We start from the raw sequence: 72,089 nt of genomic DNA, 5'->3' as shown, positions 1-72,089 counted from the left end.
AGATTAGCATTTTCTTACAACCAATGTTATTCCAAGAATCACTGGTGCATCCAGTCAAGTCATTTATTCATTCATTATGTCATTATTTAATTTTCACCAATTCATAAATCCATTCAAACAAACCTGAGCCTCCACAGTTCCCACTAAATTCATGTGCTCCTCAATACTAAAAAATAACCAGGTTAAAGTCATATTTCAATGGAAACATCACACAGTTTGCAGAAACCTAAACATTATGAAATTTCAACAAGACTTCCAGATAAAAAAAAATCACTGTTGATAAAACATAGATTAGATTTTTGGCATTACTTCCTCTGGGGTTAATGCCAGATTATGGGGATGAACCCTATAATCCTTCAGACATATTACCCCTCAGCCTGGCCGCCATCACGCTGATTCTGAATGGAGACTTAATGCTGCTGGTGGCTGTGCTGGCATCAGTATCAGGAGCTGGAGGCACAGTGCTGCAGGTGCAGCTAATTAGGTTAATAATGAGCACACTGATTAGTGATTAGCTCCTTAGTGGGTAAGAAAGAGGAGTTTTAGGTTTACTTGACAGGATTATGTGAACCAGGAGGGAGTCACCACTTGAACTTTAAGCTGATGAAACTGAAAAATCAAGGTGTGTCACTTCCTTTCATTTCTGCACCAATTATCATCTAAATGTGTAATCATAATAATGCTTTAATCTGATTATAATTGTGTACCTATGAGCATACTTGATGTTGCCAGTGATTCATTAAAGGTAGGTTTACAGCATAAAACATGCATAGTGCCTGGTTAAGTGATATCACATTGGACAAAGCCACTTTGTAGCAACTGCATCTTCCCCAGGAGAGAAGGATTAATTAGAAATCATTAAACAATGCAGATTAAATGTTTTTCTTTCATGAGGTTCAGAGTTCAAGATCCTACCTTCCTCATAGACATGCAGGCATAAAGACATATAGTATGTATAGCAGAATTAAACCTTTTACTTTTACAAGGCCAGTATAAAGAATTCTGTCCTTATTAGATTATTTCACACCTCACACTGCTAATGTTCAGTGTCAATGCAGGAAGAAGTATTCCCTTTGAGTAGAGAGGTGAAAAGGTAAAAGTGTGGAGGTCAGCAGACAGAAGTTGGAGTTCCTGTCCTGTCACAGACCTACAATTAGCTTTTGTCTATTTTAATTAACATACTATTTTGACATGATATTTGAAATATGCTTATTCACTTTCTTCCCATGAGTTAGATGAGAAGAGATATCACACATTCAATATGAAGCTATAGCTAGCAGCCAGTTAGCTTAGCTTAGCATAAAGACTGGAAAAAGGGAGAAACAGTCTGCTTAGCTCTGTCTGAAAGCAAATCTGCCTACCTGCCCCTTTAAAGCTAACTAACATGATCTGAAGTGTGATTTAAGTTTTTTATCACAGTGTACTGTATGTTATATCTCGTTTGTTTTAACATACAAAAATAATGTTATGCTAAGTGGTTACGCTAAGCTAAACTAACCAGCAGCTGGCAATATGTACTGATACAAGAGAGGTATTGATCTTCTTATCTAATTCTCGGCAAAGGAAGCAAATAAGGGTATTTCCCAAGATACAGGTGTTTCTAGTTGTTTAACCTGAACTATATTAACCATAGTTTAATTGCCATAATCACAAGCTTTCCCTAACCTTAACCATACCATAGTTAACTTTTCCACATTAAAATGTCTAAAAACAACTAGACCTATGTTATATATTTTGTTGAGGTGTGTACTTACATTATCTCAAATGTTTACAACAATTCAAACCCAGAGAAATCCATAATTTTAATCAAGGTAATGGTCTGTTACATTTGGTCGGCTGTCAGTGGTGTCATATTCCCTTTGCGCATGAGTCAGCATTGTGGTTGTCTGTCAGAAACAGTCATGAATTGACTTTTTATTCAGTTTTAAGCCACATTTTTATGATACACTTTTTAGATGTTGGTTGTTTTTAACTGTATCTTTTAATTGGAAGAAGGATTTTAGTCATTGTACGTCTAGATCTTAAGTTATCAGAGAAACAAGCTGAGCAAACATTAGCAGCAGTTCGGCTCACAGCCCCCCGGACATCCTGTGTCTGCTGAACAGCGTGGGAGAGACGCTGACTTTTAACGTGAAACTGCTTTATTCAGTGTTTTTACTGGTTCTAATCATCGGGTCCGTTTAGTTTGGAGAGGAGGAGACCTCTGCGGATAATTTGGCTCCTCGTAAAAACCTCCTGTACAATGAACACTGAAGGAATCCTAACCAGGAGAAGCTGACTGCAATGACGGCAATGGTGGTTGTTTAACAATGAAGACAACAACTCCCATGATCCCACGCTACTTCAGGACATCATCAAACTCCATCTTTTGTCATTGTTTTGATTGAGGGACTTGTAGTTTAAAGCATTTCACCACCAAACTGATGCACTGGAGGTAAACTCAACAGCTGAACAAATTCAGAAATGTTTTAATCCACCAGAATGCCTGAGGAGTTTTCTAGTGGATCTTTCACAAGTGCTGCCCTCAAAGTCATTCTGTGCTGTGCTTGCCTAGAGGAAATGGTAGGACCATCAGTATGCACTGTGAAGATGTACACTAGGAAGGCAGTGGGCTGCTGAGAAGCAGTGTGTGCTGAAGAAGGGTATTTACTGATCAGAGGATTAGGGCGGCGGCAGGCGGAGAGATAGAAGAGACGACAGCAGGGGTGTCGGAGAATGATTAGACTGCCACTAAGCCAATTGGGGAAATGGGACCGTGGCCAAAAAGACATGAAGAAAGGCGAGAGGGAGGGAGAGAGACATCGGAAGGGAGATGAGTGAGGAAGAGTAGGGAATGAGAATGTAGGAGTGGGATACACAAGACCAGGAGGGGGGGGGGGGGGGGGGGGGGGATAGCTGGGTTAAGCAAGAGAAAGAGAGAGACAGCGAGAGATGAAGACAGAAAGAAAACAATAACAACTGAGGATGAAGGAGTGGATGAAAGACGACAAAAGAGGCCAGTGCAAAAGACAGAGAATAAACAGGAGAGAGAGAAGGAGACGGATTGGGGTGTCAAGGTGGTGGGAGAGAACAGAGCTTCCATTCGTTGTTTTTCCACTTGGCTCTCGTCAAACACCAGGCGCAGCGGTCACCTTTCCGACACACTTTCCTCTCATGCCAATATGTCCTCCAGAAATATAACTGAGGAGGATGAAAAGACTGATTGTGGCCTGGTTTTTAAGGCGTACCAGCTCCCCTTTGCTTGCTTGTTGAGGTCAGAAAGCTTCTGTATCCCATCTGTCATTTTGTCAGCAGGGGGTCAACTGTCAGGACAGTTAGTCTGAAGAGGGGCAGCCATGGATTTGGGTGCAAAAATGAGGGCCATTTTTGGAAAAGCAGTCATATGATTATAATAGGAAATTCACACTATAGCTTTTCCAGTGCCTGACTGACAAATTTAATTGTACCTGTGGCTCCGGACAGTTTGGTTTAAATGCCATATTAAAATATTTATCACATCTATTTGTAACCATCACACTTCTTATTAGTTGCTTGCAAGTTTGGTAAATTAGGAATTCAGGTTCTATTGCATTTCTTACAAGATCCAGATGATGCAAGTGCTTTAGCTAAATGAATACAGTTGAAGTGTATGTTGTAAAAGTTCAAAATGGGTTATGTTTTAGCCAGCCTGAGGCATATCTTGTAAAATGTTTTGTCGGGAATAAAATAAGAGGTTTCCTTCAGTTGGAGCCTTTTGGCAACTTAATCAATTCATTGTAAAAATGAAGACATCTTGCATTCACAGCTGGGCTACATGCCATTACAATAGCACGACAGACTGTGTGTAAAGTCCCGCAAGAACCATTAACTGTCATTTGTGTCCAAGTGGAACAAATCTTAAAACTAATTAAGCTACACCCCATGACAAGAATATGAAGAAAAATTTTTGCCAGCGGGAGCAGGCGAATTGAGAATCGATGGCTGACAATTTCCAAACTCTTGTCCAGAATTTAAGATGTGGGTGTGTGCAGCGGGTGCAGAATCAATCACAGTAAATTGAGTCCTGCGTAAACGGGGATAGAGTGATTGACCAAAACAGAGTAATTCAGACATAGGGGAGCCAAGCCAACCTTATTGGCGGCACACTCCATTCTTTTGGAGTTCTTGCCAGGGAAACAGACAGCCGGTGCCATTTCGAAAGGTTAGCGCAGTCTGCAAGGCACTGACACTGAAATGAAAGAGAAATTCCAGACAGGCAACTGACTCAGAGATACACACACGTGAGGTATGTGATGAGGAATGTGCCAGCGTATATGATCATACACACTCTCCTCTCATTATCTCCCTCTCTCTTCCTTACGGGCATTAATAACAAATAACAGCTTTGATGGCGCAGGCACTTGCACTGTTACACACACATACACAATGAGAATGAAACTAATTACTAAAAGATGTCTTGTCACGTCATGTCTCTGTAATGTCGCTTCTAATGGTGTCTTCAGGCATTTTGAAGGGATAAATAAAAAAAAACCAACTATGTATTCCTGTATTGTAAAACGTGAACAGCAGGTAACACTAGCACCTGTCACAGGTGGTAAGAGTTAATTGTGATTGTAACATAAATTGATCCATTTTCAGGCAGCATCTGGCATGCTGTTTTTCTGTTTACAGTGACATTTGGATGACAGCACCCCACAAATGAGCCAGTACACAACATTTAATCAAGTTTATAAAGTTTTTCAGTTTTCTTTAACAATATCCATATTTCAGAGTACATAGTTAATTTGATGTTTGCTTTACCGGAATCAGACAAGCTCACTAGCATAAACTAATGCTTGATGAGCAAGGTATGGATGTGGTTCCTTTGGTTGTCTCATCTTCCTGAGTCTGTTGCCTGTCAGTGGGTAGCGCTGATTGGAGCCAGATTGCCATTTTGTCAACAAAAACATGTGGAGGAAAGGGTAAGGGATGTGGGGATAAAGCCAAAAGTATAACAGGCATTAAAGAGCCTATTATCTGTGACCATCTGTGATCTATCTGATAATGGAACTAGAGCTTCAGTTTGGAGCTTTTAAGTGCTATGTTGGCAGAAAGTCTGCCACATTGTCAATCAGAGGTTTATTTGTGATTATACAACCTAAACTGATGTACATATTGGTATAGCAGAAATGTCACCATAAACAAAAGGTCACTTGTGGGAGGAGAACTTCTAAGAATGAACATTAAAAACTACTAAAAAGTGCAAATAACTACAAAACAGTTCAGTGCACCGGTGCTATAGGCTATAAGCCAGTCTGTGTCATCATGTTCAATGTACTGGAATATTGCTGCTGAGGCAAGCTGATGACTGAAAGAAATACTTTACTCAAAAATGATCGTTTTTTTTATTAGTACCTTATCGGTTGTTGACAACAGGGAAGAAAACTGTAATCCCCTTTTTTTGCAGACAGCTGACCTTCTCAATGAGTGAACACATGTCTCCAATATGCTAATCTGGGTAATGAATCCCAAAAACAGATCACAAAAAATATCCACAGGATAGTACTCCACTCCATACACTCCATAAAGTAATTCATTTAATGAATAGACATTTTCTTTACTGTGAAATCTGACAAACCTCCTGAGGTGATTGTCATTTAAAAACAGCAAAACAATGAAAATGCCCATACCATTCCAAAACTCATCAAAGAGCTTGCATTGCATAATTGAAGATTCAGGTATCCTATTCAGTACTCTAGTACTATTCAGTACTCTCTGCAATTAGACATAGAAACATACCATCACTACCACTGACATGAGATAGTATCGATGTGTTCTGTGTCCACAGCTAACTATTTTACTGATTCCTGTGGCTATGGCAGCCATTCCATACCGCAAGCAATGTATCTCTCTGTGGCACTGCTGTATAGTAAAAACTGAAAGCATGCAACCACAGTGGAATAAAATGAGTACATGCAATTAAATCTCTCCCTCTGCTTTGTGCATTCAGTGGCTCCTCATGAGGTGCAGCATGAAGGTGCCCATGATTTGTTCAATTATTGCTTCCTGCTCGACACGCAAGCAGAGTCTGGTGCAGTCACAGCCCCTCAAAACTTGGTTTCAAAAATTTTAAGTATTTTTCTGTAACATTTAATATTCATAAGCAAGAATCATAGTCAAAGTTTTAAAAAGAACATCTTATTTATTATTTATTAAGAGTTTAACACTCAACCAAACAGAGTCTACAGTCATGCTGCAGCATCTCTATGAGGGTGTGCAAAGATACAGTGGTCACAATGACAATGTTAACATGCTGATGTTTTGTCATAAATCAAAGCATTGGACAAATTAAAATTTTGACCTGATGATGGCAGAAAATGAATGTTAGGGGTTATTACAAAGTTATTACAATTCATCCGAAGGGGGACATGAATGTTGTACAAAATGTGATGGCAATCCATCCGATAGTTGTTGAGACATCCCTTTTTAGCTGCTAGCATGGCTAAAAGCTAAGGTGATCTGCTTCCTCTGGATTGTGTGGGTATGGTTTGGTCAGATTGAACTGACAGTGCAGGCAACATAATTGTCATCACATTTTAATTCAAACACTGCGCAACTCTGACTGGTGCATCACCTCATCCCAACTGAGCCCCACCCACATGTCAAACCAGTGAGGAAAGCAAGGAGAAAAACGCAATATACTTTAGAAATCTCATGAATAAAACAGACTGTTCTAACTTTGTCAAAAAATGTTATGCTCATGTAGAACATTTCTCAGGTTGATTACAAATAGTTTTTTTTCACGCCCTTTAATAGTTATGTCAGATGTATACAGTACGTTTTATTTCTACAGTGGCTACTCACATTGTGAGGACAACAAATTAGTTTTAAGTGATTTACTTTAATAACAAGTCTTTTCTCCTCCTGTGCTCCAATCTATATTTCATTTCACAGACTGAAAGTCTGAAAGATGATGGAGTATGTGAAGCTGTTTCCCCTTGTTGTTTTTTTGGTATGCAGTGAAAATGTCACCAACCAATGTGAATGTATTATTTACTGCGGTGATGAAGTTTTACTTTCCTATATAAAGTGCCAATAAACTGTACTGCCACCGTGTTCAGTCACACACTATAAGTGAAAAGAGCAGCATTGTTTGTCTGATGGGGGTGTCAGGCCAGTCAGTGCCTCCCTGTGCTCTGCCCTCACTGCCTCTTGAACAGCACATTGCACTCTGTACAAGCAGCACAACTCCTGCCATTGTGCCCTAATGGACTACTGATGACTACGACCTTCTGCTCAACCAACTGACGACACCGACCAGGGATGGGTGGTGGTGGGGGTGTTTTTGTGTGTCTGACTTTACTTTTGAAATGGTGGATGGCTGCATAAAGGAGACAGAGGACATCCAACTCATAAAACCAAAAAAGTGATGAGAGAAGAGAGACGCAGGGCGGGGGATGAGGTGAAGTAGATGGCTTTGAAGAGGAGTTAAGTATGATGGAGGAAGGGTCCCAGGAGAGAAGAGAGACAGAGAGAGCAGGGAAGGCACCATTGAGAAGTAAGGAGGGATGTGAGAGGGAAATAAAAGACAGAATAAAATGAAATGAAAGGAAAAGATGTTCTTTCCACCCATAAGAATTAAGCTGTCTGTGTCGGTGAGGTAATGTTCCATAAGTCACATCCATTAGCCACCAAGTTACACTGATTCTGCAGAAGTACTACTCTTTTCCGGCTACCTTTATCGAAAAAAGGAGAGAGTTGTACAGTTTTCATATGGGGATGAGGATTAAGGGAGCTCAGGTAGCTGTTTGAAGCAATGAGAAATATCTAGAAACTGAATGTTCTCTCCACTTCTTTGCGAGAGAGGCAGCAAGATGAAGCAGTCGGTAACAAACCAAGACAAGCTTCGATGAGAGGAGATGAATCTCCATACAAATCTGCTAACAAATATAGCTCCCCTAACCTGGGAGAAGAAGAGAGAGAGTGGGAGACAGAAAGTAGGAGGAAAGGTGCTGATTTATCTAATGTATTTGCCATGTGCATATCGAAAACACGTGTTTAAAAGCTCAAAACACACTCAGGAATATAGTGAAGCAGCCAGAGACAGTGAAGAGGAAAGAGGGAGACAAAATTGAGTCTCATCTTTATAAGCGAGCAGGAATGAAATGAGGAGAGGATACAGATGGGAGATTCTGATTTAAATGAGAGATGACAGGTACAGTGGCAAAGCTACAGCCGCAAATAGGGAGGATGGTTAATGAGCAGGTGAAAAAAAAAAACCCACCGTCCGATGAAAGACGTATGATGTGTGAGATGTGGAAAACCCAGGGGTGGATGATTGCTCATCACACCCTTTTTGATGCCCAGCATGGCCGAAGAACGCTAATAGCTACATGATGCTGATCGGTGGTGATGGCTTACTCTTGACACGACTCCTTCTGGCCCGTGATGTCATTCATGTACCTTACACGACACAAGAACTTTTCATTTTCCTTTTCCGACTGCAGCGACTTCACTGAGTCGAATTGACGGGCCTTAGTGAAGTCACAGAGAATGTCATCTTTGAACTTGGAGTTGACGGTAAGTAATGGAGACCTTTTCTGTATGAGAGTGGCGAATCGGCAGAGAGCGAGCAGCTGAAAGGAAACACAGAGTAGGAGAGAGAGTAAGAGGGAGCAAGCAAGAGGGAGAGTTGAAGAGCCTCGGATCAAACACTCCTCCCCACCCGGGGTTGTGCTGACTGGCAGAAAGCGACCGCCAAGGGAGGAAGGAGGGAGGGAGGAAGGGAGTGAAGGGAGTGAAGGGAGGGAGGATGGGAGGGTCAAAGCAGGAGGGTAAAACCGAGGAAGGAGGTGGAAACTAAGGGAGAGTCAACCTATGAGACTCAGAGTGACATCTGTTATCAGTAACTTTAGAATAAGTGCACATTAAGGTCATGTTCAGACAGACAACAGAACCCCTCATTTATTTTATTTTAGTGAGGCTTCTGCATTGACGCAGCAGGAGTGCCAATGCAGAGGGCAGAAAAAACAAGGTCTTCGCAAAGTTGTGCAGGTAGATTACCTTGTACCATGAATACCATATTTCTACTTAACTTATTCCTCATTGTATTCCACAACTACCACTATGTTTGCATTGTTGATAAACTCACCAAACTACTACTTAAACAGGCTACCTGAAGCAACATGCCTCCACCAACACAGCAACTTGTTTTTTTTTTTAAGGCAGTGCTATTTTCAGGATGAGTTTCAATACATCTCTTCTTTCATCTCTGTTTTCGCCCTCCATCCTCTCTAAGCTGGTGCTTTTGATACCTGATAATGTAGCTTTTTGAAAATTGTCTCCAGAGTGGATACCTGTGAACACCGGTCTTGCCTTTTAGGATGGATGAATAAAACAGAGCTTCTGGAAAACTATGACATATGCCTAGTCGGAAGCTATGTGGCAATAACATTAAGAAGTCAATTTTCTATCATCTCTAAAGGTGTGCCTACACAGAATGTGTTTCAGCAGCATTTTCAATCGTCTGTCTTGCATACATCTGACAAATACACTCCTGTTTTAATCAATACAGCTGACTACACAGACTGTATAACATCTCACATTTCACCTGCACTATAACCCTGTAACTGTGTCCCAAAGAGAAGTATTTTTACACTTCAGGTCTATTTTCTCCTGCTATCCAGTGACTGTGTGTTTGGCTTCATGCGCTGCCAGAACATGGGTGACCTACACTCACTGGTGGACTTGGGAACAAAAACATACCGCCAAAGTGCCCTCAAAGGTGCCCCCACAGTAGAGCAAACATGATAAAATGTCCTCTAAGGTGCCCACACAAAGGAGAAATACCAAAGTTCTGTAATTGCTGTCTTAGCTATGGTAAATCAGGATGAAGTGCCCTACAGAGGGCCTCTATATGTGATAATCTGCATGACGTGCCCTCATGTGCCCTTTCAGTGGAAGAAAATGTGATAGTGTCCTATAAACTACCCCCACAAGATGTAATACACTGCCCTATGAGTTGCTGTTGTAATGAGGTGAGCTGGAAGTTCTGTACGGGTGCCCTACTAGTGAAATAAAAGTGGAAAAACTGTCATTTAGGGTTCCCCTAAGTCTAACATACAGAAGTGCAGAATTGGGTGCCCTTTCAATGAAAGAAAAAACATGATGAAATGCCTATAGGGTGCCCTGTATGGGAGGAAAACTTTGCAAAGTGCCCTTCCAGTGAAGAACATGAGACACTGTGCCCTATAAGATGCCCTTGCGACGGAGTAAACTGGCCATTACAGTAGAAAAGAATGTATCCTTTATGTAGGCTGACCATTAGGAAAATAAAGCACCCTTAAAACATGTTGTAGCCGACATTATTCCATCCAGTTGATTTTGGTACAGTACTACTCACTAGTTTGCTCAGTCGCATCTCTTTAGATTGTTCTATTGCCTTTGGGTCAGTATAGTCTAAGCTGTAACCTTGATATTACTGCTAGAGGCAGCAAGGGAGGAGATAAGAACGATTAAGTAAGGTTGCATTAGCCATTAGCAATTAGAGGGATGCCCAGCAGAGCTTAAACCTGTGCCTAGGCATGTTAGAAAGCCAAAAAAAAAGATCCTGTCATGAAACTGTTATGAAATCCAGAGGACAAACCTTTTGAGTAACCCTGCTAACAGACAAAACTCCTCAAAATCTCAAAATAAACATTACATTGCCATTGACAACAGCATCAGTTAAGCGATCATTCTCCAAACTGAAGGTGATCAAGACCCTGCTTAGAAACAGATGAGGAGAAGAAAGACTCTCAGATCTTCTGCTGTTGTCCATTGAGAGGGACATCCCAACTGACAATAACGAGTCCATTTACATCTATAAACTCATGGCCAAAAGAATTCTCCTTTGATTCCACCAATCTTGCTTTTTGTTTCCCTGACAACATTGATTCTGCTAATTCTCAAAATGTTTTAATAGTTCCATGTTTTCACTGAAGATGTTTTACTGTTTGTGAAATAAACATTACCCATTCCCTGTATTTTATTACAGAGATGTGTGCAAAATAAGTGTTTAAAAAGGAGATCATTTTTGATACGGAGGTGTTGTTTTCCTTATATTCTAAATCACCCCATACAATGTTAATCTTAATTAGGACTGTAGCCTTTTTTACTAAACTGCTGATGGGGGCCCATTGAATGTATCAGGAATGTATTATATATAGTGAATGTATTTCGCCCCTGCCCTGAAGACTGAAGCTGCTGCTACTCTGCTAATAAGCTGCTTCCATTATGCAAGCCTGTGTAATCAGTCATATGTCGACATAGCCGATCACACAGTACAAACAATATTGATATTCATTTTGTCAGATGACTTTCCAGTCATAAAATAGTGATTTGATCAACATCACAGCGCAGGAGTTACTGTTTACCTGTTTAACTTTTATGAACAGCAATTGATTATTTTATTTAGTTTGACAACAGAAACAGAAAAACATGTAAATGAGAACAACTAAATGTGTTGGGCTGTATGAAACTGTTTTCTACACAACTAAATAAAAGAACTTCAAACTAAATGGAGGATTAGCTGATGTTCAAAGCCAATGGCTCCCAGATTCTCTACAATATAACTTTACCGAGACACTGGGGCTTGAATAAGAAGGATGCATGAAAACACATTGTTTGGGAAATGAACTACGTTTTTCATGCACCTGTAAAGTGGCAACGTGACAAAATAACTGCTCAACCGGAGCCGAGTATATAAATTACATGCTCAAGGCTAAACATGCCTACAAGCTTCAGACTCTTGAGAGGCAAGAAATAGCCTCACACTGAGGTCATAATGTACTTGTTTGCTGACATAAAGCAGACTTTTATTTTCCCATTTTTTTGGCATTTCAATGTGGACGGAAATCTTTACGACAATTATCTGATATTGTAGTTTTCCACAAATTAGCTGATTTAGCGTAAACATAGCAGTCTATGTGTGACAACTGTACTCAGTGGCTTCAGGAAACTTGCCCCATGTAGCATAAAAGCACCATGTCAGGGACGCAGGACCCACGGTAGCAAAGGAGAGTAGGGGGAAGTAGAGGAAAGAAAAGGGGGGAGAGACAGTGAACGGAAAGGCTATTATACATTTTTCATTAAGTTTCCAGGCACTAAGCCACATCAAAGCCTCACAGAGATAGAGGGGGGGTGGGGGGAGAGGGAGAGAGAGAGAGAGAGGGAGAGAGACAGAAGTAGACACAGGATGTTCTAATTAACTTCACAGTCTCTTGCTCTCTCCCCCTTCTCTCTCTCTCTCACACAGTCATTCTCTGTGTGTATAAGTGTGTCTCTACCATGCCCACTGTCTGTATGTGTGTCTTGTAAATTCATCACGACACCCCCCATCTACAAAAAGAAAAAAAAAAAAAGTTAGGAGCCTACTACAGGGAGTTGCAGCTCGTGTAGGGGCGATCAAACGGCAAAAAAAACGAGGAGGGCCGGGGGGGAGGAAGGCAGGGAGACGGAGCAAGCGGAGGGGGCGGGGAGGAGGGTGCAGGAAAGGAATATCAGAGAAAAGAGAAAAAAGAGCCCTGAGGTGTTGCTGCTGCCACGCCCCGGGAAGGGAGGAAGGGAGGAAGAGAGGAAGACGCTAAGACCCGCCTTTTCCACCCTCCACTGTCTCATGGTGCATTCATGTCACATTGGGGAAGACTGGAGACATGAGTTTCCACTTCCACAGTTTTCAGCTTTAGCTCTTCTTCTGGCATCTGAACTCTGCAGCTCCAGTAAGAAAGGTTATCCAGCTGGGGAACAGAGGAGAGAAGAAGAAAGCCAGTTAATGAATATCTGCTGTAAAACCTAACATAAAAAAAAGTGTAAAAAACTGATCAAGAGCAACCAAAGTCTACAGAAAACTTTATCTGTCAAGTCATACTAACAACTTCTCCCATAGGTCTTGAAGACAGCATCACATTACCCCCTGCTCCTCTCTCACCCCTCCTTTTCTATGTCCTTGACACGGATTCCCGCTTGGTGTGAGTCAACAGGAAGTTGAGTGTACTCTTCACATTGAGCAAATTGTGTGGGAGGCTTGTCATCTTAATAACATCGCTGAGCTATTAGTCTTCTGCAAGAGTGCTGACGGAAATGAACCCCATGTAAAGGAGAGTGATTACATGAGTCTATATAGAAGTGCATCTGGCTGCCTGAAAAACAGAGAGGGAAGAAACGAGATAAAATTCAAGTCAGAAAGTGGGGAAGAGAGAGAGATAAACAGAAGTGACTCATTAAATTGAGTAGTGATGGTTTCCCGGTGATTGCATTTCGATCAGTCTTAAATATTTGTCAATAAAACACAGCAAATCGACCACTAATTCCTAATGTTTTATTGATGGAAATGGTTACTAATTCCTTCAAACTCTGCAGGTGCTAATTGCTGCTGTGATTTCTTCAGGCTTGTGTTTACGCAAACTCCGGCCTGGCTTTTTACAGGACTGTGTGCTGTCTCATTATCATAAAAATGATTATTCAAAGTCTTGGTCTCTTGGCTGTGTCCATGGGGAGCTCAGAGGTCACGAGCAGCAGGTAGGGATTGAGTGCCTTGCTCAAAGACAATTCAGCAGGGCAGCTGTTTGCTGATAGTTTTTCTTCAGTTAAAGACTGTAAGACAAAGGTTAATCCAACAGCTACTACAAAAGCTGCAACTTTGAACAAGTGACAGACAAAAAAATGAGGGCTGAATAAATGCTTTGCTACACTGTTTACAAACCTTGGAGAATATTTTGCTGCTCTAATTAATATTTTTATATTAACAATGGATCACTTACCATGTGCAATGGAGGTTGCTTGAATGATTATCTAACAAGGAATTACACTTGACTCTACAGCTCCCCTCGGTGCTATGGAGGATTTTAGCATTTTTAGGTTATTGTTTTTGTTTTAAGGCCCACAGCTTCAAGGATATATTTTTCTTGTAATCAAAAAATCCTATGCAGACAATGAATTGTTACTACTTACAAGTATTGTGTGTGTATCCAAAACTGATATATCTTATCTGTGCCATAGACCTACATTGTTGTCCAAAAACATGTTAAAAATGCACTGGGTGACATGTTCCTTCACCACAAAGATTACGGTTAGAGTAGTTTTTTTAAAAAATAGCTCCGAATACAAATAACAGTGATCATGTTTTCAGTCTCCAGAGAGTAGTTCCATGTACCACAAAGGCTACTAAGCATGAGCAGGAACGCGGCTCCATGTACAGAGCTTTACTAGCATGCTAGCTCTTGACTTCTCTACTGACTACTACTACTCTACGTGAAATAACTTCAGAATAAAGTCAAGAGGTTGCGATATGTAGCACAACAAACTAGCAGAGCTCTGTAAACAGAACCGCTTTAACACACACGCACAATTGTGTCTGCTTTACACAGCACTACTACTCCTTATCAATTCATTGTTGGTTTGTCTCTGAACAAGAGATTTGCTGATAATAAGAAAAATATAGAAAATCACCTAACATCACCAAGCACACCAAGCATCTAACTGGTAAAGATAGCAGAGCATTTAACTTAGCTTAAAACCCAGATATTTCCCTCAGGAGTTGGTAAAGACCCCACCACAGTTAAAATGAGAGTTATATTGGACTTACTTGTGTCCAGACACACGACTCAGAGTGAATACTAATGTTGCTCCATGTCGGCTGGATGTGTTTATATAAGCAGATAGGCAACTGTGTGCAAACACAGTCACCATATTAACTTAATATGGTGATAATATTTCAGTGTTGTGTAATAAGCTTGTTCTACTGCCCCCAGATTGACCAAAAAATAGGCCAAGGAAACTTTAACTGGGTGGTTTGATTCTCTGACTGCTTCAAACATCACAGGAACAATAACAAAGACAAGAAAATGAAAAGACTCTGTTGGATAAAACAAGTGTCAAGCTGGTGATGCTCAAACCTTCAGCCTGGTGTCTGATGTGCAGAACTGTCTGCAGTGCTCTGCCTTTGTGGAGAGTTTTTCCTCACACATCCCCGCCTGATTTTGACTGACTGAGCCATTTGCCTTTACTTTTACCAACTTTTAAGAAGGTTTTCTTTTTTCCCGACATTTCAACATGATGCATTGCTACACTACTGCAAAGCAAATGTACAATGTAATCTGTCATTGTCATCCTGTCATCATGAAGCTCTATTGTCACATGATCGATTTAGTTACTACCGTAGATGACATATTGTAGTTAACCTTAACTCATTAACTTATTAAAAAGGTGATATTTGCCAAAGCTTATTGTTTAATTAAAGTTTTTTTCTTATTATTATGTTAGCAGAGGCAGTAATAATATACTGTGGGAAGTTCATTGTGGATATGAACTGCTATTTAAGACAAATAATTCCAATAAAAAACACTTCGGAAAGGGCATGTCATGCTCTTACTTCTAATGCCAGCTCTATGAAAATCACTTGTTGCTTTCCTTTTATCTCAGGAAAATGTTACATACTGAAGTATCAGCTCAGCCTCAGAAGATTTAGCTTTTTTTTATTGGAATTACTGCATGAAAATGGTTTGCCAAATACCACCCTACATGATTAATATACCACTGGAGGCTTGAAAAAGTGGACAAATGCATTTTAAAGGAACACTTAGACAAGACGGGTGGAGCATATCAGTAGTCTGCTATGCCTTTCACAACCTTGAACTTCCAGTTAATAGATGATGTCTATTATCTGTCAGATTAGAATTAGTGACAAAGAGAAACACAACAGAGATCTTACTAGCCAACAGTGGACAACTGATTAGCGCAGATAATGAAAGAACACAGGAGATGACAGCTTGAAGAGAAGTGGTTTATCTTCCCCACAGGGATCACACCCACAGCTCTGCAAACATTAATTGGCAATGCGACTTTGGGAGCAGTGAGAAAAACAGTTCTAGCTTGTTACCATGATTCATAATTAGTTTATTTGTCATCTTCGAATAAGACTTGGAAGATAATGAATAATTTGAGTTGTCTCGTCACGTAATCCTGATGATCCCTGTTGGCTTGCTAAATCCATAACTGGTTCATAAACAACACCAGCATTCAGGGAGCGCCTAATGAAATTTGCTCTGCTTTTCGATTTGATAAGTGAATTTTTGTTTTGCTTCACCAAATACCAGGACCTCAGTCATGTGCTGTTGGTTACAGCAGTTTGAGGCTGTCTAAGAATAAATAACCTTTGATGAGACAAAGATGTTGAGACTGAGTTTATGTAAGGATCAATGTGGATGTCTTTTCAGCTTTTAAGACCAAAGTAAAGCATTTGTGAAATATTAGTACTAAACGAAATGAAACACATGAGCAACAATGGGCCTTTTTCAAAGAAAACAGTTAAGATGAAAACAGCAAGATATTACTGCTTTCAATGGTTTATGAAAGTTATTCAGCACATACAAATACATAAGCATATAAGCCTTAAATTCAAACAAATAACACACTGGAGTTTCAGTATTGAGGATTTTTCCACAACAATAGTGATGTGTGTTTGGCATGGTCGTAGCACAAATGGCTGTCTCTCCCAGTAGCTTTATAGACAGCTTGGCAATTATAGATTTTTGTTTACATTGCAAACAAGAGAGATCCTGTCTCTGTACTCCTCTTGAATTACAAAACAATGATCTACTTGCTTTTCACCTTTGTTCTTTAGCAGCCATCCTAACAACATACAAAATTTAGATCTGAGGCTCTTTCACAACGACATAAGGGTGCAAAGTAATTCTGTGAACACTGAAGTTTACTTTTTTTGTCAGGTTTATAGATGAATAAGGCAACATGGAATTGTAAGACTGCAGTGCTCAAACTGTCACATTTCACCTCTAATAAAGCACAATGCTGTCTGAACTGAGCGAGCTGTGCTGTCAATATGCTTCGCAGATGAGCCCATTAGCTCGTTGCTACTGTCAGCACCAGCCTGATAAGTATGGAACTGACTGCCTTTAGCCTTCAAAGCCCTGTGTGGACTTGAAGTTTTTTATCTGACAGATTTGCCTCTTCCTTTGGAAAAACCGCATGGATGCTGTTCTCAACATGTCTGCTATCTGCTTCTTCCTGGTATATCAAAAACAGCCTGCCCCTGGTGTGGATCTCTCCCACAGTGCATCTCTGAGAAACAATTGGCCTATCAGGCAGCAGGAAGGGGGTTAATGAATAGATTGTGTGACTTGCCTCCAGACAGACAAAGAGATAGACAGCCGCACTCAAGCCAAAGACAGACACAGACAGTCATACTGAAGCACAGCTGCAGTATCATGTTCTTATAATATGGCATGCTATGCAGAAGAGTACCAGTCCTCTGATAAATAAAATGTCAGTATTCAAATTTAAAGTTTAACCTAAGTTTAGTGTGTTGCACAGGGCTTTGAACAAAACAACACAGACATTTATGCACTGTAACAGGGCATCGCACATTAGTTCATCACAGTGTATCATAGAATAGTATACTAATGTGTAATAGTAGTATAGTATGGAGCACATGCTGTAAAGCGCAGGGCAGTATTGTATAGTGCAGTGCAGTATCGTATAACTCACCACAGTATAGTATGTATAATATAGAATAGGATAGTGCAGTAGAGTATAGTATAGTATGATATTATACTGTGGAGCACATATAGCACATCATAGCACTGTATAGTACATCATAGCACAGCATAGTATGAAATAGTATAACATAGCATACTTTAGTATAGTATAGTATAACATAGCATAGTATTGAATAGTACAGCATAGCATAGCCTAATATAGTATAACATAACATAACATAATATAGCATAGTATAGTGCAGTATAGTATAGTATAGTATAGTATAGTATAGCATAGCATAGCATAGCATAGCATAGCCTAATATAGTATAACATAACATAGTATAGCATAGTACAGTATAGTGTAACAGCATCGTATAGTGCAATATAGCATAGCATAGTATAGCATAGCATAGCATAGCATAGTCTAATATAGTATAGTACAGTATAGTACAGTATAGTATAGTATAGCATAGTATAGCATAGCATAGTCTAATATAGTATAGTATAGTATAGTATAGTTAACATAGCATAGTTTTATTTAGAATAGAGCACAGCAAAGCACAGTTAAGTGTAGTGGAAAATATTATATTATATTATATTATATTATATTATATTATATTATATTATATTATATTATATTATATTATATTATACAGTACAGGACAGTATGGCACAATATTGTATACTATAGTACATATAGTATAGTATATACATTATAGTGCAGTAAAACACAGTGTATAGTATAGTATAGCATAGCATAACCTAGCCTAATATAGTAAAACGTAACATAGTATAGCATACTATAGTATAGTGTAACAGTACAGTATAGTGCAGTATTGCACAGTGCAGTATGGGATGGAATTATATAAATATATTACATAATTATACTGTATAAAAAGTAAAATTATATTGCAGATGTTGTAATGCTGTTTGGTATTTAGCACATATAGTATTATGAAATGCAACGGTGTGCTGTATAGACCATTAAAAAGCCAGAACAAAAGTCAGTGGACAGATAATGCCTCAACTCTTGAACTTTGAAGTCAAGCAGAAATCTGTTTCCACTGCAGCTCTCTGCTTTCTCTCAAAGCTCCCTGCTGCCACTCGTCTCATATCTCTACTTGAGACAGGCTGCAGAATCCCAGTCTGCACCTCATACACCACTCTGCTCCACACATGCATACAGAAGAAAACCAGCTAAAGCATCTCCTCTCTAAAGGATGCCTAATTGGTTTTTATTGACTTTACCGCCTGCAACAGATATTGTGTGATAGTGTAATGACAAAAGATTAGCTCCTCATGCGAGGCTGGGTAATAACAGCTGAGGTGGAGAGCAGCTTCAACAGATAAGCACTGTAAGCAATGTGATTATGTGGATAGTAGTGTAATCTGAGCCCTATTAATATGTTTAATTGTAACCATTTGCAACAGCCCTGAAGCTCCCATCTATGATTGCTTGGCAATCGTGCAAAGTGTTATTTCATAAAGTGCTAAGCTAAATTCTCTGCAGGCAGGCAGCAATTATAATGCTCTTATACATACAGTATATTGGCATGCTAATAAAACATACTTTGTGATGGAATTTAAAATTCAATCGGGTTGAGGCAAAGGGGTGCTAAATGCATACTGGAATATGAATAGCTGTCTCTCTCTCCTCACTGACACATTGTGCTCTCTGTAATTTTCTTCAAGAAAATCCTCATCTTCTCGCCTCATCTCCCTTTCTCCTTCTCTTTTTGTCACTCTTTGTTACCACCTCTTGTTTTTCCTCTCCTCTTGCTCCCTCCTCCCAATTTCTCATTTTCTCCATTTAATATTTACAACCTTGTTACCCTCTTGTTCCTCAGTCTCCCTGTACACCTCAATGCCCCCATCCCTCCCCCCTCTATCCCTCCTCTCTGTCATCAGATAGCGGAGCTCAGTGAAGAAAAGCCCGTCTTGACTTCAAACGCCTCCCTGTCTATTTGTCTCCACCCCGTCTCAACTGCCAGGGAGGCACAGCCCTAGAAATCAACTCTTTCCTCCCCCCAACCCCACCTCATCTCTACTCCCTATCTCCCCTCCTCACCACTGTTTGTCTCTACTATCGATCTCCCTCTTCCTTCCCTCCCTCCTCCTCTGTTCCTGTTTGCATCTCTTTTTCTCCTCATTTTCTTTCCCTTTGTCCTCCCCTCTTGCCCACTCCCATGCAATAGAGCATTTAAATCTGATATTGCCTGTAGCTGTGGAGCCTGCATGTATTTCTCTCTGTGAAATAGAAACTGTTTATATCACTGTTATTTATTACTCAAACTAAATTCTGTCTTTTGCACCAATTTGTTCAGTTCTCTGCATGACAATTTGAATAGAACTTGATATCAAGGTGATGTGCCGTGAATAAAAATGCAGTTTTTTGTGAATGTGCAAGAAAAAGGCCTTTCCTTGGAAGAAAAAAGCATCAACAAAGTGGACAAAGTGTGTAAAAATGACAGCAATTATGGTGCATTTAAAAGCACCTGCAAACATCATTCAGACAATATTTCTGTATTTGTTTTGTTCTCAGTTTGTCTGCCTTTGCCTTTCAAAGGCATCAGCTTGGTAGCCTTTAAATTTGTTTGCATGTTTTAGGGTCTCTGACATACAATGATGCAACCAGAGGAAACCATTCACAGGGGCAGGACAACTGCCCCCCCAACTATCCCTGGCATCTCCAACAGCAGAAGCTGGCAGTTTTTGTGCCTTTGAAACTGGGTGTATCCATGTCAACTGTGTGTGTAGCATTATGTTATTTGCCACTTTACAGTGTAATTGGACTGTGTGAAATAAGTGTGCATGGTTACTGCAACAAATAGATTGTATTGCTTTGGAATATCACAGTGTGCAAAGTGTTTTGAGGACAAAGCACACAGCAAAAGAACTATACACCCGCTAAAAAAAACACTGTGCTGATGGACTAAATCTACAATTATCCTCCATCAAATGTTATTCCAGGCTTTTTTTCGATTCAATATTTTCTTTTGTAATCCTTTGATAACAACTGCATAGTGTTGTTTCAACATTCCCATGGATTATTGCTATTTTTTGTGTGTATGTGGGAGCTTGCAAATGTATCTGTATGCAGCCCTGCAGAAAAGCTCTAAGTCAGTGCACGTTTGTGTGAATGTGAGTGCACATTTATATAAATGTGTTTATGAAAGCTCTTTATCTCTAATTATTTCCTTGTTTACCCAGATGATTATAATATAATTAGAGAGCAAGGGGGAGGTACAGTATCTTTTGTGTGATTGTCCCCTTTCTGACAAGTGGCTGGGTATTTCCAACCTGCAGCTCGTTCCTTTGCAAAGAGAAAAAGAGAGAGTACTGGAACAAAAGGCTGAACTGTTCTGTAGTGATACTCATCTTTGAGTAAGCAAAACATAAAAATGCATGTCACACGCATGTCTCAAATCTTCATTATATATCCTGTGTGTCAGACACTCAGTGGTTATTGCATATTGGGTGATCTAGGAAGAATATCAAGTAGTATTGGTGTTGAGACAAAGACAAAGAACCAAACAACCAAAGCATTCATAAGCTGCATTTTATTTTCTCTTTTTATTTTATTTTACTTTTTCGTAGTGTTGGAAATTTTGAAATGGCTTTTTAAAATTAATTTCTTATAGATTCTGATAAATACAACACATGTTAAATGACTGGACATGCACTACTGACCAAGAGTCTACAGCCATGCTAGCCGTTCTATGAGGCTGTACTCATGCCGTGTTCATGTCACATTGGTCAAAACTTTATTAGGGGAGACCAGATGCAATTGTAACATATCAAATTGCACCAATCAGAAATGAGAACCATGAAACTCATTATGCTCATGATCTGTGGTGATCCCTCTCTGCCTGCCAAAGTCAAAGTGTCAAAGTTGTTCTGCCAAGACTCATTATTGAGGTATGAAAGTATTTTTTTCATCTGCAGTATTTTCCTCATACTGTCTTAAGCATTAGTATCTATGAATTTAAATCTGTCTAGTTTTGATGACCATTCAGTTGTCTAACATTTGATATCTTTGTCAAATGTTAGCTTTGTTGTTTCTAGCCAGCAGGTTAGCTTGTGTCATGGGTGGTAAGGTTGGGGGCAATTGTAACACTGTGTTACAGTTGACCCCGAGACCATCAAAATAGTGTCTGGCTTAGTAATGACAAAAAATTATATATTTTTTCCTAAAAATTTAAGAAATGTGTTGTGTTCAAAGTAAAACAACACATCTACATGTTAATATTGAGTCATAGTCATAGTGCCACCCACCGGCAACAGGAAGTTACAGGTGCTGTACTTTTACAACCTAGCAGGTTGACCAGATCCACCTCAGATTTGGTCAGAAAAGTCTTCAGAGCTTGATGATGCTATATTGTAAAGCTTGTCAGTTTTCGTTGAACAATGTTGCAACGCGGAAAATTTTGATGTTTCAACATGAAAAAAGTAACTATTTTAACTTGACTCCACATCATCATATCTTTCCCAAATTTAACATCTTTGATAATAGTCCTGGTCTGAAGACTTTTACAGACCAATATTGAATCATAGTCATATTGCCACCTATTGGCAAGAGGAAGTTATACTTATTTACTTACTTACATACTTACATACTTTTACTAACTACTTCTAGCAGGTACCCCAGATCCACCTAAAATTTGGTCAGCTAAGTTGTAAGACCTTGAAGATGCTAAATAGTGAAGCTTTTCAAATGCTGTTGCCATGGTGACACATTATTTGCCATGGAACAGGAATTGTTTTTTGATTGTACTAATTGCTGTTTTTGAGGTGCTTGGGATACTTGAAAACTCATGAAACTTGGCACACACATCAGAAGGGGTGGATTTTTTTTGTTGTCTGATATGGGTCTTGGACTTAGGGTGTCGCAAGGGGGTTCAATAGCACCCCCTAAAATTTTCAACGGAGGAGCCCTTGAGGTATGTTTCACCTAAACGTAGAAACTTTAAAAAAAAAAAAAAAGCCTCTTCAAGCCATACCCTAAGACCAACAGGAAGTCAGTAATTTTGAATTTACTGTTCAATGTTTGCAATTTGCAGGCATTGCACTTTAACAAACTTCTTCTAGATAATTGACCAGACTGACTTCAAAGTTGTTCTGAATCATCTAAAGACTGTTACGATGCAAAGATATCAAAATCTTGTGTTTTCATGGAAAGCCCTTGATGTGGCGTGCTGGTCAATTTGTATGTTTCACCATGAAACAGGAGGTTGTTGTAACTCCACTGGACTCCGTCAGCTCTGCCCCAAATTTCTCTTGCTTGATTGGAGTCCAGGCCTGAACACATCTACATGTCAATATTGAGTCATAGTCATAGCGCCACCTACTGACACAGGAAATCAACCTTATGTGACAAACATCCGATTTACATAAAATTTACATGATGTCCTCTACACATGATATACAGCAACATGACATTTAATTAGTGGGTGCTCTCTAGCGCCACACAGTGGACACAGGAAGTTATATTTAACTCCTTTGTGCAACATCCAATAAGAGTCTAGGCCTGAAGATATGCCCATAATGACAGCACTTTGACTGTGGCGTGCCCCAACATGCACAAAGGGCCTGATCATCGCTGCTTGCAGCTTTAATTATATATTGTTTTTATATTTGTATAATTATAAAATTAATTAAACTGTTTTAATTAATCTGGAATTAATTTTTGAATGGAGATAAAATTGTTTTAACTAAATGTTGATGATGTGAAACCCTGTTTTTTTTGTGATGCGGTTTCTGTTGCTTATTCATTGGAAATTGTTTTTTATATTTGTATAATTATATGATTAATTATACTGTTTTAATTAAACTGGAATTAATTGTTCAATGGATATTAATTTTTTTAAACTATATCTATATTCTTGGGAGTTTATTGTGGTCCTTAGTATTTATATGAAGGTATTATGTGTATTGTCACATGTCAGCCTCCAACTTATAATTTTGAGAGGGAGATATACTGTTAGCAACTATATCTCCTGGGAGTGTCTGATAAAGTAAGTGAATCACTAAAGGCATTACAATTCATCCTGAGTTGGACATGAATGTCTATACTAAATTTCATGACAGTCCATCCATCCAAATGTCAACCTCATGGTGGCATTTGAAGAATGTTGCCTGAAGAAGAGCAGCAAGCTTGAAACGCGTTGCAATCCAGAATAATTGCTGATCAGAGCCTTTTCTGTGTTCTTCACGCCATTAAGTGCCTGTATTTGTGCACATATTGAGCATATTAAATTCTCTCACTTTTTTTTGTTTTACATTTGAAGGCTCCATTCCTTTTTTCTGGGCATTAGGGGAAAAGTTAGGGGATCACTAAAGTTGGTGAAATGGTAATTCTTCCAACAGTTGTTGAGATACCTCAAAATGAACTTATGTGGTGGACTAACTGATCAACAGACAGACCAACCAACACTGCAGTCCAATGAACCATGCTGCTAGTGTGTCTAATAATGCTCCTCCTGGCTTTCTTTAGTTGTATTTTTTGTGAGATTCTGATCAATCACAGCAAAATGACTAGTCACAATGAAGAGAGAGTGGGATTAAATGTAGAAAAATGTATGGGTAAAGTAGTTTCTCAGGTTGCCTAATTATACAGCATGTGTTGCAAATGATTTGAGAGTGCTATTTTGGCAGATATTGCATTGTATTTGGTCTCTATGGCAACAAACAAGGTAACATGTGACCTCAAACAGAAGGTGACTACAGAGTCATGGGGTAAAGCAGATATAGAAAGGTAAAGAAACCGTGTGCACTTAACATGCATACATCATGCATGCATTAAATCTATCACACACCCCATGACTCTTTTGTCAAGACTAGCTAATTGTAGTTTTTAATCTGCAGCATGATAAGGAGCTGGTTATTTATTAAGAGAGTGCATTTTCATACAGATACAGAACAGATGAATCCTAAAATTAGCATAGAGATCCACATTTGTGCTCCTTGTATCTAGGAGGGTAATGACAGCCTGCCACATCAGCAGGCATGGCCATCAGCCAATTATCATGGGCTCATGCATGTAAGTACAGAGGGCCTAAGGAGTCCCTTATAGTGGTGCAGAAGCAGAGTGAGGGTATCTCAGCATAGAAATAACTAACAACTAATGTTAGGCTAAAATGTTTTAAATGTCAATGCTGACTCTAAAGGCACATTAGTCTGTCATGGAACCACATAAGGAAGGCCGAGTCTTTTATTTTGAATGTTATTTTTCAGTTGGTAATTTGGATTATATTCTGAATCACAAAACAACAAAGTTACTTTTCCTAATATGAAGTGAGGGCAAGTGGCAATCCCCCACCAACACACATCTGCGTACCCAGTGTTAGCTAGTGCACCGTGGGTGTTAAAGTCACTCTGACAACAGAGGAACTCCATCAATCTCTAATGCATAGCCAATGAGGGACTCTCCAACAACAGGCCTTTGTATGCCACTGGAAACAGATTGATCTCTTTGTATGCTGTGCACATGTTTGCCCCTCGTCCCTAAGGCCCTCATTGTCTTCTATTTGTTTAACATGATGGGATATGCTAATCAGGCAGGCACTGCTGAGATAAAGCTTGCACTCCAGTGCTAACGTGCTAACCGAACCCACCGAATAAAACTGTAACCCTTTTAATTGAGTGTTCCCCTGGTAACAGAAACAGCAATGCAAGTGAATTAAATAAACAACAACCTATATATTAAACACGAGGATTCTCTTTGTGGTGAGAGGCTGCTTCTTATTCTGAGGAGATGTGCGAGTGCATATTTTGCAAAACCAAGGCTGGGAATTAAACATTTCCACTAGGGCATGTTTGCATGTTTATGATTGCAGAGTGGCAATTCTATTTGAAATTGCCATGTTTTCTTCATTTCACAAAAAGAAAGGCTGCAGAGGCCTGTGGCCCCTGGGATCAGCAGGGTGCCACACTGTGCTTGTGGCTCTTTTGATACAGGTTTATTACACATACGGCACGTAAACACATGCATGCACACTGACTTTCTGTACAAATATTCACACAAGGAGAAAATGAGCACACGCATAAACATATACACGTGCAAACACCAACACCCCACCCACCTCCACATGCCACATGCTGTCTTATGCTTTCATGTCCTTTGCCCAACTTTTGATTGGTCCCAACAAGCAAGGGTTGCTTGTTTACTTACTGGCAGCAAGTAAATATTTTACACAGAGTGCCTTCATGTTGGAAATCTGGGCAATGCATGGGAGATATCTCGTCACTCAAGATAGTAAACAAACCGCAACTTTGCAACAAGGAGTAAATCTGACAGACCCAGCGTAGATCACTTAAGCAGTTTTAAAAGTGTGTTTGTCATACACATCCAAGACACTGAGATGCAAACACACACATGCATATGATCACACTTACACTCATTTGTTGAGCAAGTGAGATATGTTTCTACTCATGGGAAATTCAGGCTCAATGTGGAGGTTAAACCATCATAAATCTGAGAAAAGACATGCAGGGTAGAAAACCAATTATTGCTGTGAACACTGTTAGTGTTTTAGTTTGGATGTTCCCTTTACCCTAACCTAAATGTAATTCTAATTTAACCTGAAAACATGAGCTGAAAACTGTCCCTTTTTAGAAGTGTGGACTGGCTAATTGACCTTACTTCAGAGGTTTTTTTTCCATCTGCCTCCCTTTATGAGGACTCTTAACTCACAAACAAACACACACATGAAAAACACAAAAGAGGTGGAATGGAAGGCTCGGCTGCAGCCCATGAGTGTGTGAACATCCCAAACAAGCCGAAAACCCCTGCCACGTAACAGTCTTTTAATTGGAGGCCTCGCGTTTGCCCACGAGCCAGTGGAGGAAATCTGTGTCATTTGGCTCCAAATGACATGACACGAAGAGCCACGCTTTTATTCCACCACTGGGACAGAATGGCAGACTTGCCAGGGATTTTTATTTGACACCGAAACAAGATCCGGCCTGCAGAACTAGCCGCAAAGCCTGTCTTTGGAAAGATAGGAAAAGATGGAGAATTAGAGGCAAAATGAGAGGAGAAAGTGATGGAAAATGAGAGAGAAAAAGGGTTACAGTCTTATAGAGAAAGGAAGAGAGGATAGAAAAAAAATACAGAGAATCATGGTTGAGAGAGAAAAAGAGAAGGCATGTTTGACACTGGCATCATGTTCCACAGAGCTGCAGTTTGACACTCGGACCAGCATGGTGTCAGAGCATGTGAGCTGGGTAAAATGGGTTCAGATTCCCCTAAGGCAAGCAGAAATATACATGAAAAGTGTGTGTGGCAAAAGGAAATGGAATGAAATAAATACATGTGTTAAGCCGCTGCAAATTTAGTAATGCTGGCCTCAAACAAACCAAAGAACCTATACTCTATCTGGGCTCCATTTCAGCTACAGTGGGGCATATGAAAGTAAGAAGACATTCGATGCTCCATAAATAAGTTTTCTCCTGACACATAATGTATTTTAAAGACTTTCTGAAATGGAAACACTTTAATGAACGGCAATAAGGTGCGTGTGTGAGCACGTGTGTGCATTCATCTAAATGAGTATCTCACGGCTGCCTTCTCTGACAAAGACAAATGATTAATTCAGTCTTCTGGTGGAGAAAAAACTGTGCCGCAACACAGAATTGAAAAAACCCAAAACAAAACATGACAGAGCTGTTACAACAGTAGTGGCCACAATGAAACAGATCAAATAGCATAATAAGCTCACAATCATTTTATAATATGTCAAAGACAAAAAATTGAATTTCCCAGCGTAGAATATTATGCACAAGCAGCAGGGTATAGCTCACTGGCTATTAAGGCATTATGAGGGCTTAATTTAGCATGAATAGGTTTTTGCATTATAAATAATAGAAATTGGTATAAATTAACAGTCATAGTCCCGATGGGGAGGGGGGTTGTGAGATGCAGCTCTGTTTGGCGGCACATTACACACGGCTGAAAAAAAAAAAACAGCTGTGAAAAATGATGCCCTAAGTTCAAAGCAACTTCAATCAGGATACATTTCTCTGCTTGATGAATAATTGAGCAACAGCCTGAACAGCCTTGAGTCCTTGCACTTTTTTGTGACGGCTTTTGCATGAATAAAACACTGTTTGGCCTGCAGAGCTGTCTGCGTTGCAGGGATACGGCACTGTGTAGTAACATGGAAATTACTCTAGGTACCTTTCTCTTCGGCTACCCCTTCTGGTTCAGTGTTCTCTGCCCTTGCATATTTAATTCTGCGTGTCTTTCTCACTCTCTCACTCTTAAACTTCTATCTGCCTGCCTACCTTGCTTTCGCTCTTTGCTATTTCTCTCTCATTACCCCCTTATTATATTCTCTTTCAAAAAGTGCCTCTGTGAAAGAACGTGAATGGTTGAGTTGCCTCCTGGTGAGCCAGTAAAAAAATATATAAATAAGGAGACAAATTCACAGGCCAATAAATTCCATTCACACCAACTACAAGTGCTTTTAATTTTCCCAGACCACCACATCTGGAGGTGAGAAAGCAAAGTTGTTGTTTAGTTTAAAAGCCCATTTGTATAATGTCTGTTACAATTACAGAATATAATTCAGACCTTGCCTGAGTGCAAGTGAGTCCTGATGAGCAAGATTTTTTATGTGATCATAGTATCTTTAAGATTATTTTTTGTTTGTTGAAAAATTAGACAAGTTGAAATTTGCATGATTTGTAAGATTTAGTGGCATCTAAGGGGAGGTTACAGACTACAACCAACTGAATACTCCTCCTCTCACCATCCCCTTCAAAGCATGTAGAAGAACCTACAGTGGCTGCGAAACTCGCGAAAATGTGATAGGCCCTCTCTAGAGCCAGTGTTTGGTTTGTCCATTCTGGGCTACTGTAGAAACATGGTGGTGCAACATGGCGGGCTCCATGGTAGAGGACTGCTCCCTATGAAGATATAAAAGGCTCATTCTAAGGTAACGAAAACACAACCATTATTATTTTCAGATGATTATACATTAATTAAAACATACTATACAACAAATAACAAATTAAAAAGCTTCGCTTAAAATTCTAAAATAAATCATGACAGTTTAATCAAATGAAGTAAGACATCTAACTCACCATATGACTTTGTACACTGCACTTCATCCCATGACCTCTTGATCCAGGAAGAACTTCAAAAGGTCAGTGCATTATTTCAAAATAAAAGTGTTTTGCGTAGCATAATACAATGACGTAATTTTGGGTGACTGATATTTATTTGATATTATATGTAATTAGCTATTTTTTATCATTTCAATGTTCTATTTAATGTGTGTAATGTTAATGTAATGTAAAAGAGATTTAATTCCATATACTGTATGGTTACACTTCCATGTATGATCAAAGTGACAGGACAATTCCTTGAACTTGGCAATTTAAATAAATTGTTAAAATTAAACTTTGCACATTAGATGAATAAACTTTGTGTTATAACTGCCAGGACAGTGTATTTATTGGACAAATAGAATTCATGTGATTATTGAGTCAACTTAAAGGATTTCAGTGTCTGTAAAAGTAAGTGACAACACTTCCACTGCTTTTGTAGATTTGAAGTGAGTCATCATTTCAGTTTTTGTTTTTCTTTGCTACATCATTTTGTAGGCTTCCCATAAGCATGACAACTACCGATTTACATAAGTTTAATGGGGAAAACAAGTCAGTGAAGGTCATCAGATCCAAATCATTTCTGCAGCCCTCACCTCACTTTTATTTTCCTCACCTATGGCCTTGACCCTTTGAGATTTAGAACTCTAAAAACACTGCCTGTGTTCTGTGCAGTACAATTTGTACAGAAACTACCATGAACTTCCCACCCTAATGTTTTTTAATGAACAGAATCTAGTACAAACTCTTTCCTCTCATTATTTCTGCATCGCATGGGAGCTATCATACCGCATAATTTTACTTGGAGTATATTTTAAATGTTCCCTGATATAGAAATTAATTTTTCCCTTTATCTAATGAATGCACATATAAGATGCTGAGAGACATTAAAATTTGAATTATGGCTACATTTTAGGTTGCATTTTCAGTGTTTTTGTACAGGCAGTTTCAGATCAACACCTTAACATGTCACATTAGGACACTGAAGAATTACTAAAACTTTCCCATCAGGCCAGCTCGCAGGATGTGAAGCCTCCACTCAGCAGGTTTACCACATTTTATTAGAGTAAGTGCTGTTGTCAGCCTGTAAGGGTCGAGTGCTGTTAACAAATCATCAAAATTAGTACCTCAATGAAGCTGCCATTTGTTGGCCACTTGTAAATATGCAATTACAGGTCAAAATAAGATGACATACTGTATTCATCACTGATTGGCCCGCAGCAGGACTCAGAAGAGTGTTGTACTCCAGGCTTCTATACTGCAGTGCTTACACTCGAACAGAACATTTTTACAACTCTTCTAATCCCTGCTGGTCAAATATAAACATTTCAGCTCCCTCTCCTACAGCACAATGGCAGCTATGAAGTGAAAGAAGCACCCACGCCGTGATCCCCAGGGCTTTGGCTGAGAGCTCATTAAACGCAATGATGTCGTCACTGGCGAGGTTTCAGGAAATGCGTTGGGCAAAGGGAAAGGGATTGGCTTACAGTCTGTCATGGAGAGTAATGGCACGTCAGAATGCTGAGAGGAAACTCCTAATGGTCTACACTTCAATATTTAATGCTTTATTTCTAGCCCTTTCTGTTTTCTGCTGAGGGCAGGTATGAATGGAGGTTCCATATTTCATGGCAACAAGAGTTATTATAATAGTGAGTGGAACAGTAGCTGAATGAGAGTGTGTTTGGGGACAGAGTTATGGTGATTTACGGCTGCTTGCTGTGTTTGTATGCCAGTTTGAGTGTGCGCCTGTCCTCCAAACTCTCACTGGAAATAATGAGAGCCAGTTATTAGTAGTCATAATTGGTAGTCTAGTCCATGTCATCCACAGGATTGTAGTCTGAGGACAGCAAACAACAATACCATTCGAGAGGCTGTCTCTGGAGGAGGACAGGCTATCTGTGTCCATGACTACGGGCAGCACATAGCCAGTGTCATGGAACATCCTGATGAAGACAGAAAAAAGAAAGAGAAGAAGACAAAGAACAAGTTTGTGTATCACGTACTGACATGAAAGCCCCCCTCTCTCTCACACACACACATACACACACATTACACTTTGTCAGCACTTTCCAGCTTTCAAGGCTTTGTCCTCATGATCCAGATGGGACTGGGAATAATAAAACTTGATTGAACGGGTTGTGACTTTTTCACTTCAACTTCTTGTTTCACTTCTTGTTGCTTTATCTTGAAACAAGAGGAATATTGTTACATGCCGCATGAGACAGTAGTGGAAAGAATTGAAATTATTTCACCCCACAGTCAGGATTTTAACACTGGAAATGGGATTAAAGGACTTGTTCGAATAGACCTTTGTTGGCTGTGAGGGAGGGTGGAAGGGAGAACAGTGAGAGAGGACAGGAGGATATCCTGGTTACCCCTGATGACCTTTGACCTGGGATATCCTTCTTAAGATCCCAGGCCTACACTCCCCATTGCCAAGGCCATGGCACTTCCCCCGCTGCTGTACTGTGCCAAGGCCTTCTTTTGATAACACCACTGCACACAGCAAAATCAGACTTTTGCTACTTTTGTGTCACATGGTGTCATTGTTTTCACCCTCCAGTCAGGGCTGTCACTGGGGGGGTGTAACACATGGGAAGTTTATGCTGTCCCCTCAGATCCCACTTCCTTCCGTGCAGACCCCCCTCCCTACAAAACTGTTGGAGTCATCAGTGCAGTGACAGGGCCTTCATCCGCTTCCCACCCATGAACAACTGGGTTCATTGGAAAGCACAAAAAAAACCAGAGGTACCACTGCCAAGGAGTGGGCCTGGGTCTCTGTGTTCCTGGGTGAGGATTTGCTCCTGTACTACCCATGCGCCCCAAGTCTAAATCAATATGTGAAATATACATCACACAGTGAGCAGTGTTGAGCAAGTTACTTAAAGATGTAATGAGTTGCAAATTACTTACTACACACTGAAAAAGGGTTGCCAACTCTTAGGCAACGCTTAGGCAAACAAGAAGAAGCCTTTGATGACAAAATGTAGCTATTGGTTTCACAGAGCCATCAATACTGATGTTCTGTTTATTGCCCACAACTGTACAGTATGTAGAATTCAGTGCCTTGAGTTTAAATAGAATATGAATAAGAATTAAATAGCCATCATACAACAGCAGGATTGATATGTGCATCTCCAATTCGAGGGCACGCTGTGCACATTATGCATGTGGCACAGCAGCTTAAATTTCATTAATTATTTGTAATTTGTGCTGCTCACAGCATTGAAAAAGCTTTTTTTTTTAAAAAGAAAAAAAAATTAACAGCAAGAGCTCTTTCCAGAATCAGTGCCAAACACAATGGAGGTGAATAGGAAATGCACAGACCTCGCTCACTTTCATGGGGACAGTTTTCTATTGAAGAAAAAATCCCTATCCCACTATACCCCACTGTCTATTTACCTTCATTCTAGTAGGATGGAGGCAGACATTTTTAGACGGGACTACAAATAACCCCAGCCAGCTACAAGACGAAACAACATGTAAATCAGACAACTCTGGCATCAGCAGAATGTGTATAAACAAACTAAGCTAGCCGCTCCACACCTCCAGCCCCAGAATCAAGCTAACATGTTCAAGACCAGTCTGTTTCTCCACTGAACTCAGAGATACTAAACTGAGATTAACATCTAAAAATATCAAAGTAATAAGGAATTACTGGATGAGTAATTATAAAGTACTGTAACACTGAGATTGTCTGAAAGGCATACATAAATTAATCTTTTGGCTACTCCATTGCAATAATGTGTCAGAAAATGTAATATATATCCATACAAAGTGATATTTGGAAAAAAAAAGAGTGCCATGGCCATCTTAGACCAGAGAAATTAGAATGTACATCATGTAAGAAAGAGTTGCAAAGCAAGGTCAAGTATAACAATAAATGGATCCCAATGCTGGTGTTGTGGTTGAAATGCATACAAATTTAATGGACCAGAGCCTTATAATTTCCCACCTGACAGTTGTCCAAGCAACAGCCTGGAGTTAAAATGTGATATGGCAAGAAATTGAGTTGTGGACTGATGAGAACTGGCGAGTGACTAGCATTAGCTAATATTAGCTACTTATGAAAAAAACATTTCATTCTATCAAATTCATGCTGAATTTGAATGTCCACTGGCACCAGTAGAGGTACATATAGTTTCCTCTCAAATAATAATTTCCATATACCCAAAACTGTATATTTCACCTTTCTCTATCAGCCTTAAGAGACTGAATCATATTATATTTTTCATGACAGACTTCATGACAGTTTTATGATGGGTTCACCAAAGACATGTTTGTAATATACACTTGTAATACCATTTCAGGGGCATCTATTTTTTATTTGGAACATCTATTTTTCATTAGGAGAGAGTGCTGCGTGACCCAAAGGTATTGTGGTCTTGGCTCAGCAAAGGTGTTTGCAGAAAACATCACACTGGGCCTTTTCACCTGCATCTGGCTGGCAGAAGGTTTAGGCTGGGGAAACAGATTAATCTCATATTTGGGTTGTGCTGCCAGCCCTCATCCCTTGTTGTGAGTTCAAAATGTTATCCTCTTTAGATATATAATGTGGCCTAGAAAAAGAAACACTGATAATAAGGGCAAGTAAAACGAAGTGAATCCCCATCACCACATATTAAGTGATATAATTTTACTTGTTTGTTGCCTTTAGGGGTTTGGCAGTTCTCACACCACTTGTTTGAAGACTTGTTGAATTACACTGAAAGTGTATAACATGTTCTCACCTTATTTGCAGATTTTTGAAGAAAAGGAAAAGACTAAATGCTATTAGATGCTATTACTTGTTAGGAATTGGCAGTGTACAATATGAGTAGGGAATTGGATGAACTGATGGGAGTGGGTATATAGTGCTTCTCTCAGCTTGCAGCAGCGCTGATCATGTGTTAAAAGCTGCTTAGCTAAGCTCTTTAGAGTAATGATTACAATCATGTCTGTGTGCAGGATCAGCTTCCAGTATTTAGGAACTATCGAACTGCCCCACAAGATTTGGTTGCTAAGAGATTATGAGAAATATGAACATATGTTAATTGTGTGTTTGTGTGTGTGTGCTTCACATTTTCACTCAGTGTGCAGTTTCATTCCAAAATTAGACTCTCTGCTATTAGAAAAAATAATACAATTCCTACGTTGACAAATTGATGGCTGGCATGACAATGAAATTCTATTATGGAACATCATTAAAGTTAATTAGCTGAAGCTTCTTAAGACCTTTGCTTGCAAAATAATGACAGTTTGATGAAACAGTTTGGGTATTTAAAATGACAGTAAATGAATTTTATCTCACAATAAATTACTTTCACATTTTGAAGTTCCGGGTCAGAAATATAGTGGTGGGTAAAAACAATTTAATATATGCCTATTAAAACACAACTGTTGTAAACATATAGCAAAATCTAAGAAAAATTATTATACTCTACAAGGAAACTATACTCTAAATGTGAGAGGTGGGTTAACATGTTAATCAGTGAGCTTTAACGGTACTGGTAGACCGATTTTTTTACCTTTGGGCAGATCTATGCTAGCAGTTTCCCCCTGTCTCCATTCTTTGTGCTAAGCTAATCAGTTGCTGGCTGTAGCTTAATATTAAATGGACATACATGAGAAGAGTATAATCTTCCCATCTAAGTCTTGGCAAGAAGACTGGCATTTCCAGAAATGTCAAACTATTCTTTCAATATGCAACATTTACAGTGTGTGCAATATATTTTGGATTCCAGGCAAGCTGGATGTGAATTGTGAGTGGAACAGATGAGGGTAGGTGAGGTGTTATCGAGATTGGAAAGCAACACTTCCTCCAGATGAATTCCTGGAAGCTGAGACTGACAAAGACAGGAAGGCAGAGAGTGATGGACAGTAGGGGAAGGGAGGGAGGGAGTGAATAAGGAAGGCAGGGGGGAAGGAAGAATGGCAACGGAAGCATGGAGGGATAGAGAGGGGGTAAGGAAGGATAGAACAAGTGATGAAAAGATTTTGAGGGGATGAGCTGTAATGGATATAAGGATAGGTTGATAGACAGAGTTTGGGTGTGGTAAGGCTGGAAGGAGACGGAAAAAGAAATTGGAGAAGGACTGGGAGGTGCAAATTGGAGACTAGCAGGTAAATAGAGGAGGTTGGGGTAAGTGTAAAAGAGAGGAAATATGGGAAAGTCAGAGTGGGATACAGAACAATAGTTGAGAAAGTCAAGATGGTACGTGATCGAAGAGGGAGGTAGAGTTGCAAAGAATGATGAGGGTTATCAAGAAGAAGCTGAAGGAAGTGAAAGAACAGGTCATGACGCTCCTTATGCCTTCATTCTTCACAGCCAGTCAGAAGACTTGATCAGGCACTGGGCCCTGCATTACGCAAGGGTGACGGAGTTCACCCACTGGACCCAAAACCTTGGGTTGCCTCCTCCTCCTCTTTTCTCCCTGTAGGGGAGCTCATTTCTGATCTTGACTACTGAATGTATTCTGGGGTCAAAAGTGTGCCCTGCTGAAGAACTGAAACAGAGAAATCCATGCAGCGCAGGAGTATGAGATATTTATATTCGGTCAATAAGCTTCATCAACAGGAACGGGAGATGGATGCCTGACTGCCTGACTCCTGGACTGCTTTGTCTTTCTGCTTCCGAGGTTTCAAGGAAAAGCCTGCGCTGCCAGCTCTGGCATCCCTGGTGGAATTGCAAAGGTCACAGTCACACACAAGCAAATACACACACACTGATAATGATGCAGTCACACATACACCCACAGAGACGTGACTTTTCTGAAAGTTAGATAAAATGTTCACTCTACAGGATTCCACAGTGTGAGACTGCAACAGGGTCACTAAGACCTGAAGCAGCCAAGTTTGGGAGTAGTTTCTCATGAATGAGTAGAGTATTTGTGCTTACACAAGGGTTTGTTAAGAAAAAGGTTTGTGTGGTGACTTTAAAGTTATTTGTGTCAACTTTCAACTGCAAATCTGCCTGAAACATTTTGTGTGTCTGTTGGTTACCTCATGCTAAACTAGGAGTGAATAACAATGAAAAGCATACAAAAAAGCCATGTGGCTTATATCCCACTTTTTTTGAATGATCCTTGTTTTTCTTTTGAATGATCCCTGCTTGTACACGTCTCATGTCTAAACTGAATTAAGAAACTAGGATGAACATACTACTCAGTTTATGGTTCTGTAAGGTCACCTGATTTTCCATCACAATGTAATACTGATGGTTTACACTTCTAGCAGTATAGCAGAAATATACTGGATATGCATTCAAAATCTTTAAAATCTATTGCATCACCGTCTTACTCTGAGTGATGGGGTCTTAGATGAAAAAACTATTTTCTGCCAAAGTTTGAGCAGTTTTAGTAATTTCATATGACAAATTTATGAACTAATGTCTTTGTCCTTGCTTCTCTCACTTGTTTGAAGCGGGTGGCTCATTTGAAAAAGGCGCATATAATTATAACATAATTAACATAATTATAACATAATTCAGTGGACCATTCAGGATTTAGCCACGTCTTAATCAAAATCTGATAATTGTTGTTGTTTGTTTATGTTGGCAGGTCACTGTCAAATCAAATCTGATCAGATGACATCCACAGTTCTGATGAAGCAGATTTGCTGCTTAATAAATAATATCAATCATTGTTTTTCTTTCAGTTTTAACTTTTTGCTTATTTAGCCATGAATATTTATCACTGTAGAGTGATTAAGTTTACAGTCTCACATCTCTAACTGATCTGCCTGAAAGTCCACCAGAGCTTTGATAGCCACATAATAATAACCTACAGGATGATGATACAAAAACTACAGTTAGTGTTGTACAGATGGGATCATTACGGGATGCAAGCTCTGATAAGGCACAATTCTATGTGCATTTAAAAGCAAAGGCTGGCAGGCCACTGTATACAGTACTTAAGTTGACTGGCAGTTCAATATCAGATGTCCATGGAGTGTTGAGTGAGTCTAATTCAGATTTTCTTCCCCCTGGAAATGAACAGTGCACAGGGATGCTAAATCTAAATGGGGTAGTCCCATACTTGCCAAATAATTAAAATATCAAAGCTTGCTGTACATTTTCCTCCAGGGTTTTGAGCTGGTAGACACAACAATAATTATCTGCCATGTTTGATTAGTCATTTTAGAAGCAAGCAAGCAAGCAAAACTTTATTTATATAGTGCATCTCATTCCAGGTGGAAACACAATGTGCTTAACAGAGTGTGCTGCCACAAAAACTATGTGGATAGTGTGCAAGATAAAACATTACACATAAGTAAACACAATTAAAACAAACATAAATAATACATGAGTTAAAAACCATTAAGAAAGTAGGAATAAAATAAAATAATTAAGACCAGCAACCAGCCAGTAAAACATAATAAAACATGTGAATTAAAACCATTAAAAAGTAACAATAAATAAATAAAACAATAAAACAAAAACAATAAAATAAAATAAAATAAAATAAAAATAATAATTAAGACCAGAAGAAGAGAAGTCAGAAGTATCATACACCTAATAATTATCAGCTTCTGAAAAGTAACTAGCCTACACCCAAAACAGTTACTGTATTTCCTGATATTAGAATAACAATTTAAAATTGCTATGTTACTAGCAAATAATAACAACTACACTTCATTTTATCATAATTGCTATATTGCAAAATTATGAGGTTCATGTTAATAACACATTTATCGTAAACCCTCATTTTCAATATTAATTGGTAGCACTTAACAGGCCCCAACTAACCCAGAAACACAGAAAATTGGGTTTTCAGTGGAATTGCCCTTCAATTGTTATTCTGTCCATAACCACCATGTCAATGACTTTCCCCTCAACCTGAGTGGGTCCCAATTATCCAGCGAGTTTCAACACACTTGTAGTCTGATAATTCTAGTCCTGTCCGCAGAGAGTCCTCTGTGTATCATTTGCAGATGATCTGGCTGCCAGTCGATAATGCTGTCAATTTTGCAGTTCATTATGCCAAAAGCCTGGATAACATGGAAGCATTTTAGGAGGCTTTTCCTAATCTAAAGGTGTTTCCTCTGGTAATTTGTGTTTAAAGGGGAATTCCAATGACAACTTGGGTCTTATTTCCTGAGTTACGGCCAACATTGGACATTGTTTTTTTTTTTTGTTTTTTTACCTTTCTGATCTCAATCTCATCAACAATACAGGCACAGCAGGCTTGACAAGCTTAGTTTTTTTTAAACTATTTAAAACCACAAAAACAAGAGCAAAGGTGTAAGGAACTGATTAAACAGTGTGTTTATCTACTCTAATGCAAGTTGCATTGTTAGCATGTCGGGTTAACTGGTTTACAGTAGTAATTGAGCACAGCATCATCACTGTGGCTGTTTCTGCTTGTACTATTCCTCCTTGCATTATTTCTAACTGATTTGCTGAACAAATAACAATGCTGTTGTGTCGCTTGGTTTTTAGCACTGATAACCTAGCTCTGCTAATTCAATGAGGAACACATTTCATTTCCTGTAAATTCTTCACAATAAACTCTCCTGTTATTTAGCAATTTAAAACTTTTTAATATGAAGCAGGTAAGCAGGAAATGTTGGGTTTGCAGCTGTAACTTGACATGATCCAGATATGGCTGCCCCTTTGCAGGCTTCCGGAAAGCTGGTCAATCAGAACAGAGTGGGCTCATCGGGAGGGGGGGCCTTAAAGAGACAGGAGCTAAGACTGCCTGTTAAGAGACAGAGGCTGAACTGAGGGGCTGCATAAAAGACCAGTTTAAGATAAATAAGGAGTATATTGAACTTTGAATCATGCAAAGCTACTCTAGTGGAGTCCAAAAATAAAATTATAGAGCTGGAAATGAGCATAATAGGTCCCTTTTAATGGATTTAGGGAAGATTACACCCCAGCAACTAAACTTATCATAATTATAATACTAATTGGGCTCACTCGCTGTACACCGCAATGGATGCTGACTTTTTTCTGGAACATGCAGTTTTGCCTTCTGTTTTTAGCACAATATCATGTATGCAGCCATCAAATACAAATTCAACACCCCTTTGTTTTAAAATGAGTCAGTTGGAAACATTAAAGACCCAACCCATGGAGCACACATTAACTTAATTAGCTAGCTAGCTAGAGCTGATGGAATCTGCCAGATTTGTCATTTCAACTAGCAAAATCCATTAATGTTGGCTAGAAATGAGAAGCCTTTTGTTACCTCTGGCTGAAATCAAGGGCTCATTGTTTCAAAAATTACTTTGATTTCCGAGCTGCAAATCTGTCACCATTATCACTGTAAATTGCATCTGTGCAGTGCTAGAACAGACAGCTTCATGTAGCAACAGAAACTAAGGATGTCAGGGATTAGCAAACAGTCAATTACTTGGGTGAGTAATTTACCAGGATGGATAACAATGGTGGCCAGAGCTATGAACATATGTTGTAATACAATTTAGAGACAAATAATAATAAGAAGAATCAAACAATATACATTATGTACCAAACAGCCTAAATAAATAAACTCAAGCTAATGTCAGAGTCTAATGCAGAGGCTTGCAATCTTTTATGATAAGTTTTCAAAGGCGGTGCACTGTAAAATGTTAATTGAAGTATTGATTTTAGTACTTCATATCACTTTTAACTAACTTTTAACTCTATTTTAGATTTACTATACACTCCTTTATATGAGCTGTCTGTCTTATTGTAACCTATTTAAGTTGTTCTGAGAGTAACTAGCCAGGATTTTAAAAAGTGACATTTTCATTGTGGAATAACTGACTGTCCAACATTCTCCTGGCTGTAATTTGGCATTGGCTAAGAGCAATAAGTAAATTAACAGAAGAGTGTGGCTAATATTTTATTAGCCTAATTGCCTTGTTTTTCTAATCCCAGTAAAAAGAGTTTTATGTTTGCTTCCTCTCACCTTGTCCCCAGTCAACTGAGTGCCCAAGTGACCAAGAGTAGGAACTGCCTTTCCCCTCTGTGCACTGCTAATGACAAGAAAATAAACACAGGAAACGGCCAGCCCCAGCTCCCTGCAATTAGGTCACAGTCACACACGCAAACACACAAACACACATTGTGCTGCTGACTACATCATGTTGTGTATGTGTACAGTAAGAGCTGCAGCTGTTACAGGATGGGATGTCTGGAGAGAAACAGAGAGAGTGAGAGACAGACAGAAAGACTTTGGGCCTCTAGTTTCACAGTGGTGTGGTCTGTGTTATGGAGAAAAGAGAAATGACTCTAGTGTGCGTGCAAAGCTGGAAGTAATAAGACTGAAAAGGTGGGGCTTATTAAAAATAATAATCGGTGTGGGTTGTCCCTGTAAAGCTAAATCAGCTACTGATATCATAAACCTCATTTTAACAGGATCACTGAGATCCATCAACTTCCAGACAAACAAATCTTGTGTAACAACAGTTCCTGACAGAAATCTGACAGGGAACATTGAGTCCTTATCTTAAAGACCCTGAAAACTTCTCTATAACAAAATATCCATGACTAAATATGACAATCAAAATTAAAGGTCGGAAAAAAGAGTATAAAACTCTGCCCTCGCTGTGGAGAAGAGGCCAGTCATGAATCAGAGTGGCGGTGGATACAGAACCCTTTGTTGTTGCAGTTGAGAATGAAACAGCACCATAGTTGCTGAATTCTCCCACAACTGACTCAAAATTTAAAAGTGAACTGATTTAAGCTGCAGATGGACCCTTTTCACAGCAAACTTTTTGACTTGTCAAAACAGGAAAAGCACAGGGTACATAATAAAAATAAGGATTGCTCCATTCCATTATCTGTCCCAGTAACCCTGACTCTGGCTCACCTAAATGGCATGCAGTCATCATTAACGTTATTAATTCCACCTGTGCTTTTCTGCTTTGACAAGTAGAAATGTCTGCCGTGAAAAAGGTCTATTGCATTGTCAGCTCTCTCAACATCATAATCTGTAGTCTTTATCAAAGGACCAGATATTTTCTAACACAGTTTACCACTGGAAGCAGTCGTACCTAAAATAGCTCCTTCCACGCAACTCTACACTGCTAAATCCTGACTTATAAATTAAAGTATGTGACATCAGCCCTGTCCACTTCAAACCACTGACAAAAGCAACTACAAAATCAGCACAGATCAAAAATATCTCATGTGAAACAATTAGAACTTTGTAAATTTTCTAACTTTGGTAAAAAAAAAAAAAAAGTGTTTTCATGTAGGACCCCATCACTCATATAGAGAGGCTGATTGTAAAAATAAAATAAAAGTGTTTCCTATGCTGTATGCATAGTTTTGTTTTATTTTCAGTCATCCATCTTGTGCATTTCTGATTGAACAGGCTTGCATTTCACTTGTGCAATTGCACCCAGAAGCATATTTTTACTCTTCAAGTCAATTTACCCCCTTTTTACGTGCGTAACTACATCAATTACGATAAAAAACACAGATGACCTACACATAATACTGTGCCTGAATGCATCCTCTATAGATGCACAAATGGAGCACTAGCTGCTGCTGCTGCTCTGTTAACTTGCTGCTCATGCTACGCCTCTTGTGTAGACATGGTTTTACCTTTACAGTATATTTCTCTCTGATGAAAGCAGCAGATAATGAGTTATATTATCTAGTGGGACTGCATGAAAAATGTTAGTATGTAGGGAAGCACTATTATAGAATACTGAAACAGCTCATATAGCCCTACATAACACTTCTACTTTCATATTTGGTAGGTGACTATACAATTAACCATTGCTATCATATTTTCAAATATTTCTATAGTAACTTAAGATATATTTGTAAACCTAGATCTATACCCTGTGACTGACTTTATCAACCTGTTGGAGCTAAAATAATTAGCCGATTAATACATTGAAAATGATGAATGGATCAAATCAGATTAATGGATAATGAAAATAAAAGATAGTTGCAGCTCTACCACTTTAATTATCTTATCATATGATATACAGTTGTAACATACATTCTGCTGTAGCTCCTGAGTTTATGATATTTACCTTATATATCAGTATGAGTGTTGGGGCTGTCAGTCTGTGGGTCCTGTCCAGATGTTCTCCGGATAACAGGAAAAAGTAGGTGGAATATTCATAACTCATCCACATCTGGATCACCATGCCCACTGCAGACCAACATAAACAGGAGATTCTATTGAGACCAGCGTGAACACACATCACTGTGGCCTTATTGGCTGTTGACCTCGACTACACTGCAATGAAACTAGAGGCCAAAGAGAGCGTGAGATAGAGAGTAGCAACAGCTGGCACCAGGTGCTGCTCCTACCGGGCCCTTCATCTCTAAACCCTGTGTTTAGATTTGGCACCGTAACTCCGACCATGACTGAACCCTTTTCCCACCAACCAACACACACAGACAGACACAAACACACACAGCGGGCAAGCCAGACCAGAACAGTGGGGCCAAAGCAGCAGTCTGATAAGCTGTGATAGCGATTAGTCATGGCTATGGCCAAATGGCCATGTCAGAAATTCAGAGAGGGGAGAAAAAAAAAAGAGGGATAGAGGAGGGAGAGAAAAGGATAGATCTGGATAAAGGAAAAAAGACAGAAGGGATTGATCAGAGAGACAGAACTGTTGCCTGAGAGAGATAATGAGCGAGCCACAGAGGATGAAACAAAAGAAAAAAAGAGGAGGGGGGGGAGATGGAGAATGAGCGATAGAGTTTAGATGGAGGAGAAATGAAGTTAGCTTGATCTGTGTGTGCGTGAGAGTGAGAGAGAGAGGCTGTCAGTTTAATTGATGCTGTGACAGCCTGACCATTTATTTTAATGGTGTTGTTTTGCGGTGCTCCATCACGGCCCGACACTCACCTCTGATGTTGGACAAGTTGCTACATTTTGTTTGGCAGAGGAGAGAGGGTGAAAGTCAGAGTTACAAAGTGATGTGTGTGTGTTTTTGTACATTATCTGCATCTTCTGTGAAGACAAGAATAAATGTCTTTGTGGGTGTGGGTGTGTGTGTGTGTCTGTGTGGGTGTGTGTGTGTGTGTGTGCGTGCGGGTGAGAAGCGTGAGAAGTGAGTGGGGGTTTGAGTTTTGCAGACAGGCGTAGTTTTGGTGTGCGCTTCAACATGTGCGTTTTATGTGTGCGTGTGAGTGTGTGTGCATGTGCATCCTCTGCGCTACATCCGACAGGATGGATTGTTTCCTCGTCCCTTTCCTGCTTCATCTTATTTTAACCTCTCAGCTAAGCTGGACACAGGGCTGTCCACTCACTCACACTCACACACACACACACACACACACACACACACACACACACACACACACATATATGAAAAACACACCTACAATTCACCTTGACATGCCCACACAGACCTTTCCTACCACACACTGACAAACCATAACCTTTCTTTAAATACACACACACACACCTCTGTGGGCAGCTGGCATTTGACCAGTGTATATGTGTGTGTGTGCGTATGTGTGTGTGAGTGTGCAGGATGAGTCAGAGGACCACACATGGACAGCAGGGCGGTGCTGGTAGTTGGGGGTTGCTGTAACCGTATTATTCTAACCAACCCATTGTGGTCTTTCCTCAATGACAGATCTGCTTTTTTTTACACACACATACACACACACACATACTGTACACACGCACACACATAGACACACACACACAGTGGAAAAAGCCAGGCCAGCTATCCAGGGACCAACCTCCAACTGCCTCTGCTTCTGCCTGTTTTATTAATGGAGCGCCCTGGCTCCATAATAGCTACTGTGCCCACGGATCTGTCTGTCTCAACAGACACACACACACACACACACACACACACACACACACTCACAGATACAGAGGGAGACACAGAGATACAAGGATTTATACTTCCTTGGATAGAGATGCACATACTTGTATGCATATTTACTGTATATATACATACATACACACAAACACACACACACCCTTCGCGACAAGCAGGAGGCCGGTTTGTGAAAAGGGAAGCCGAGGAATTTCCCAGCCTAAAAAATGAGCCCTGTTCTCCAGTTTGTCAGCTTCATCCAACCCCTGGGTCTGACCTTAGCCACTACACAAACACATACACACACAAACGCTCAAACACAGCATAGCACTAGTCAGCTGTGATATATAGATAGCTTCACTTTTTATTGGTTTTGGTCACTGTGTTGTGATATTTAATCTGACACCATTATGACATTTCCAACAGTAAAATATATTGCTTTTATTAAAGTATTTATTTAAAGCCATGCACACTCTTCTGCGCACACACACACACACACACACACACACACACTAATGTAAGATGTGGCACTTGAATGTGTAGATGTGTACTGAGACACTGTCCTGAATTTAAAAAGAGCAGCAAATCCTATCATGAGGGGAGGGAGTTCATATGACATGAAGCTTGGTATAAAAACAGTTCTCAGTTGTAATAATAATGCTGCAGAATCAGCTAATGTAAACACCAAGTAAATAATCAAGTAAAAGGTGTAAAACAGCAAACATTCCACTTGCATGTAACTTATATGAGGAATAATTACATTGGCTGTACGTTTACCTTTTAACCAAAAATAATTGCAGTATAGCTCAATATATGGGATGCCTATTTATTTGAACCTAAATCTGCTGAAATTAAAGGTGATCTTTAATTTCAACATAAAGTATTCAGGTTTCTTTTCTTGCTTTGATTATATGAACAGAATTTTAGACAGACTTTGATAGAAAATGGAAGAGCCAAAGTACTGAAGTCACATCTGGGCCACTGCTCCATAGTTTACCATCCATTTTCTAGAATTAATCCTTATCTACTGCAGGGCATGCTATTTGAATTTAAACCCTTTGTCATTCAGACAAAAGAAAGCAGCGATTAATTTGATAGCATTAAAAAATATATATATCATCATAATTGTTTCTCACTTATCCATGATATCCATCAATGTCTAATGAAATCTTTTAATGAAAACTTTTTAGTTTTAATATTGCCTTTCTAAAAAACTTTTCAGCCCTGCAAGTCGATTCTCACAGACTGCTAATTAACTGGCCTTAGGCTGCACTCAAACCAAAAATAGTGTGAGTACCAAGGTAGGGTTGAAATGCAAAATTGAACATTGCTCAATATTTCCCACAACGTCAATCAACAATGCACTGCAGTGGCCAATCAGTACATGTCAGTACACATTCCTGGTAGATTACTTTGTAACATAGAAGCTGTATTTCTATAGTTGGCCTCAGTTTGAAAAGACTACCACCAAAGTAGCAAAAATCCTTTCTCATTATATTACAGTAACAACTACTGTACAGTCATTTGGTGTCTGATAAACCCTCAAACATATGGCTCTGTTCCTCCAACTGGACTATGTAGACCATATTTCACTGTCTCATCAGTACCTGAAGCATCAGGCTCGCACCAATGCAGCCCCTTGCATATATACAAGATCAGCACCTACAGCTGTCAGTCAATCTGGTGACAAAGGACCAGTGACAACTTGTGTTTGTGGGAAATAATATTTTGTAAAGGTCGCAAAAACCATAAATATTACGTAAATAATGATATCACTATGACTTACCATTACCTTCTTGATCAATGCATACAACATACTGTTGAGCAAGGCTATGTTTAATAATTAGTGTTACTAAAAATGTCAATGTAATTTAGAGTTTTCTTTCTTCTATAATAAAACCTGGAAGAGTGGAACAAATATAAAAGATACCCAGCCCTAATAATAAACTCCAATCAGCAGCCACCTTGCCACTCAGCCTCCATTAGCTGTTCTCCCAGAGGACTTTGTTACACAACAGAATGCGATAGATCTGCCTCCAAACACAGGGCAATAAATTGTCAAATGCACCCTAAAAGATCAAAGCTGCTCAGGAGAGGAAAGAAGCAAAAACATGGAGTGCAGAAGGAGGGGGCGGGGGGGCTCATTAAGAGTTAGCCTTCATTAAGAGCAAATTAGAAACTTTCACTCTGCAGTCTAAATGTAGAGGGTGGGAAAGAAGGATAGAGAAATAATAATGTGTGTTAAAGTGTGTGTGCATGGCGGTGTGGGGGGTTACAAAGAAGCTCAAAATGACTTTTTAATCACATCATTAAAAGGACTTTGAATTATGAATTTGTCACAATGTCTTTAGGCAGAAAAGCAAAATGAGAGAAGGATATTTTACTTTTTGGAGAATGAGGCCAAGGAGGGCCAATGCTCTGCTGCCACTGTGTGTGTGTGTGTGTGAGAGAGAGTATGTGGGTGGGTTATGTGAGGGTGGGGTTTGGGATATTAAAGCAAATCAAGGATGAAAAACAGACCTTAATGAACAAAATCAGAGAAGAAGAAGCAGAAGAAAAAAAGCAGACGATCAAAATTGACTGTTTGCTAAACCACTCCCCCAAACAGAGGATGTCCAATCATAGCTTAGCAACCCCAAATAGGCAGCAGGTCTGTCAAACATTGGATCTCTCCATATGTCAAAGCAGTGTGCAGGGTGTTGGAGTAATTAAGAACCTGGCTTTGAAAGAGTTTGGAGCGGGGTGTCCTTTTATTTAACTTTACCAAACACAAAAGTGAAAGTATAAGCAGTAAACACCATGTTTGTCTTGTTTCATTACCTAACTACACTTTGTGGGGCTATAGGTTACATTGGGGGGAAAAAGCCCCTTTCACACATCCACTGAGTAGGAGCCAGTTCTGGATGCTACTATATCATAGTTTAGAGTAATGTGCCTTTATTGGATTTGGGGGAGTTTACACTCCAGAAACTCCATCCAAACTCATTTTTTGAGATGGTGTTATGTTCGCCAAACACATTAGTTAGCCATCATGCTGAAAACCTTTTTTTCTCTTGTGATTTTAAAGGTGAAAAGTACAAAAAATAAAGCATACATTTAACCTCTAGTGTGTAAGCTAAACGGCCAAAAACAGTTATGCTAGAATGAAAATATGAAAAGTGAGATCAGACTTTTATCATGCTAACTAACTACTTCTACACTGCAATACAAGAACAATGTTGTTCTTCATTTGCTGTTTTCTACATGGATCATTAATTGGTGAGAATGCCTGGAGTTTAGCCTCAAGCTTTTTGTTTGATATCATGTATGTAGCCATCAAGTGCATATTTGAGACATCTTTTACAGGGTTTTCATTTTAATACAGGACACTTACATGGAAAAAGGCACATCTTAGCAGAAGTAGCAGCTTTCAATTCCATTGGCCACTAATCACAAGACCAGCAAGTCTTTTTGTCTGCATGTACTATATGTAATGAATGTTGTATGTAAATGTACACTCACCAGCCACTTCATTAGGTACACCTGTGCAATCTAATGCAAGCCAATACCACAGCCCTGCCATAAATCCTACATTTACAAAGCTTATACATTTTTAGTTTTTGTTGACATTGTCAGACAGGTGATAATTCTACTTTATGTTCATTATTGAGGTCATAGTGGGTGGTGATGGTGTACTGGAGTGCATTATATTGAAGGGTGTTCCTAATATTTTGTCCACCCTTTTAACATACATGAGGTGCTAATGAAGTGGCAGGTGAGTGTATATTGTTCTTGTTGTTGAATGTAAGTGTTTTTGTATGCATCTATGCTCTGGAGGCATGTGCAACACATTACACGGTGTTTTCAACCTTTTCGTGGAGTTCCAATCAGCTTAATTAGCTAGCTAGGTACAGCTGATAAAACATGCTAGTGACAATTGTCATTTTCAGCAAGCCAAATAGCAGCTAGAAACTTGAAGCCTGCTTTGTCTACCTCTGCCTGAAATTAAGGACCCATTGTTTTAAAAGTTACTATAAATTTTGAGTTGTAAAGAGGAGTGGGGTTTAGCAAATGGTTAATTGCTTGTTGCTGTGGGAGACTAGCTAATGGTCCTATCTGGTAACAAACAGGGTCCACATTCTGGCAAGAGAATGAGTGAGAAAGAGGGAGAAGAGAGGTGGATGGAGATAAGGAGCAATTGAAGATTAGAAAGGGGGAGGGGGAAGTTTGATAAACACTGTTTCTTGCATGTTTTTTTCACCCTACCCCCCTCTCTCTCTTGTTGCTCTCTGTGCAGAGGACAGCTCACTCGGTGGAAATCAAATGTTGATAAAGAGAAAATTGCATTGGATGGGGCGAGGAAAACAGGAAAGATACACCCAGAGAAGCCCCACAGGAGCAGTCAGGAGGGAGGAGAGAGAGAGAGAGAGAGATTGAGAGACAGAGAGAGAGAGAGAGAGGGTGGGGGTGGGGGGGGGGCAGGGAGCGATGGCGGGAAAAAGAAGAAGAGATGAGAAAATGTGGTTAGATCTAACAAACAGATAGAGACCTGAGAGACCGAAAAATCAAATGAACACACATACATTTGCATGCAGACACTCTCTTACTGAGACACGCACACACTAACTACATTTGTTCCATACACACTCTCTCTCTGGCTATCTCTTCATGTGTTGACACTATTAGGAGCTGACACAAAGAGGAAACAGGTTTTGGGGGGAAACACAAACAAATTTAGAGAGCAGAAATTGGCCCTCTTGTTGCACTGAACTACTCCTCCACAAACACCTCAATTCTCTCATTACACTCCATTATAGCGCCCATCCACAGACAAAAGAGTTCCTCCAGCACTGGTAATAGGAAATCAAGTCAGCACTCTATTGTGCATTGTGCCCCATCAGTCCCACTGGCCTGAGAAGCCAGCTGAGGCTGGTTGGGCTCAAACCAAGCAGAAGAGGCAGGAATTGAGATTTTTTTGTGTGTTTTCTCATAGACTTTGTTTGGAGAGGATAAATAAGTTAAAGTCACATAAGCAACCAATCTTAACTCAAACTACAGGTCAGAGCTACCAAAAAGAGACAACCTAAAGTTTATTGCACATACAGATTTTTAATTTTAGAAAAGTTCAACTTCTACTGTTGTAGTATTGGACATTATGTGATGTTAAATGCCTGTATTCAGTTGCATTTTGTAATTCAAGTGATTCTGTGCCAGCTGTTCCATTCTCATTTCCGGGCTATAATATGCAACAGCTTTTTTGGAATCTGAAAGTCTCACCCTTCTCTAGTCGAGCATGAAGGATCTATTCATTTTATCTACAGCACATTAACTTTTCGAGTGTAAAAGGAAAGTGGGGTGATGAACCGTGGGATAAGTGGGATTCATAAGAGCCTGTAGGACTTCATGCTGGCTTCACAGCACTGCGTTGTGCATTAAGTCACTTAAGGAAGACAGTCTCAAGGTCTGCAGGTGACTCTCCAAAATTCACTTTATTCACATGGCAGCCATTGTGATTTATAACGGATATAACTGGGATTGGAAATACTGCATAGAAGCAAGTGAAACAGATGTGCAAAGTTGTAGGGTGAGGAGTTTGACTTTTAATTCAAAGACTTTTACGTGAGTTTCCACATATTCTTGTACTATCAAAATTCAATTACAGTTAAAGCATCCATTGATTTTTTTGACCAGCAAAATATAGCGAAACAAGCTATAAATACAACATCTGACTTGCAGTAATATCACATTATCAAGTTAATATGGTGAAAGTGTTGTCAAACAGTTGCCACTTACACTTTCAGCAAGGAGCAACATTAGCATTCATTTTGAGCCGTGTTTCTGTCTGCTGTCGGTGCTGGACAGGTAGATTGGTTTATTTATCACAACCTCTGTTAATAGCTTCCTGCTGCACCTGGTAACATGGTCGATAAGAGTGGTGAGACTGAAACAAAACAATCAAGATGCAGGCTATGAAACCAAACCCAAGCTGAAAGATACTAAAACCCTCAGTAGAGCTGAGGGGCACTGCAGAGTCACGTGGTAACGTTTTTTGGGTTTGTCACTACTAGCGATCCTTTCACATACGGCACTCATTTCACCCATACTTTATATGAAAATATTGATTAGTGTACTTTTGTGAATGGAAACCCTGTTTGCAGTAAACTTCTGTAGGTTAGCTTGTGTGCTGGCTTACACATTTAGCAGAAGGTTGACCGCTTAAAGGTGAAACTGGGAAAGTGTTTGCTACAAATCACCTCCTGCAGACTCTTATATCATTCTGCAAAAAAAGTGAAAAGATATTCTTAACCTTTTAGAACCGGTCAGAATCTTAGGCTGAACCTTGACTCCCATTATTACCTCTGCAGTAGTGATGGGATTTGGGTGTGATGGGGAATAATGTGGCACATTTTGCATTCTGCAATTAATTTCATGAGAATGTCACCTTTACTCAAGTTTTCAAAATGTATTCCAAACAACCCACAGATCAGCTCTCCTGATAATTCTGTCTTTGCACAGTTTGTAAGTTATATATATTGATTCATGTTTCAGGCACCCCTGCAAAAAAAAGGATTCAGTTCCAGTGGAAAATAGCAGCTTGTGCACGCTCCATTCAGTTCATTTGTGGTTCTCCACTTCTTCTAATTTACCATATTGTAGGATAATTGTATTGTGCATATACACAGATGGGTGTCAAATGAAAGCATAAACCTGAATAAATGAGAAGAGAAACACAACAAAGGCAGATGCTCCTATACAGGACACGAGGGGTCAATGAATGGTTTGCTGAGTATGAAAATGATGTGAGTCATATGCTTTGGCCTTCAGAGTCACCAGATCTAAAATCAATGGAACACCTATGAAAACAACAAATTACACACCACCATCATCAAAACAGCGAATGAAAGAATATCTTTTGCAAGTATAATGTTCAGTCCTCCAGTAAGGCTCCAGAGAATCTATGCCTAGCAGCATTGAAGGTGTTTTGGAGGCTCGCGGTTCCCCAACGCCTACTAAGACACCTTTTGTTAGTTTTTCCTTTCATTTGTTACCCATCTGTATATTGTTGTCAATTAAAAATGAGTTTCTCTGTTTCTTCTGCTATGCTTTCTTCAGTGTGGTATGAGGTAAATCAATCAAATTCAGCATACATCAGTGCTGCATGTGGGCTGAATGTTTGGAGGATGTTGTATTGTAGTTTGTTCACTTTTAATGGTCTTACAAAAGTTTAAAACTCAGCTGGAAATGTCATTTCCCCCCCTTTGTCTGACTCCCAGTCCTTTTTAGATCTCATATTTTTATTCCTTTCAAATGAGCATTCACACAAACGAGCAAATTGAGCACAGTGGATAATAAACATGTGATAAACTTAAACACACGCAATTTACCAGAGGTATTTTAGTGCACATTTTAATGCAGCTGAGAAGAGAGGCGGAGGGAAGGTTAAGAATAAAAGAAACTCACCATTTGCTGATGACAGAGAGAGTATTTTAAGGCAAAAAGGGACTGGTTGAGAGGGTGGTTATGAAAGCAGTGCTAAAAGCTGCAATTTAGCCCACATGGATTACTGTATCTCTGTGCAATCGTCTCTGAAGAAAAAGTCAAACACCTTAACCTGTCACATTATTTTATTGTCGCAGCTTTTAGAGACATAGAAATATACAGGTATACTGCAGTCTGTAACCTTGAGAAACACAAAAGAAGTCTGTAAGGTAAAAACATTCTCCAGGAGTCTTCTTCCTAACTTTTGTGCAGCCGGGTAGAGAAAGCTTTTTTTCACATCTGTCACATCTTGGAGTGACATTTTTTTCCATCAGTTGTCATGAGAATTAGCCTTCAGTAGGGATCAGTGACATTGAGTTGACAGGGCTTTATTTACACAGATATGGCAAAGTGTGGCTGCAAAAATCTAGACTGTTGTGTTGTTGGACTTTGTATGGAGGCTATGTGTGTGTGTGTGTGTGTGTGTGTGTGTTGGTTACGAGCAACCTGAGAGCACTGAGAGAGAGTGCAAGAGAAAGAAGATAGTAGGGTAAAAACCAAGAGAAATTTGGTAGGCGGGTCAGTTCTGATGCAAGGGGGTAAGAACAAAAGCTGGAGAAAAAGAGGGAAAGAAAAGACTGAAAAAGGAAATTTAGCAGAGAAGAGGAACACAAAAGGAAAAAGAACTTAAGCACACAAGTAAGCGTATGAGAGAGAGAGAAAGAAAGAAAGAAAGAAAGAAAGAAAGAAAGAAAGAAAGAAAGAAAGAAAGAAGTAGTGGTGAAGTAGAAGGAGTGAGAAATAACAGATAGCGGAGTGTGTAGCCAGGAGCCAGATAAATGAGTCATAACTCAGCTTCATTAACGAGTATGTATCTTGACCTATCGACATCCACATCGCACCGTGTAATCCCCACACATCGATCTGCTGACCTCCTTAGCTGCAGGATTGTTACTGCTCCTCATTGTTTTAGCATCTGAGTTCCTATATATCCCTAAAGCTCTCCTGTGCCGCCTCTCAGCCACCGCCCCCTCTTTCTCATTAATATTCAACTTCCACAAATGGGTACAATGTTCAGGATTTGTTTATGCATCTGGCAGGACTGTAGAGCTCATATGTTCAGCAGCACAGCCAACTGTTGATTTTGAAAATGTACCATGTCAAACTGTAAAATATAAGTGTTTAAACCCCCCACCCCTTTCACAAAATGTGGTTATTATATTTTTGAATGGTGTAATATTGTGCTCACAGCTAGCTTAAAATTCAGTTATGATACTTAATAATGTATTGGGAACACAAGTTCAACTGACTGAATGTCATTATTCAGTTTCTATAGAATTTAAAGAATATAAAAAGTGTTTTTTAAATTTTTATGTTATCATGGTCGCAGTGAACTGAACAAAACAGTTGGTGAAGGAGACCTTGTATGACAAATATATATAATATTTTTAGAAAAAAATCAATTATGCTTTGTGTCTAACACAAAGCTTAACAGCAGTGTTTCGCTGACCTCTCTGAGTTTCAAGCTTGTTTAACCTCTGACCACATCCAGCATCATGAATGGTAGTTGTTTGGTGAGGTCAAAAGTGTGCTCTGTTGCACCTGTAGCCACATCAGACAGTGATGTCACGGTGTCCTTGAGTACACCTGTACATCACTGCAGCAAAAATGACTTTCAGGGGGTGTTCAGTCATTCTTCAAAATTAACTGATTGTATAATCTATATAATCTACGCAACCTACTGCAATTCCTTATACTTGAATTTTACTTACTTGAGACACAGGGAAGCATAATAACAACAACACTAACAATAATATACACTAAATTGCCTTTTCAAATAGTTGGATATTCCGTTTTAGTAGACACACTTCAGTTACATTTGAGGAATCACTGTCAAATTGTCAGCTGTCTATTTGTCATGACTAAAAATAAACAAAAAGCTGGAAATTAACTGTCACCTCTTATTGACAACGCAGTCTTGGTGTGTTATGACAGGAGATAGTGTCGCAAAACTTCCCTTTTAAGAGCTTAGTAAGCTTTGTTTGGCTCCAGATCACAGTTATCACAGCTGTAGCTCCCCGGAGCATTCTTATTTATGTTGCAGTTTGTTCCCAGTAGGGAACATACAGATTCAATCTGACTGTATGGTACTTGTCTGCAATTGAGTGGGAGAATTGTCCTGCTTCTGAATCAATGGCCAATTCAATTTCATGCACCATGCTGACATTTAACCAACAAAGCCAGAAAGGTTAATGGAATTCCATATGTACGCACAGACGGCCTGTACAGTATCTGATTGTATTGCAATCCTACTTAGCAGAAAAGCCAAACTAAAGGGAGAAAATCCTCCTCCAGCTAAGCCCTATATCAGCACATTCTCACACAAAGCCGACTGGATGGTAGTGCATTAGATTAGCTTCTTTGTCTGTGTGTCTGTTTACCACCTACCTTTTCACCTACTTCTGAGTCTGGTTTCAAATCTCTGTCTCTCTGACATTTTCTTCTAACTCTCTGCCTCTTTGTTGGTCCTGGTTCATCTTTCTCTCATGTTTTTTTCATCTACCATCTCTTTGTTTTTCTGTGTCTGCAGCCTATCGGTCTTCTGTGCTGCCTTTCTGTTTGTCTGCTTGCATATCCGCCTGTCCTTGTAGTCAATCTGTCTGTCTGCCATCTCCTTTTCCTATCTGTCATGTCGGTGCAGCAGCACAAGAAGACATAACACCCACCTTATCATGATCTAATCATTCAACCAAACTCGTCCTCCTCCTCCTTCCTCCTCCACTCCACTTTACTTGTCTGCTAAAAAATGGAGTCTCAGTAAAACAGACAGACCCATGAGAACGTCTCTGATATCCTGGTTATACCTGATGCAATTTCAGCTCCAGCTCATGAGAATGGTTGGAATCAGCAACGCAAGATAGATGCAGTGTTTGCTGCCAACTTTGTCGAGCCCCAGTAGCCGTAGTGATGAGAGCAGGGTAGACACTAGGTCCTGGCTCTGGTAATGCAGCTGGACAGCTTATACAAAAACACAATTATCCCAACACAACGGACAGGTTCTTGCCCTGTTGCTCTCATCCACTGACTGACTAAAGAATGGATTGGACACAGTCAAAAGAGTGTGAAGGGGGACGGAAAAGGAGAACGAACACAACAACATGGGATACACCCATTAAGGGAATTGCAGTGCAATTCCAATAAGGGATGCCCTAAAACAGGTAAATGCTAAAGACGGATTATGGATAATACAATGTGCTTGAAGGGTTGCACGTTATGCAACACAGGATGGAAAAGGCCCACAAATCATGAAACACACACAACAAGGGATTCGAAGCATACAACACAGGATACAGCTGAGGATATACTGTACATGTAACAGAGCAACTTTATTTACAAGTTGCACATAAAGATTTACTGCTTGAGAAAAACAAACACAGGGACAAGAGAGCTAAATACCACTAAGTGATTCTGTAACATAATGCTGTTTGTACTGTGTGACCAGCAATGTAATAATATATCATTGTCATTGGTTATGCTTGCCAAAAGTGGCAAATGTGGCTGCTAACAGCAGCTTTAGCAAAGCTGTGAGAGCATTAACAGATGAAAGGAAGTTGATTCAATTACTGTATGTTATTTTTTTTTGTCTTTAAGCTCAGTGTGGGACTATTCAAATGGTAAATATTCAGCATCAACATCACATTAAGTTATACCTGTAACACAGGAGACGCATGATGTGGATCTTCCCACGTTTGAACCTGCATTTAACCCAGTGTTACAGGTTTGTTGTTCTCAGTGTTAACTGAGACTTCAATCTGAAGTGTAGACTCAAGACATGTCTGCTACCATGAAATCACATCTGATTCACCTCTCTCCCTCTCTGCAGAGCCTACGCTCGCTTGCTATGGCTTGCTTGCCCACACGTGACCTTTCTTTTTCTCTTGTGCTCACGCTCTCTCTTTCCCTTCCTCTCTCTCTTTAAAGATTTGGTTAAACTATGTTAAAATGGCATCAAGAAAATGGCATTTCCTTCCTGGTTTGACACTTCATGGAAGGAGGGTTGCAGACACAGTCCAGCTGATCTGGGTTGACCCTTTCACATTGACCGCTAACACATGTTTAATTTGTGTCATTGTATTTGTCTGAATGGGGCATCAGTGATTACTGACCAGGTGCTTTTCTTTTCCTTTAACACAATTGGAGACTGTGGAAAGTCATTCAAAGAGGAGTAATGGAAGCTCATGGTTGTTAAGTCCTGCTGAATGAACTGTTTTGAAATGGCTGCAGATCAATGTGAGCTCCCTGCTTCACAAGTTAATTTTATAGCTTCATTAAGGGCAGTGGCCTTTGAGTGTCTGATTAGTTTAACAAACATTTGTGAAGCATCAGCTTGACAGTGGCATGTACAGGGCATATGGAACAACTATTCTCCACTACACATTTAGAGAACATAACTTCCCATAACTTTACACAGTGTGCAAAATCAATTGTGTAAATCTGTAAAACATTAATGCAAACGCTTAAATCAGAAGTTACAGTCTATGTCAAACTGACGCTAGTGGTGTGGCTCTATGGATGGAAATGTTGGTTGGTTGGTTGATCCACCACTTTGGTCCAGACTGAAATATCTACGCAACTATTGGATGGATTGCCATGAAATTTGGTCCATACATTCATGCCCCCTCAGGATTAATTTAAAATAACTTTTATGGTCCCTTATGGTTATTTATATGGATTATTGTGATGACAAATAAAATTGCACACTATTATGAATGAAAAACATAGTGACTGCTGGATCATCAGCATGTCCAGAAAAGTAAATTCAGCTTAATAAGAATCATCATCGCTATTTGCGGTAAATTTCAGCTGCTGTTGAAACTCTGCATTTTGCAGAAAGCAATACATTTCCTCTGAAGAAAATTCTCCACAGGAATCCCAAACTGTCATGTCACGACGAGGGACATGACGAGGAAAGCCCTGTGTTTATAGGGGATGAAAGTAACAAATGTGATTAGCAGTGACTGTCACAGCCTCTAACACTCCTACCTTTAATGTATGATAATGTATTCTTTCTGATAGTATCCAAGCAAACGAAAATATAGCCTGATGTCTTACTTTTAAATTCTGACATGTTATCCAGCTCATCTTTGGCCACCTAATATGGCTTCTTTTTTTAATTAATCATCTATCTTTTATTTGACTGGGGATTCTTTTATGTCATTGGGTTTGGTCGAGGTGACCATTGGGAAGGAGGCGCTCATCCCACATCAGCAATTTGTAGATTAAAGAGGATAGAAGTGGTGTTTTGGATGGGAAGCCATTAGTAGATAAGTCAGGCGAAGAGGGACTTTATCACCTGAACACATTCACCTCAAACACTTACTGTCACTATGTGATTGTAATATGCCACTAAATTGATATTCTATTTTCTAGTGAACACAGCACCACTGCCTCTGTCTGAGGGGCAAAAAAGTGAAAAAATACTGTTGCTGTTAAAACAAAATTCAGGACATGATGGTGGGTGTAATCTAAGACAACAGTGATAGTCTTTACATGCAACCATCCAGTCATCACTCCACTTTGAACAAAAAAAGCAAAAACAAAATTGAGACGGGCATCAGCTGTGACAGAGTAGGCTCCAGCCCCCCATGGATAGATGGATTCAAAAGTATTGACCTTATATCAGTTTTGAAACAGACTTCAGAGAAATGCTTTCAGTGTTTTGAGTTATCTGAATTTTCTTTTTTAGTGTCAAAGCAAAGTAAATAATTTCATTCCCCATAGAAGAGTGTGTGAAGGTCTAAGAATTGAAAAATACTTGCTCGCTATTGTAAAACACCAAAAATATGATGTTTCTGAGAGATAAATTCACAGCCACATACAGCATAAACAACCAAGAAAGTGAAGACACAGCGTACAAGGACAAGTAGACATAACATACACAGACACACACACACTCCCTCACTCTCTCTGGTCACTGACTCAACCTAGAGGAAACTACAAAGTAGCTGAAACAAAAACCTGGTTGTTCAAGAAGAAAGGATGAAGAGAGGGTGTAGCTAGGCAAGAACACAGAGATGGGGGAGGATGGGGAACGGAGGGCCATTCTCTTTTAGCGGAGCTTTTCTGTTTATACTATATTCCATCTGTATCGTGTTACAGCTTGGTGCCTGTGTTGGCTGAGAGAGGCTTAGCTAGAGGAGTCAAAGAGAGAGAGGGAGAGAGAGAGAGAGAGAGAGAGAGAGAGAGGGAGAGGGAGAGGCCCAGCAGGGAATACAGGGTCACAAAAGATTTACTTCACCCCTGTCCAGAAACCAGTTTTTCAAGCAAGAACAATACAGGCAGTAGAAAAAGAAATGGAGCGAGATAGGCAGGGCCAGGTGGGGGGGAGAAGAGAGAGAGAGGTGGAGGATTGATGACACAGTAAGGAGAAATATAGAGAAGAGAAAAAAAAGGTAAGGAGTCCCAGAGTTCAGTCTCGGGGGGGAACTCTCGGCTGGCGTTGGCTTCAAAGCGTTTCGAAATTGAAAAAGCGAATTGAGAGCAGGATGGGATGAGATGGAAAGCCGAGAGGAGGCAAAGGAGGGAAGCCAAGAGGAGAGAGACAAAGAAGAGGGGGGAGAAAGGTGAGGTTCCCCAAGGATGAGTTCTGCATTTGAATTTGAAATTGGAAACAGAGTGGCAGGTCACTGCTCAGCATTGCAGCTAATGCTACTATCTCTCTCTGAGAATGTTCTCTCTCCTCCTCCCATCCTCCTCCTCCTCTCTGTTCTGAGCAGTGCAGATGGTGCAGTGTTCGCCCGCAGATATTAAGAAACCCAGGAGACCACGCGCATGAGAATGTACTCTATTCTGCGCTACCTTTACTGTCATTCAGCTCATATTCACCAGAAAGCCATGCATGCAGGCTGCAAGTATCCCTCAGATTGCTTGGGGGTTGAATCCCATGATCTCCACTGTTTTACACACACACTGAACATATGCTGGTATACAAGTATTTGAACACGAACACACAAGAGTGCTCCTATGTTCTCTTCCAAACAAGGATGCACAGAGGCGCTCGAGTCTCGTGCCTCTGCTGGTAACATACAATTATGTGGGTATGATGTCATTGATTTTCTGCATTGGTTGGAAGCTGCGCGATGCCGAGCGATTAGAGAGCACTGGAAAGTGCCTCGCCGTGTGGAATACTAATATGCTCATTTGTGAACAGTGGCTAAAAGGGAAATGTTTTTCCATGCACCCCCCCTGCTAATGCTTACCTCCACACAGTTGAGACTGAAGGGAAGACTGACCAACAGACTGACTGACTGAGTGATTGACAGGCTGACTCAGCCCTAACGGACATGTCGGATCCTGGCTGTCTGACAGGCCGACAGACCGGCCTCGGGGCCCTGAGTGGACAGAGAGGAAGAGGAGGAAGAGAAAATAAACAACAGGGGGAAGAAAAGGAATGATGGGTTTCATTCCAAATAAGATATCCACTGTTTGGAAAAAAGTGACAGCTATTCTCACAAAATGATTGATAGTGCAAAAGCAAAGTAAATAATTGGATTTTCTGAAGTGTAGTAGACAAATAAAAGTGCTAGACTGTCACACCTTGAGTGTATGATCAGTGCATCATGATGATAGCGTGCCATAAATGTAAACACTGGAATACCTTATAAAGATAGAGTTAAAGACAAAATGTTAAATTTAAAGTATTATTAGAAAGCCTTTTTTTGCCAGAAATCTAAATCTGTGTTATAAATTGGTGTGTAAACTGATTATGATCCATCATACCACACAACTATCAAGCATTCACTGTAAATTCTTTGCGTTTAGATAGAGATACATTTTTGAAAAGGAAACAATAAATTATAAATTAGTCAAAGGTTATTTCAAATTTAAAGAGGAACGACAGTGACAGTGCTTTAATACTGAACTTCCATAAAGTTGAGAAAGTATAAACGGATTTTTAAAAAAGAATGGTTTCTTTGGTTGAGATTTCCTGACTTTCTAGTCTCATGGGTCAAGCTCCAAAAATGCTCGAACCATAATATAACCTGATAGCATCTTTTGTTTCGACCCCCCCTGCCTGAGAAAACGACAATGTCTTTCAACCTATGTTTGTAACAGGCTTTCTCTTAAAAATGCATAGTCTCCAAGCCCAACCTGAGATTACTCATACTTTACAAAATTCCTCCAGAGCCACAGATGAGATTATATAACTGTTTTCAAAGACTGAACAGTACTCCCGGTAATTAATAAAGATAGACTTAAAAATGTGTTTTTTCTTTCTTTAGTTGGATGTTGAACTTCACTCTGCAGAATGATGCATGTACTGCGTTTCACACTAGAAGACTGTTTTCATATTTATCTGCTGAAAGTGGAAAGCTTCTCTTTGCTCAATCTATGAGCATGATTTGTGACATCACAACTAGTTTGAAGCCGATCTTAATTAATAATATTTTAATAAGGTAATTAAACATTTTTTGTGCAAACATATTAGACATAACTTTTTATTTCAAGCAAGTATTTTTATGTCTGAAAACATGTAAATTTGATGGTGTGTTCCTTTATTTTGCCAAACCTGCTAAACTTTTTCTCACAATTTCCACGTGCAATGTGTAGTACATACAGTCAAAGGTACTAAATAAAACACTATGAATAGAAATAGTGGTGGACTAAAAGAGAAAGAGGAGAGTGAGGCCGCAGATGGCAGGAACAGGAAAGGACTACTAAGGAAGCGGCGATGAAAACAGTCCGGAAATAATTGAATGAAACAGATGAACCCAGAGGTAAAGGGAGAACAGTCGCGTGTTTGATGGAGAGAGGATGCTGAGAAGGTGAAACAGACATGAGGCAAAGGAGACAGATGAGGATGCTGGCATACGTGAGGAGAGCAAGGGGGCAATGAAGACCAAACGTCTGTCTCCAGTTGACAGAATACAGAGAAGTCAAGTCAAGTCAAAATTTATTATAGCCCAATATCACAAAGTGTGTCTCAAAGGGCTGCACATATAATAAAAACAGTAACAAGCAACATTAGCAGACTATATAAAGATATATAGCAGTGACATAAACTACATATGGAGCATTATAAACAGAATGTTTGAAATATTTAAAATTAAAACAAACAACAATACACAGTATGTACATGAGACTCATCAGCATTCATATCTGGATACAGATGAAAACACAAATATACAAAAATGTGTAACATACAATACATATACGTAACCATCCCCACATAGACTTTAGTCTTTAGGGCACACTAAGTGAGGTTGAAGGCTGATGCGAAAAATGTGTTTTACTTTTGAATGGGTCAACTGAGCTAGCCTCTCAAATTTGGATAGGAAGACGATTCCAAAGAAGAGGGGCTTGGTTATTTTTGGAGACCAGCATTTTGAGATTGTGCCGCCCTAGCAAGTATATGAGGAGTGACTAGAGATGATATATTTTATAAATTAAAAGTAGAGTCTTGAAGTCAGATCTAGCACATACAGGGAGCCAATGTAATGAAATAAGAACAGGGGTAATATCATCAAATTTTCTAGTTTTGTTTAATATCTTGGTAGCAGTATTTTGTACAAGTTGTAGTTTGCTAATGATTCAGGTAAGCCAGAGAAAAGTGTATTACAATAGTCAAGCCTAGATGAGACAAATGCATGAACAAGTGTTTCAGCATCAGCTATGGAAAGAATGGCATGAATGTTATATTTCATAAATTGATATATACCATCTTTGTAATATTGCTGATATGTTCTTCAAAGGAGAGATTAGGATCAAATAGGACACCAAGGTTTCTAATGAAAGGGCTTTGTGAAATTGTGAAACCAGCTACATTCAGAGTAGAATCACAGAATTTATTTCTAATCTGCTTTGAACCAAGAATTGGCATCTCAGTTATCTCAGCATTTAAAAGAAGGAAGTTAGATGACATCCATTGTTTGATTTCTGATATGCATTCTTTCAGTTTCACCAGCTGAAGACAGGCGGTAGGCTTAATGGAGATGTAAAACTGAGTATCATCTACATAGGAATGGGAACCTAGTTTGTAACTATTGATTAATGTACCAAGGGGCAACATGTAAATAGAGAAAAGAATAGGACTGAGCACAGATCCCTGTGGCACACCATAACTGACCTTCTTGTGGTCTGATGAGCAGTTGTTGTGAAAAACAAAGTGAGATCTGTCAGATAAGTATGATCTAAACCAGGACAGACCAGTGTCATTGAGACCAATATATTTTTTGGGTAATCTAATAGAATATGGTGAAAAATCGTATTGAAAGCTGTGCTGAGGTCTGGGAATCTGTGCTGTGGAATTCTCTGAAGCTGGACTAAAGAGGTTCATACAGGTTATTAGATGAGAGATGATCTATGAGTTGCTGAGCCACTGGTTTTTCAAGGAGTTTTGAGAAGAAGCTGTTGATCAAATTGGGGTCCAGGTTATGTTTCTTTAGGAGTGGCCTGATAACCCCTGTTTTAAAAGATGCAGGCACTATTCCATTAATAAGAGAGCTGTTTATTATCTGTAGTAATATTGGGCTGAGGATTGGAAAAAGGTCTTTAATAAACTTAGAAGGAATAGGATTGCGTAAACAAGGAGTGGGCTTGGAGGAGAGTACCAGTTTAGAGAGTGTATCAAGGAAAATTATCTCAACGTGGGTGAGTTTGCAAGACGAAAACTGTTTAGATGTAATCACCCCGTCTATGGTGGGAACAGAGAGACTGGAGGACATTGTTTTTCTGATTAGAAGATTTTTTTAAAAATCTGATTTTAGTAAGAGATCAGAAAGAGACAGAAAAATAGATAGAGTGAGACAGACAGGAAAGCCCAGAGGACAGAAATCAAATACCCGGTTCTGCTGCTGTGGCGTCAACTCCAGCAAAGCTTCTCTGTTTCAACAATTATGTGATGAGGCAGATGGAAGGAAGGAGAGTAGTAGGGAAGGTAGAGAGAGAAAAAACAGCAGGAGAGACAAAGAGATAGCTATGGTTTCAGTGAAAAGAAGGATAATTGAGACAGTGAGAGCTGTTAAGAGAGACAGGTTAAGAGAAAAGAGAGAGGTTAAGTGAGAGAGTCTGAGAGAGAAAGGCGGAGTGTAAAGCAGGTTAAGAGACAGTGTGAAAGAGAGATGGAGAGAAGTTAAGTGTAAACTCTTGTTCTCCCTATTACAGAGGAGCTCTGTGCCTGAAAGAGCTAGAGAGGACCACTCCTGTCACAAGAGCTGATATACCAAAGGACTCTGAGGCATCTAGTTTTCAACACATTTGAGTGCGACCAACTAATTTTTGGCAGAGCAGAGAGACTAGCACAATCACAGTACAAAATGTGGAGGGGAGGATGAATGCATTATTTGGGGGAGGAATTCAGTATCAGCATGAGGAGTAGAGGTGAGCTTCAATAACATCCAATCACATCAGCTCCAGTAAAAGCAGAAGACAGTTTAATGGATTGCAGGTTACCAAAATATTAATACACAAAAGCCCACATGTTTCAAAGGGAGAGGATGTCTCTTTGTGGTTTGAATTTATGTTCTGTCACACAAGCTCCACCCTCTACTGGACTCTATGGGTAATACTCTCATTCAATCACATGCACACAATCGTCCACTGAAATTTGTATGTATGTAGCCGGCCAATTAGGACACGCCTACCAATTAGGTGTGTCTCACACAGTATATAAGGCAGCGCTTTGCTGCCACTGTGATCCTTCTCACTTCATCAGTGGCAAATCTGCTCACTGATCTTACTTCTCCACCAATGGAGTCGCCGCTCCAGCAAGCTTGTTTTTGCCCGTCTTCCCCTGGCTTCATTGCTGCTGCCAACAGGCATCTCTTCTGCTTCAAGTGCCTCGGTTGGGACCACGCAGAGAGCACGCAGAGACATTAAGCAGACACTACATGTCTGCTTAGTGTCAACATTGTCTCTCACTGTTCTTGCCACTATCCGTCATGGGACTGGCAAACACAGCGTTAACGGAGTGGATGGACAGAACAGTAAGACTGAGTTATTCAATCTAATCCGCTCTTGGGCATCAAGGACATAAATCTCCTCCCAAGGGGAGATAGATTCTTTCTCCAAGGAAATCCAGGACCTGTTGCTAAAACAGGCTGTCTTGGTCATTCCCACTCATAACATACAGAGCGAGTTTTACTCCACGTACTTCCTGGTTCCCAAGAAGAAGGGCAGTTTCAGACCCATTTTGGATCACTGCATCCTGAGCCAGTGTATTGCCCAAAAGACATTCTACATGCTAACCATCAGGAAATTTCTGAAACAGGCAACTGGTTCACCACCATCAACCTGAAAGATGCTTATTTTCACTTCAAGGTGGAGTGGAAGTTTACAGGAAGTTCCTGCACATGCACCGCCTGCAAAGGTGGTTCGCCAGCCTCCTATAATTCCAGATGGTCCTCTTGGGTCTCCAACACTTCCTGACTCTGGTTCAGAGGTGTTGGTGAGAACAGAAAACCGCACTACAGTTGCCTACATCAACAGGCTGGGCAGAGTCCGATCCGCAGCCCTGTTGAAGATGGCCCATCACAGGAGAACCTGTAGTTGTGGGCTTCAGAACACCTTCTGTCTCTGAGAGCCCTCCACATTCCAGGTCCAGAAAACCAGCGCGCAAACCTTAAGTCAAGAGGTGGTCCTCTGGCAGACAAGTGGATGCTGAACCCAAGGTGGTGCAGCAGATTTGGAAGAGCCAGCTACGTGTATGCAAATTTCAGCGGGCGATTGTGTGCATGTCATTGGAGGAGAGTATTACCCATAGAGTCCAGTAGGGGCTCCACCTGTGCTTATAGAACTAATCTTATGATATCGTAACCTTAGTTTCAGGAGCCACTGAAATTCCCATCTTTGCTGAAATTCCGTAAAATGACATCTCCTCCTTCTCCTTCATTGAAAAATCCAGAATGATGGAATATGCATGTTTTAGCCGATTTTAGCAAAGTTTAACTGCTGGATTCAAGATGTCTCCTACTTCACCAAATAGTCTGTCCTGAGTGTTTGTGCACTGGAGGCTTCAAGTTTTGACATCACACTTGTGTAAGTTGTATACTGGACTACAATTGGCTTCCAAACTAGTTGTGATGTTACAAAGAATACTCATAGGTACACACCTTTAAGGACGGGTTTACAATTTTTCAAGCCTGTCTTAAAACAACAGTCAGGTGCCCAAATGAACACTGAAAGAGGTTTTTCTTGCCATAATCATTCCTCCTGTTCATATTGACTATTAGAAGATCCCTTCACAATGGCCAGCCACAACTTTTCATTTATTTTTGAATTAGATGTCCAAAACTGGGGTGGCAGCTGGGGTGGCAAGGCATTTTTTGGGGGTGGCAGCTGCCACCCCATTCCATCCCGTTAGATCCGCCCCTGCTTACAATGTAAGTGATTGGGGCCAAAATTCACAAGCCTCCTTCTGAGCAAACATGTATTTTGTTTATCTGAAGCTAATATGAAGATTCAGTTGTTCCAATGAGTCAAAGTCAAGTAGATATCCTTCAACATTACAGGCTTTTTGGTGCCAAAGTCCCTCTTTTTGTTACTATACTTCCACCACAGCTCAACAGAGAAACACTGTCCTTCAATGTTACAGGCTTTTTGGTGCCAAAGTCCTTCTTTTTGTTACTATACTTCCACCGCAGCTCAACAGAGAAACACTGTCTGAGGAAACACAAAGAGGTAATTTGATGCTAAAAAGACTGTAAATGTGGCAGATATCCACTTGATATGACCAACTCAGACTGCTGAAGCCTCATATAAGCTTCAGATAAACAACAATTTTTTTTGCACAAAATGATGTGTCAACACATTGTAGATTTTGGCCCCCATCACTTACATTGAAAGCACATTTGAAGGGGATCTTTTAATAGCCAGTATGAACAGGAAGAATGATTACAATGAAGAAAACCTCTTTCAGTGTTCATGTGGACACCTGACTGTTGTTTTAAGACACACTTGAAAAAACTGTGAACTATCCTTTAAACTCAGATTTAAGATGAGTGCAAATTTTCCCTCTTCAGCAGATGAATGTGAAAACAGCCTTCTAGTGTCAAACTGAACATACATCATCATACAGCACAGTGAAGCTCAAACATCTAAGTGAAGTAACAATAAGCAAAACACATTTCTGAGTGGAAGGGGATTTTAAACATGTTATTGTGTTATCACATGATTGCCATTTCACATTTAGGTCCGATGATGACATCTGAGACCTGCTGATGAAGATTGTGAAATGCAACAAAAAGCTCTGAGAGATGAATTTAAAAGCTAGTAAATGTACCTAGGGTTTGGATTATTTTGTCACACAACATCTTGAACTTTTAAATTCACCAACATCATTTTTTAGCAATAGTATAATGAATATTATGGTTTGCGGCCAAATTGGGAGACATGTAAGAAACACTTCTTTTCTTAAATTTAAAATGAAAAATAATATTTTTTGTCAGTTTTATAAAGAATCATGAATAGAATAAATTAATACATAAGTAAGTCTATGTGGACACAATAATCCCACTACTGCATGTACTGTAGGCAAAATGCTAGCTGTGCTGGCAATACACATGATAAGAGAAGTCCCTTTAATGATCTGATTGACATGACAGTAACTATTATTTGATTATTCAAAGGTAACAGTGTTTGGAGACTTGATTAAACTTAATATGTCTTGACATCTTTGAAAGAGCTCAGAATGCATTAGGAGGATGCCTGATGTACTCCAGACGATTCACTAGAGAAAACTTTCAATCTGTACAAGAGCACAGAGTCATTTAGTGAGATGCTGATACCAGAAGATTTCCACAAATTCTCACAGAACATCCTGTAAAATCATAAAAAATATGAACCTGTGCCCAACTAAACTGGCAATGCAGCTGTGTTAGCACTACCACTGGCGCGGATTTCGAGGCCTAATCTAAATCACCATCACTGTGATTTGATGTGTATTCTTGAATATGATGGTGTGCCAGCCCCACCACACCCCTCAAACATCCAACTAATCCAGTTCCAAGCAATTAAATGGAAACATATGTAGCCAGGTAAATAATGGGTAGAGAGTGTTTTTGGGCTGTTTAGATAGCATGGTATGATTTGCTTGTGGACTTAGTACTGTAATAGCTGTTTCTTTTTGTTGAGGTAACACTGTCACTTTAAGTTCAGCTTAAGGGTAGATTGAGCGAGAATGTGTAAGGCGTTAGGCACAAGGAAGCGGCAGTACTGGGGAACTAATGACTGCTGAGGTGTGTATTTTTGCCTATGTGTAGGAAAAAAGAGTATAATTAAGCTAGCAGATTAAGGTTGATGAATGGTGATTTTGTATTTTTGCAGATTCTTGTAGATTGGTAAAAACATAAGTGTGTGATATCCACACCACATTGAGGGCAACACTAGACAGCGGGGCAGCATAAGTGGCAATAAAGTATACTGATGGATAGAATCATAGTGGTGTATGCTGACCATTTCAATAAACTGTGTCCATTTTGTATGCTTCTACCTAATTTAGAGGGAAGATAGAATGTTGTGTTGAGTTCCAGGTGTGTGTGTCTTAGGCTGCACATTGGAGTGAGAGTGAGTTCATGATTTTCTTCTGAAAATTTTATTTTGAGCTCATGTAAGACGGTTTGTCTTACATGAATGTATATTTCCCAGTGAAATGGAGCTTAGTGAAAGTTCTTTTGCATGCCAGGTATAGTTCTATTGCTCACACCGCTCTGTCATACTCATCTCTCACGCATGCCCACTCTATTTCCTAGCTGTCAATGTCTGGGGGCGTAATTTGAGTTTCAGTTGTCACCAGCTGATCACTTCTATCCAATAGCACAGCGACACATTTTAATTGTTAGCCTATCATCTGGTTGCTGTCTTTTTAAATATGTCTCTCTCTCTCTGCATTAGTCTGGCATACAGCTGTTGTGTGTGCCCCTCCACCTCCCCATCTCTGCCCAGTCTCTGCAGGATCATCAGTCCCATCGCTTCATCGGCTCTCATCTGAAGTCATCAGCCACCACCACCACAAAAAACACAAATTAATTTTGTGTTCAGTCCCATCATTCATGACCAGGCCACACATAGGGTTATTCCACTCAAGGTGTACTGTGCTAATCCCCTGCCATCATAACCTCAGAGACACAACCTGAGTCAGGTGTCTAGAACTGCTGATGCATGCACAGTACAGACCCCACATTCACACAGACAGTTACAGACAGACACTCTCATCAACACATACACACAATATGAAATAAGCGATAGAACAAACAAACAAAGCACTTTGAGACACACGCACACACTCATTTGATACACACATTTGTTCATTCAGCACTTTAAAGCAAACTATTAGTCGCTCAATCAGGCAGACCCCACAAGGGAGAGAGAGCTAATTAACGGCCATATCGAAACGCCAAGCCTCGCACTTTATCAAGGTTTCGGGAAACACGATGGGCCCCCACAAACGCAATATTGTTCTATCCATCGGTCTCTCCCTCTGTCTGTCTCTCTCCCCATTCATACAGCCTAATACAAAAATTATACTGCAAAAATATAATGAATGTACTACAAAATATTAAAAATCAGCTACCAGACATTGATGGTGGACTTTTAACAGTTAGGATGTAAGACAATGTTAGACAAAAGTTACGTTTTTGAGAATACAGTCATCTGTGATTTTCTTTGATTTTTTGCAGTTACATGTAAGTAGTGAGGTGTTGACTTGGTGAGAAATATGTCACTGCACAGACATCCAAGGATCATGTCTATTCAACACCAGTTATTTGAGGAACACAATTGAATGCTTATCAGTTGTTTGTCAGTTAGGGAATCATGCTTACTTATTACATATTATTCATCAGGTTGCCAGAAACAGGACTCCCAAGGGGCGATCATGTTGCTTTGTGTCTGCTGTTTGCTCTAACAAGAGGCTCATCAAGCCTCTTTCCAACCCTGTCTCCTAGAACGTTTATATACAACTAAATTGTTTTCCCAATCACGTTGTGTTGGCAAACATAATCACTGCCTGGATTATGTTCACAGGTAACGTTTTTTCAAATGAATGAAGCGCTAAATTTATATATTGCCCTGAGGTCAGAGGGAGGAGGCCAGGATGGATGGGGGCATACAAGATGCAGGACAAGATACAGAAACCCGAGTTCACATTCTGATAGCGTACATGGAATGAAAAAAAACATGGAATGGAAAAAAACAACAACTAGGTACGTTGCCTCTGAACATTTCACTCATACAACATCTTAATCAACATTTTTGCAGCTTGCCAAATGCGTTGATTAACAACATTTTCTCATTATGTTGAGAGAAAATGTGATTCAGCCAGCATGATGTTTCTAGCCAAACTTATTTGCTGTGTCAATTTAGTTGTGTATGAATGTAATTTTAGGAGAAAAGTTTCCTAATTCCAGGCCTATGTTCCTGTGATTTTGTTTAATTGCTCAAAAATGGATTAATGCTGCTTTAAAGCTATAATATGTAACTATTCTGCATTAAAATGTCAAAAAATGATGATACCTGTCATATATTTTGTTGAGTTGTGTCCTTACATTATCCCAAATGTTTCCAGCAATTTTCAGACCGAGAGAAATCCATATCCAACGTTAGCAGCAGCTTGGCTCACACAGAGACCCTCCCGGATATCCTGTGCCTGCTGAACAGCGTCAGAGAAACACTGATTTTTAACGTGAAACTGCTTTTTTCACTGTTTTTCACGTGTTTCAGGTCCATTTATTTTGCACAGGAGGAGACCTCTGCAGATTGTCCGGCTCTCGGTAAAAACATCCTGAACGTCTGGATTATTAAATTATCAGAGAAACAAGCTGAGCAGCCCCTCCTTACATCTTTTGTCTGCTTAACAGCGTCAGAGAAACACTGATTTTTAACATGAAACTACTTTATTCAGTGTTTTTTGTTTCCTTTCTGTGTTTTTTTTTTCGGTTTTAATCACCGGGTCCTTCTGTTTTGGAGAGGAGGGGACCTCTGCAGATAATTCAACTCCTGGTAAATGAATACTGCCAGTAATGAACACTGAAGTAATCCTACCGGGAGAAGCTGACTGCAGTGACGGCATCGGTGGTTGTTTAAAAATTAAGACAACTCACATGATCCCACACTACTTCACAAAGTCATCAAAATCCGTCTTTTGTTATTGTTTTGATTGAGAGACCTCTAGCGGCAGAAATTACATATTGTGCGTTTAAGTTTAAAAGAAACACCTGCTTTATGTATAGCATTAACAAGAATACCAACCTGAATTTGCGTAAAAATTCATATTTACTCAATCAAAAGCTCACACAATTCTGAATCAATAAATTATTGTTATTACTAAGGAGATGAAATCCAACCTAACCTCCCAGAAAGGCCAATTAAAAAAAACACACTGTGTTATGGAGAGGGGGTTGGACTTTGGCTTTTCATACTTGCCTTTTTGAATGCGGAGTACTAATAATTTGTAAATGTGTATTATAATATAATGTATGGTGTAGTGTGTTGAGTGGAGCAAGCATAAATGGAGCCAGCTGTACAGCCTCTCATGTAGTCATCTGTGATTGACTTATTGTTCTTCATCCCTGTCATTACTATGAAGATGTCTTCACCCCATCATGGATTTAACCACCTCATAGAGAGCTTGTCTAGGATGAAGCTTTCGCTAAAGAGCTTATTTCCCAAGGCACACCCATCAGTGTGCATTCAAATGTGTTTCTATAATTATTGTATTGATTGTCTAATTACTGTAAAGTGCATCAATGAGCAGACAATTTACAGAAAGCCAAGTTATTCTTTTTAATAATCAATCAATATACTTTTATATTCCTGTAAGCCATGTCCCTTAAAATTAGGGGAAAGGACATTCCCGATGCCAAATTATTTCTGTTGAGGCACAAACAGAACACAACATCCATAACATACATTATATATTCACTGCCTAGTTAAAACTCAAAACATTTTTGAACACAGAGCAAAACAGAAAATCAGATGGTTTAGAGAATTTTCTGCCCTAAATCACTAACAAATGTATGATCTCTGATGTGATGAACAGTAGCCGTCATGAAATGTCTCTGGTTGCTCTTTGAGTCCAACTGAACACTGAAAATTCAACCTGTGCAGTGTTTAACAAGATAAACGGCAAATTTATAGAATATTCACACTAAAGTGTGAAACAAAAATTAATGTGCTTATTTTCTTGCTGCAAGATGCTACATTTTAAGTCAACAGCCATCACTCTGCCACCACTATCAAAGCTGAATTTAGTTATTAATAACTTGCAGCCGCTACAAAGACCTCATCATCATCATCATCATCATCATCATCATCATCATAATCATCATCATCATCATCATCATAATCGGCAATCACTCGTGGTCAAGCTTTGTATTTTGTATGGTGTGTTCTGTGTGTGTGTTTTTTTGCTTTGTACTGTTTGTTGTTTTGCTCTTGTATGTTTTGATTGTGGGGGACTGCGGATGTAAATCAGTTTTGAGCTAACTCCATTGCAGTGCATCTTTTATGTTAATAACTGTACGCTGTCCCAATAAATAAATACAATCTGTTATTTTATTCGTTGTTGTATCCCAGCATCAGTGTCTGCCCTAAAGGATGGGAGACTGTAGAGATTTGGGAAGTTTCCACATTCTCAAGAGTCGTTTTCACATGTGAACTTGCCCTTTCACACATGTAGTACACAGCAGGAGATTGTCCGTGTCAGATGCGTTCACATCAAGCAGCAACCTCCAGGGCTGAAAAATGGAGCCAATGTGGAAGTGCCAAGAACTGCAGTTCCTTGAATGGCCACTTGAGGCTGGCTCCAAAAGCGAGTCAATCCCCATAAACCCTCATGTTAAAATGTCCAACTTTACAGCAGAAATGAACATGTTTACAGCCTGGTACAAAAACGATTTTGGTCTCTATGGCTAATTTCCCCTTTCATGACAACTGTATGGGGGGTGATTTTTTTTTATACCTCACCCCTTTAAATTTTATTAAGCTGTAAAGTTATGCATAATTAAGGACATGGACGTTTTGAATGATAGTTCGCTAGCCACAAAGTGGCTTGTTTCAGCAACCAGCTTCATTCGGCCCGCCTCAGCTCCACCTCTTTGCACTTTTTTGATTAGCCAGGAGTTAGGCGGAGTCAGGCACTGCCAAGATGGTGACAGCCGGAGCTGCCCACTTTGAGTTTCAAAACCACTCTTCAGAAACCAATGAGTTACATCCATATTTTTTACAGTCTGTGGTTCACACCTACTGGAAATAATCCATTTGGTTTAGGTGAGGGGTGCAGGAGGCACGACATGATGCAGAAAGTATACTGTGGTTGTATTTTTAAGCTTTTCATCAGAAATAAAACAGCTTTTATTTTACAAGAAAGCACAGGAAGTCCTCTCTCCCATCAGCGCTAGCTTCACAGTGGAGCATTCAGGACCAGTCAAAACAGTGCAGCTTAGCTGGCCTGCTGTGTTTATCCAGCACCAGCCACATGTGTAAAATAGCAGCTGTGGATGAGAGGGGAGTTGACTGCTGGAAGTCAAAGACATCGTATTAAAGTTTATGCTGTGCTTGTCCAACAGTTTATAAATTGCTCATACCATCTCCCTTACTGTTGGATTTTGTTGCACGACCCTACTCGCTCGCTATGAATTCTCTGGAGAATTCACTGCTGTATTCACACATGGGCTCAATCGAACATTACATGGACTTTGTACCAGGGAGATGACAGGGTAAAGTCCGGTCCGACTGATTTGGACATTTGTGTTCACACATACACCTGGTACAGGAGCCCAGGATGTTCTGAGGGTCTGCCTCTGAGTGGGCAAAGAGTGCATTATCATCTGCATACTGGAGTTCCATGATGGTAGTGGAAAGCACTTTGTTATTGGCCTTAAACCGTTTAAGGTTGAAGAGCCTACCATTGGTCCTGTAGAGGACTTGGACATCCTCAGGTAGGTTGTTGCTGATGAGGTGGAGGATAGTTGCAATGAAAATGGCAAACAGCATGGGTGCTATGATGCAGCCCTGCTTCACCCCAGTGTCTGCTCTGAAAGAAGCAGTTTCAGAGCTGCCATTGCTGATAACTGTAGCTGCCATATCTTCATGCAGGAGTTGAAGAATCTTGATGTTTTTGTTTGGGCATCCTATCTTGGAGAGGACACACCAGAAGGAAGCCCAGTTCACAGAGTCAAAGGCCTTTGTGAAGTCAATGAAAGCCATATGTAGTTGCAACTGACGAGCTGTGAATATCATGTCTGTTGTCCCCCTGGCTGAGCGAAGGCCACACTGAGAAGTTAAGTGTGGCTTTCTGACCCACAACTTTTGCCATATGCT

Source organism: Thunnus maccoyii, chromosome 9 (assembly GCF_910596095.1).
Source record: "Thunnus maccoyii chromosome 9, fThuMac1.1, whole genome shotgun sequence".
NCBI lineage: Eukaryota > Metazoa > Chordata > Actinopteri > Scombriformes > Scombridae > Thunnus > Thunnus maccoyii.
The sequence above is the reverse complement of the archived record's forward strand: the minus strand, read 5'-3'. Positions refer to the sequence as shown.